At 33.9% G+C, this 72,089-nt stretch overlaps 1 protein-coding gene across 1 annotated transcript; it reads right to left on the bottom strand.

Moving 5' to 3' along the window:
- Positions 1-38,006: 38,006 nt before the first annotated feature.
- On the bottom strand, positions 38,007-68,307 carry LOC123525010 (NXPE family member 3-like). The gene is made up of 7 exons (XM_045303685.2): positions 67,850-68,307; positions 67,427-67,596; positions 44,196-44,368; positions 43,363-43,634; positions 42,735-43,003; positions 42,156-42,337; positions 38,007-40,024 (listed from the first exon to the last, which is right to left on the bottom strand). Exons 1-7 carry the CDS (start codon positions 67,892-67,894, stop codon positions 39,369-39,371), a joined length of 1,767 nt encoding a protein of 588 aa, XP_045159620.2. The 5' UTR covers positions 67,895-68,307; the 3' UTR covers positions 38,007-39,368.
- Between the last annotated feature and the right edge of the window lie 3,782 nt (positions 68,308-72,089).

The following is a 72,089-nucleotide window of genomic DNA, read 5'->3' as shown; positions in this document are numbered from 1 at the left end:
TTTTAAACAATTGAAGGGAAATAACTGTATAGAAAATTGACCAATAAAAAAAGAAATGACGGGCATCATCAAAGTATGTTGGTTCATATCGTTTTCAAGTTTCATGAGATTCTACAAACTTGTTACTGAGAAATGGCTGACGTGTATTTTTCATTAAATCAAGGGCAATAACTCTAAGGGAAATTGACCAATCAAAAAAAAAAAACTTGACGGGCATCATTTCAGTATGTTGGCTTATGTTTATTTCAAGTTTGATGAAATTCTACCAGGTAGTTACTGAGAAATGGCTACGGACAGACATTTTTGTGCATTTTTCATTAAATCAAGGGCAATAACTCTAAGGGAAATTGACCAATCAAAAAAAAAAAAACTTGACGGGCATCATTGCAGTATGTTGGCTTATGTTTATTTCAAGTTTGATGAAATTCTACCAGGTAGTTACTGAGAAATGGCTACGGACAGACATTTTTGTGCATTTTTCATTAAATCAAGGGCAATAACTCTAAGGGAAATTGACCAATCGAAAAAAAACTTGATGGGCATCATCGCAGTATCGTGGTTCATGTCTATTTCAAGTTTGATGAAATTGTACCTGCTAGTTGGTGAGAAATGGCTGCGGACGGACATTTTTCATTAGATCAAGGGCAATAACTCTAAGGGAAATTGACCAATAAAAAAAACTTGACGGGCATCATTGCAGAATGTTGGTTCATTTTATTTTAAGTTTCATGAAATTCTACAAGGTAGTTACTGAGAAATGGCTGCGGACGGATTGACTGACGGACTGACTGACGAACTGACGGACGGACGGACAACGCCATTTCAATACCCTCCTCCCGATTTCATCGGCGGGGGATTAAAAATAGATATTTTGTCCTCTCCAAAAATTTATCAGTCTTTTTTTCCAACTTGATATTTTCACAAGGGAGATAATCTCCACATTCATAATTTCACATGGGGTGAGGGGAAGGGGGTATTGTCCAAGTAGGCAAACCATGGACCTTCAATTTAACAGGTTATTACTTCAATTTTAGTATGCTATTAGCTTTCAGTACAAAATATCAATGTAATACGTTTGCATTTTAAGGATTTAACAAACTTTCATAAAGCAAGTAAATGTTGCAACATTTGTTTAGGTCAGTGTTTACTGTAGTACCTTCGGTATTCTAATGTGCTGTAATTTGGACCTCTAGTCCTGTTTTATTACCTTTTTATTGCATATGTTCTACTATACTATTAAAGTGAAAACAACATTGAAACAATTTATTGCACATCGGACTGGCGTTTCCGGTGATTTTAGTCATGCCGGCAAAACCCATCTGGCACTCCCATGCCAGATGGCTCTCGTGCTGTTAATTACAACTAGTGGTTCATGCACTGATAATATACTGTTTATGTAAAAATACGAAACAAGCAGGTACCTTGATAGTTTCTCTTTGTTTCTTATAGTATATTTCTCGATTCAAAATACGTTAGTTTACCATAAGAACATAACGTTACGCTACAAACGATAAAACTCAAGTGGAACTTTGTTATTGTGCATATCGCAAAACATCATGACGTCACATCTGCTTACATACGTTAATTTTCTGCGCTCTACTATAAGAAAGAGTACTACAAAGAAAATATTTCTACCTGTTACTTGTAAAATACGATATGCAAGAAAAATAATCTGCCAGAATAAAATGCTAACATGTAGACGATATGAAAGAAAAAATATCAGTCATGTGTTTACGAATCGGATGGAAATATCCGTCCCTCGGCCACCTGCGCATGGGCGGTAATTTGGCAAGTCTCATTACCGCCCAATCCGCAGGTGCCGTCGGGACGGATATTTCTATCCGATTCGTAAACACATGACAGATATTATTAGTCATGTTGCACAGCGTCTTCGAACGATTATTTACTGCGTGGGAACGTCAACGTTTTCTGACAATGTTGACGTCATTTCCTTCAAACATTTGTTTTAAATTCATGCATTTTAGTACTATAGTAGGAAGGAAAAGTAAAAAAATGCTAGCAAATTATGTATTCATACAATGTATTCTTTTATAAAATAAATGTAAGTTGCTATAAACTTGACATTCTGCCAGTTATAAATGAAAGCCATAGTAAAGTTGTTATTTTAAAACCATTGCGCTTCCATCGGAGTAGTGCAAGTTTAAATTGCATTACGCCTTATCATGTCTATTTTTGGGGCAGCATTGTTAACATTTTCCTTTGATTGGTCCAAGCGACCTAGTTTTGACCCCAGATGACCAAATATCGAACTTGTACAAGATTCTATTGAGGGTAACATTCAGACCAAATTTGATGAAAATTGGATCAAAATTGTGACCTCTAGAGTGTTAACAAGCTTATCCTTTGATCTGACCAGGTGTCCTAGATTTTGACCCAGATGACCCAATATCAAACTTGTACATGATTCTATTGAGGATAACGTTCAGACCAAATTTGGTAAAAATTGGGCCAAAATTGTGACCTTTAGAGTGTTAAAAAGCTTTTCCTTTGATTTGGCCTGGTGACCTAGTTATTTACCCAGATAACCCAATATCAAACTTCACCAAGATTTTATTGAGGGTAACAGTCTGACCAAGTTTCATTAAGATTAGGCCAAAATTGTGATCAGTCAATTGTTGACTACGGACACAGGGCGATCACAAAAGCTCACCTTTGAGCACTGCTCAAAGGTGAACTAACAAAAACAGCTTCTAACGCATACACAAGGTTTTATTTATTCATTTTTTAACTAATGACCCAGTTTTTGACCCAAGAATACCAATATTTGAACTTGACAAGATTTCATCAAGGACAAATTCTGACTAAATTTCATGAAAATCCAGTGTAACATGCAGCCCCTATCGCAAACACAAGGTTTTTCTTTGATTTGAAATAGTGACTTAGCTTTTTAACCAAGATGACCAATTTTGAACTTGATGTAGATTTCATCAAGGCTATCATTAACAAAATTTAATGAATTTCCAGTCTGAATTTCAGCCTCTATTGCATACACAATGTTTTTCTTTGATTTGACCAGGTGACCTAGTGGATCTAAAATGATTGTTCAGGCTCTTTTGGCCCTGACCTTTGACCAATTGACCCAAAAATTAATAGAGGTCATCTACTTTGCATGTCAATTCAACTTAATAAGACTCAACATTCTTGGTCAAGTTGTTCTCAAGTTACTGATTGAAAAGTGTTTTCTATGTTCAGCCTCCTGTGACCTTGACCTTTGAAGGAGTGACCGAAAACCAAAAGGAGCCATGCATAGATCTACTCTGCAAGTCCAATAACCCTATGGAATTTAAAAGGTTCCAAGTCAAATGGTTCTCAAGTTGTTGACCAGAAATGGATTTCCATTTTCTGTCCACTGTAACCTTGACCTTTCATAGACTGACACCAAAATAAATTGAGATTGTATACTCTGTATGTCCAACCATCCTGTGAAGTTTCAACATTCAAGTGGTTCTCAAGATGCTGTCTAAAAATTATTTTACATGACAAGGCCCATGTGACCTTGACCTTTAATAGAGTGAACCACAAATTAACAGGGGTCATCTACCCTATATGACCAATCATCCACTTAAGTTTTAACATTCTGGGTCAAGTGGTTCTCAAGTTATAGTTTTCAATGTTCAGGCCCCTGTGATCTTGACCTTGATGAAGTGACCCCAATAACAATAGGAGTTGTCTACTCCAGCAGCCCTACCACCCTATGGAGTTTGAAGATTCTAGGTGAAATGGTTCACCAGTTATTGATCGGAAATGAAGTGTGATGTACGGAAGGACGGACGGACAGGGCAGAAACAGTATGTCTCCCCATTGGGGGGTTGACATAAATAAGGCCTCTATCGCATAAACCAGCTAAATGTTGACCGACAGAAAGACAAGCGACCGACGGACATCGAGCGATCACAAGAACTCAACTGAGCAGGTGCGCTAAAAATATAGAATGACCCCTTAATGGAAAACAATTAACAAAGTCATGACATCCAACTAAAAGGTGAGTTGAATAGCTTTTCCAATTACAATAGTTGAGCTAAAATTATGTTTTAAGGTCTTGTTAATGGTAAAATTTTGTTACTGATCTAATCCATATTATAAAACAATTCTCAATAGATTTGCATACAACACCAAAGAAGGTACCTGTGAGAATTTTAAAATTCTTGAAGAAAATCAAAGAGGGCTCAACTCGGGATACACCACATGTCACTGTGGAAGTATGCATAAAGATCGATGGAGTAGAATGCAATGGATAAAAAAATTACATCAAGTAAACAACGTTATGAAAAGAAAATAAAACCGGAAATTAGCAAGTTTAAAAGTGCTGAGGAATAAGGGAAAGTTTTCAATTAAGAAATAATAATTAGCAAAACTGCTTTCACCCTACCTAATATCCTTTGCGCACCGGTAACGCAGTGAAACGGGTAAAATGTTTAAGTGCTCAAACATGGGCCAAACTTTACAGTAAATGCATATAACGCTAAATGGAGTAAATTTTTCGGTGTTCAAAACCTGATCCCGTTTTAGCGTAGGAAACCTGAAACTTTTACTTTTCTAACTTTTAATTCCTGAAATTGAAACGTTTATTACTTATGGTTCTGAAATGCGGACTTAAAAATTTTCTTTCACTATTTTAATATTTTACGTGATAAATAATTTTTGTTAGGACTGTCTTTGTTTGAAATACCTATTTTTATCGATATAAATCAATAAACTATCAAATTTGCATAATTTAAGCATTCTTCAGAAACCCCTAGAAATTCACATCACGCAAAATAAAGCCTTATAAGTGAAACATAAGTCTTGTGTAGATTTGGAGACAATATATGGTTTATTTCGATAAAATTATAAAAGTGATCAATAAAATCGATGTTATTGGTCATATCGGTCATTATTGATCATGTTAAAATACGTATTTGAACGTGTGGGCATGTTGGCAATAGCTCTTTTTGCATTTTACCTGAAAGAGCACTGTATGGTTGAAGAACGTATATTTGGTTCTTAACCGAAAGAGCACTGTATCGTTGAAGAACATATATTTGGTTCTTACCCATAAGAGCACTCTATCGTTGAAGAACGTATATTTGGTTATTTTATACGCTTTGAAACGGTAAATGAAGTCATTATAATGTAAATCTGCTCTTGAGCTGATAAACAGTGACAACAGAATAAAACGTACTTGGGTTCAATACAAGGTTGTTAAACGTACCTTTTTCTGAAAATACGAGGGGTGCTTCCGTAGAAAGTTACCATTTGATTTTCACGAATTTCACGGAATCATATTGTTAGCATTTCGAGTAAAATTTCATTGAAATCAAATCAAGCGTTTTAAAGTTTTTGTGCATTATTTATCATAATACTCGTATACACTGGTCAATTGTACATGTAAATATGAAACATGAAAGGTAAAAGTGCGGTGTAGTTTAGGAATTACTCCACAGAAGATTCTGAATGAAGTGCATAGGCACTTTGGAATCAAGAAGCATAGTTTACAGGTGGTTCAAAGCATTCACTAATGGATTGAATTATGCCAAAGACAGGAACCGTTCTGGCAGTACTCAGACAGCAATCACTTCTAGAAACATTGCTGCTGTGAAAACCCTCATAGAAGATAATGCTCGGTACACGGTACGTGAGATAGCTAGTTATCTGAACTTATCAACGGGAACAGTTCAGAACATTCTGACGAAGAAATTGCATTTAAGAAAGATGCCCCATCTCCTGACCGAGGATCAGAAAAAAGAAAGAGTGTGTGTGCTAAAAAACATTGAGAAGAATCAAAGAGCTCGATTCCAGGAAAATAAATAAACTGATTACGGTAGATGAACCATGGATCTACTACTTCGAGCCACAGAGACGCATAAACGACAAGCAATGGCTCCACGAAGACCAGTCTAGACCCATCATTGCTTAAAGGACCAAGAGTGTCAAAAAGTCATATATGCTGTTTTCTTTAACTCGCAAGGCCCTGTGGTACAGATTGCAGTTCCAGGAGAAAAAACTGTCACTGGACAATTCTATCGGGATGAGGTCTTGAAACGTGTCAAGGCGTTTTATGAAAATTGTCGCCTAGAACAGGTTTAAGAGGGCTGTACCTCGTTCAAGATAACGCTTCATCTCATAAAAGTTATTTGGTGCAAAGCTTCATTGGGAAGAAAAAATTGTACAAGTGGAGCATCCCTCTTATTCTCCTGATCTTAGTCCATGTAATTTTTTTCTCTTCCCTGAAGTCGAGAAGCGGCTGTCTGGGCGGCGTTACGCATCACGCAGCGCGCTGGGAAGTGCGCTATATCATTGCCTTTTTGGTATCCCCAAGGGGGACTACTTTGACGCTTTCCGGGATCGATGACTTCAGAAGTGTATTCGTGTTCATGGGAACTATTTTGAGGGATTAAAATAGAATGGAATTTCATATCTTTTGTCGTTTTTATTCTATTGCTACAGTCTCAAAACTTTTTGAACACCCTCGTACGTCAAACCTCGCGTCCGGTTTTAAACCTGCAAAAAAGGCATCCGTCTCATAACGCTGCAGATAATCGCTGTAAAGATTAGCACGGTTTTGAGGCAAGGAATTTTTTACCCGTTTCAATACGCTACAGGCAATCGCTATGAAAATTGGCCAGGTGCGCAAAGGATATACAAGATGGTCAGATATATGTATGCGAATTAATAAATTTATGATGGAAGGGCTGCAGAGCTCCAGATCAGCTTTTGGCGGATTTGGGTATTTACAATTAACTCATCACATTTGGGGTATTGGAAATCTGAATTGGGTAAAAATAATATGATTATCCAGGCTTTTGAGAAGTAATTGGGTATTTGCTAAAACCAAATAGGTATTTCACCAATCTTCACAAACAATTAAGTTATTTTCTTCTTGTGGCTTAGATCAAATTGTGTAGGCTTACATTATGCATTATATATTATATCAGTGTCCAAGATTGACTAACTACAAAAATGTATGTTATGAATCTAGCTTTGCAGAATTCAGAAAAAGGCAATTATTTGATAGACAGTTACAACACAAAATAATTGAAAACAAGAAATATCTTTAAAAACGATGGTCGGCGAATTGTAATAAGGAAAGAAGTTTATGAATTTTTCATCTAACATTCATCTCTCATCTAACATTTTTCAAATTGCAAAACTAAACACCGAACACAATTTGTTTCGTTTATCCTTAGACGAATAATAACAGCAGTAGTTTGATGACGATTCATGAAGCGGTTCATGAGAAGAGGTCATTAAACGTGTTTATATTTTTAGCTAAATTGGTCCCTATCCCCATTTGTAACTAAATAGCAGGAGACCTTACGATATTGTTACACATCGAGTTTGATAAAAATCCATTACATTTTAGTGGTTAATGCGAAGAAAGGCATATCTACTTTTAGCTATAGTGGTCCCTAATAGGGCCCATGTTCATATATAAATAAATTTGGAAGAGGACCTTATAATGATATCATGCTCCAGACCATGTGTGACAAAGATCCACCAAGCTGTTCATGAGACACTGTATAAAGACATTTCTAGTTTTAGCTCTAGCAGCCCCTAAAAGCGGTCAAATGTCCCAGCTGAACAAAATTGGCTGCGGGCCTAATAAAGATGCTACAAATCAAGTTTGATTAGAATACGTGAGAAAAAATCAATTAAAGCATTTTTTCTATTTATTATTTTTTATTTATTTCTAAAATAGGCCAACAGACCCCGCTTTAACGAATGCATATCCGCTATTCATGAATCTTTGGACAATGACGTCACACCTATAAAAAAGTGAAGGTCAAGCAAAACATACAATTGTAGTTATTTCAATATTTCTGTTTCATAAGCAAAGTTTGACCGTAGTCATATCACATAGATAAACTGTATGCAGCGTACCTGCATTTCAGTGTAATGAGATTCAGTCATTATATAGCATATACATAATAAAACAGATTTCAACTGAGTTCAATATTTGCATACCATAGTAAAGAAAAATATTCATATATAATAAATCAGTTAAATAATTTATAACAAATATATCAAAGCAAACAAGTACTCATTTTAATATGCAATCTGAAGAAGTCACAAAAGCAAGAAACCTTTCCATATACAGACGACAATTGTAACATGGAAAATCTTTTAAAAAGCACTTTTCTACATAAAAGACTCTTATCACACCCTTATTCATGTGATACGCAGACCGTATTCAGCTCTTTCTTTAATTTGATATATGTTGGTATTTGAACAGGTTTTTATCATATTAATTAAACTTACTTATCATTTTGAGATATATCAATATTCTTGCTAAATATACTGAGCCAAAGTTAGCTTTAAAACTGTGAACAGCGTCGTTTAGGATAAACGCTTTGTCTACATTTCACTCAGCGTAGCACAATTAACAGAGTGAAAGAAATTGACACTCTCGTCCAGTCAGGCCGAGTGTTGCATAAATCTTTCATTTTGATAAATTATCTATAATGCGTTATCAAGTAGTTTGATTTGCAAACTGAAGTCACGTGGCATAGGTAAGAAATTCGTTCTTAGACGGCGTTCGCCGAAAAAATAACACAACCTTTGCTTGAATTGAATTGGCTCTGAATATGTTTTGGTATTTGGAAGGTGTATCCAATTTTGCTCTAGTTTATTTTTTCCTCTTGTTTTCATTACACTTGCACATGCTACAGAATCCAGGAACACTGGTTCCAATAAAATTTAGTACACGTTTTATAATCTAACCCATATTCAAACTTGGGCTTCATCATTCTGGCTTCATTTCTTTTTCATATGTATGGAGAAATGAAATGACGTCAGCTAAATCAAGACTTCTGTGTCTATATTATATGATGTTTATTACTATTAAATGTTTTGACATATCATATCAACAAGCTGGTAATATTGCCAAATCGGGCTTTCAACAGAAAAACTAGCATATATATTGGAAAATAACGAATATATTTCTTTCAAACTTGATCCATTTACATTACAGATGATACAAATTAAAATAAAATCAACTTGGTTGCCTTCAGTTTTGGTAGAATTAGTTCCCCTTTTTAGATTTTTATGACGCATAACAGAGATCGAATTTAACTTTTTATTTCCACTTATTTTTCCACTAGCAAAATTATGGGTTCCACTAGAAATTATTTAAAAGCTATTTACGTGGTAAATTTATGAAGATGTTTTGTTGTTCGTTTCATATAAACGTTCACCGTCCGGACAGGCCTGGGACTTTCTGGTTTTGAAAGTACGGAACGAACCAAAGTACTCAATGATTCTTTGGACTTTCGGCTGGACGTTGAAGTTTTAAGTTTATCTCAGGTTACTGCCCCTAGTGTTGCTAGCATTTCCGATCTCTGCGGGCCTTTTTGCACCAAGAAACATGTTATTTTTCTCTCCATTTCCGCAGAACTTTACAAATTACAGACCAAAATGAAAACAAGTATTACCTAGACGCTTACTTAGATATCCGATATTATTTTTGTATAAAACGACAAGCGTCTACAAGCAGTAACGTGATTATTGGTAAATAAACTGCCCCAACGGAGTTTTTAAAGAGAAAAGGACAGTTTGAGCGAATTCCCCGATTTTCAAACGTGATCGCGAAATTAATCAAGTGCCATGATTTTCTACTCGCTTTTTTTTTTATTCTTACTCGAATTTTGCGAGTTAGCGACCGCGAAATTCTATCCCTGGCATAAATTTTGAAGTAGATCTAAATAAATATAATATTTTCTAATACTAAGTATAAACAGAAAAAAATGGTTCAATGGCTTTCTAATGCTCTAAATAATTGCGCCAGTATATATACATTTTACTGTGCTTTTACTTACAACATTACAGTATAGAAGTGTTAGTTGTAAAAAAATGTTCATACATCAGCACTACAGTAGAAACAAAGTATTAACCCTAAATATATATAAGAATAAGGGTATTGGTGCACAGGTTTGGAGCAATGTTTTTAACATTGCATTAAAACATGTTTTTTCGGATTTAAAAAAAAAAGTATGCATCATAAAAATCTGATAAAGGGAAGTAATTCTAACAAATCTGCAGGCAACAAAGTTATTTCTATCTTAATATGCATCATATATGTTATGCTTAATTCATTATTTTTCAAGAAATATTAGTTTTTATGTCGAAAGCCGGATCGAACAATGTTACCAGCCTGATCAAAATAAGTTATGTACATTTCCGTGAATGGCTTGAACATAATGTGGTTTTACATAGATCTTAGCTTTTTTTAAAAGTCCGTGATATTTGCTATTTTGTTGTTTGTTGTATTATGATATTAAATGTTTATGTGCTCAAATTTATACTCTTCAAAGAGGGTAAATCTACACCTGGTCCATATTAGATGTACGTTTGTCTTTTTTAATTATGATTATGTGCATCATATTTACAGATTTGTGCTTGTATATTAGTGCTAGATTACAGTAGATAGCTATATTAAAGTTTGTTTTAATCATAAAAACAGGTAGAGTGCTTTAGGGTATAGCAGATTTTAGAGTATAGGGATAGGTTGATGAATTTTGCATTTAGACTTGAATTATTATATAAATTTTCATATCATTATTTTACTGACATACAGACAGACATTCTGACATACATTTTAAATGTTTGCTTGTTGTGTTATTTTTTATATGTTAACTTATCCAATAAAAATGGATACTATCCTTCACTGACTAAAAATGTCTGTGTGTAAAAAGCATCAATGAATGAAAAGTATTTGATATAAATTTAAAAAGCTTAATGTTTTTTAAAATAGAATACATTAGTATTCTGATTTATAGTAAATTAATCTTAGTAAGTTTCTTTAGATGTGGATTTTAAACTAATAATGGGAAAAATGACCAAAGCTATCCTAAATCAGAACTAGAATATTATGTAAACAATAGCATGGAAAAATCACATGAAGTTCTATTAAATGCTGTATGTTTTGAAAAGAATAGCTGTTTTCTGTCTGATATACAGAAAAAAACCTACTAATTTCTGTTTCTTTGAATTAGAATGCACGAAAAATTAGTTAGCTATCCACTAGCTTAGTCCAAATAATTGTACTCGAGAGTTGAATATCATTAATATTTTTTTGACTAGTTGATATCCACCTCTATCTTGGTAGACAACGTAAAATATCAAAATGTAAAATCGGTCTACCCGAGGTCTTATTATTTAGACTAGCTATCCGCTATACCTTAATTTCTAAAGCACTGTATGTGGCAAATAGTCGGGTGTTTCAGACTGAATTATACTAAACGTAAAATACCATACTCTAAATCAACATTACTCATATGTTGTTATTGGTCCAGCTCTACAAAAATCTTGTCAGTGGTTTTCAGTATTCCAGAAAATATCAACCCCTGTGGAAGTAGTAACAGCAAATTACCCCTTGGCCTCCTCGTCTCCCTAAAACTGATTCCGTGGGGTTGATATTTTCTTGATTAAATATCTACTACAGTTGATAGATGTTCCGGATCACAGCACTGTATACACTTATATGACAAACATAATCATTTAGTTCTTTGCATGAACATTTGCTTCAATGATGGAAATAACATACTAAAATATAACTTTTGCAGATCACAGGAATGTGAAAAGAAATCGTATTTTGTCAATCTATGTGATCCGGAACTCACACAACAGGGACACAACACAATCGAGATATTGTTTTTTTAAAGAACAATAGAAAAGTACATTTTTTTTTATTAATGAAGTGCTAATGCTTATATTTCCCAGTCAACTTCGTATGATATAAACAGTTGACAATATGATAATTTTTAACAGATTTTTGTTGTAAAAAAATCCAGAATTTCGTCATTTTTAACATATGCAAAATTGATAAAATGGTACATAGGCATGTTTGTAATGATGATATAAAGCTTTAGTAAAAATATTTTGTTAGCACTTTAAAGAAAAAAGAAATATATTTTTTTGTGTTTTTCTGTTGTTCTAGTTGTACCCCGATCGGGGGGTAATTTACCCCGATTGGGAGATGTGCCCAGCCTGATTATTATTTCACAGGTGTCTCCGTGCGGTTTAGTTTTATTTAAAAAAAATGATCATGGATACACAAAAATGATCCATAACTGACCAAAGTGGTGACACACCACAGTTGCTCCTACAGTATATAAACATTTACTTTGAATGTTCAAACCAAATGTGGTGATTTAAAAAGCAGAATGATTTTCCTTCCTCCTGTGCAAAATATGTGTTTATTTACAAATATGTTTTCGAAGCTCAATAACAACTTAGTGCTCCGGAACTGACCAATCAACTGTAATTTAAAATACCCAGTAGGCCTACTGGATCTAGATGGTTGAGAACCGAGTAAGTTAAGCCCGCCCGCTTAGCTCAGTAAGTAGAGCATTGGTGTACGGATCGCGGGGTCGTGAGTTCGATCCTCGGGCGGGGCGTATGTTCTCCGTGACTATTTGATAAACGACATTGTGTCTGAAATCATTAGTCCTCCACCACTGTTTCATGTGGGGAAGTTGGCAGTTACTTGCGGAGAACAGGTTTGTACTGGTACAGAATCCAGGAACACTGGTTAGGTTAACTGCCCGCCGTTACATGACTGAAATACTGTTGAAAAACGGCGTTAAACCCAAAACAAACAAACAAACAAACCGAGTAAGTTAACGACATAACGGATATCTTTTTAATTTACTGTGGTACATTCAACATACATTTATGAAATTCATATTTAAACTCCTACCTCAGCCATGCTAATCCAACTTCCGTAAAATGTGAGACACGCATGTCATTAGATTCTCTGGAATATTTGAAAAGAAGAACCCGTTATTTTATGCCCGGTTTTGAATGCAGTTTCATATTAAACTGGGTACCACACCAAATCTGACCAATCAAAACAGGTTATTATTGAAATGTCTCAGAGCGTGCCAGCAGTTTTACGTCACGAAAAGCATTACATGGCATATTACGTAATGGAAATTTACCGATCATGTGTGTATACGGATAAGAAACCTACGGCGTAGCGCCCTGTAGTCCATAAACTTATCCAGCAAAAAGCAAGACTTATTAATAGGCTTCCTGACTTAAATAAATTGATATAAACCAACATCTGAATAATGTGTAAAAAAATATTTCTGATCAAAACAAGCCCTTAATGTCAAGTATTTTAGGCCGAGGTAAAAGCATTGAATTTACAAATGATTTCAGATGTTCATAATGTACTTCTTGAAAATGGGTTCACGTCATTTTCTCCAAACCAGCTTACATATATTGCCAAAACTGTAACTGCCGTGCATGTTTCAATTTTCAAATTCAACTTTCAAATTTAAACAGCAGTAAAATCAAGACTGATTATTCTTGGTCCAGATAACGTCTTAAAAAGTCTATTTAAGTCTAAAGATACAGCATTCTACTTCTAGGGCTCAAATTTAATTGGAGCCTTCCCATCTGCTTCTGGATACTCGGATTCTGACAAGGACGACCCGTTATGGGCATTCGTATTAAGTTTTATCATTTGGTTTCATCAAAACCACCCGCAACTTTAGGGAATACAAGCAGCAGAGTAGATAAAAAGAAAACTGGATAAAAAGAAAACTGGCATAAAAAAAATTCCGCGTAAAAAAAATAAAATACACATATTGATCCCATTTATACGGTGGTATGTTTAGGACATATCTTATTTTTTTTTAAGATTAAATTATCTCGTGCGCAAGACATCTTATCTTGAGCGATCAACATCTTATCTCGTGCGCACGACATCTTATCTCGAGCGATCAACATATTATCTCGTGCGCACAACATCTTATCTTGAGCGATCAACATCTTATCTCGAGCGATCAACATATTATCTTGAGCGATAAACATATTATCTCGAGCGATCAACATCTTATCTTGAGCGATCAACATATTATCTTAAGCGATCAACATCTTATCTTGAGCGATCAACATATTATCTCGTGCGCACGACATCTTATCTCGAGCGATCAACATATCATCTTGAGCGATCAACATCTTATCTTGAGCGATCAACATATTATCTTGAGCGATCAACATCTTATCTTGAGCGATCAACATATTATCTTGAGCGGTCAACATCTTACCTCGAGCGATCGACATATTATCTTGAGAGATCAACATCTTATCTCGAGCGATCAACATCTTATTTCGTGCGCACGACATCTTATCTTGAGCGATCACCATCTTATATCGAGCGATCAACATATTATCTTGAGCGATCAACATATTATCTCGAGCGATCAACATCTTATCTTGAGCAATCAACATATTATCTCGAGCGATCAACATCTTATCTTGAGCGATCAACATATTATCTTGAGCGATCAACATATTATCTTGAGCGATCAACATCTTATATAGAGCGATCAACATATTATCTTGAACGATCAACATATTATCTTGAGCGATCAACATCTTATCTCGAGCGATCAACATCTTATTTCGTGCGCACGACATCTTATCTTGAGCGATCAACAACTTATCTCGAGCGATCAACATATTATCTTGAGCGATCAACATCTTATCTCGAGCGATCAACATCTTATCTCGAGCGATCAACATATTATCTCGAGCGATCAACATCTTACCTCGAGCGATCAACATATTATCTTGAGCGATCAACATCTTATCTCGAGCGCACGACATCTTATTTATATATATTAAGGCCCTTTGCGTGTGCATTTAGGTCATCAGTAAAACATACGGACAAGTTGTTAATTAGGGTCCCGCCTATTCCGCTGTTATTTAAACTTCCCACAAGTACATGTACAAGTTTATCACATCAACTGGGAAAGCAATGCATATAATTGGTCATCCTATCTTCAAAATTAAATGAACATAACCAATGATGCATACTGCATGTTAGAACAGCAACAAATTTCAGTTCGACTGATAAATTCGCGCAGAAAAGTTGCATGTATGAATTAAGGGAAAACAAGGAAAATCGTTTAATATATGGGCGAAGTATGGAAGCCCTGGAGGGACAATTGATTTCCGTGGTCCCACTTCTGACTTCTAACTTTTGCACTTCTCACTTCCAACTTCTTGATTTCCTACTTCCTACTTCTAACTTCCGCACTTCTGACTTCTAACTTCCACACTTCTGACTTCCAACTTCCTGACTTTCGACTTCTGATTTCCAACTTCCACACTTCTTACTTCCGACTTCTTGACTTCTTACTTCCTTCTTCTAACTTCCGCACTTCTGACTTCTAACTTCCGCACTTCTAACTTCCAGATTTTCGACTTCTGATTTCCAACTTCCACACTTCTTACTTCCGACTTTTTGACTTCTTACTTCCCTCTTCTAACTTCCGCACTTCTGCCTTTTAACTTCCGCACTTCTGACTTCTAACTTCCTGCCTTCCGACTTCTGATTTCCAACTTCCACACTTCTTACTTCCGACTTCTTGACTTCTTACTTCCCTCTTCTAACTATCGCACTTCTGACTTCTAACTTCCACACTTCTGACTTCTAACTTCCTGACTTCCGACTTCCAACTTCCGCACTTCTGACTGCCAACTTTCCTTTTTTGGAAGTCGGAAGTAAGAAGTGTGGAAGTTGGAAGTCGGAAGTATGAAGTCAGGAAGCTGGAAGTCAGAAGTGCGGAAGTTAGAAGTCAAAAGTGCGAAAGTTAGAAGAAGGAAGTAAGAAGTCAAAAGTCAGAAGTAAGAAGTGTGGAAGTTGGAAATCAGAAGTCGAAAGTCGGAAAGTTGGAAGTCAGAAGTGCGGAAGTTAGAAGTCAGAAGTGTGGAAGTTAGAAGTAGGAAGAAGGAAGTCAAGAAGTTGGAAGTGAGAACTGCAAAAGTTAGAAGTCAGAAGTGGGAAGTACGGGAATCAATTGTCCCTCCAGGGCTTCCATAGCGAAGCCTACATACTATTTTTTTTGTCAAGGACTTAAATTTATTTCTTTGCATCATCACTGATTTTTTGCTGCCTTTTTTATCAGTTTCCGTATTTAAATGTCTAACCCTGCAAACATGTGAAACGGTTATAAGTATAATCTAAATAAAAACAAAAACGGTGGCAGCCGTATGTTTTTACTAATGATCTGAATTCACACAAAGGTCCTTAATAGATATTGATAAGATGACCGAGAAAAGATGTTGATCGCTCGAGATAATATGTTGATCGCTCAAGATAATATGTTGATCGCTCAAGATAATATGTTGATCGCTCGAGAAAAGATGTTGATCGCTCAAGATAAGATGTCGTGCGCACGAAATAAGATGTTGATCGCTCAAGATAATATGTTGATCGCTCAAGATAAGATGTCGTGCGCACGAGATAAGATGTTGATTGCTCAAGATAAGATGTTGATCGCTCAAGATAATATGTTGATCGCTCGAGATAAGATGTTGATCGCTCGAGATAATATGTTGATCGCTCGAGATAAGATGTTGATCGCTCAAGATAAGATGTCGTGCGCACGAAATAAGATGTTGATCGCTCAAGATAATATGTTGATCGCTCAAGATAAGATGTCGTGCGCACGAGATAAGATGCTGATCGCTCAAGATAAGATGTTGATCGCTCAAGATAATATGTTGATCGCTCAAGATAATATGTTGATCGCTCGAGATAAGATGTTGATCGCTCAAGATAAGATGTCGTGCGCACGAAATAAGATGTTGATCGCTCGAGATAATATATTGATCGCTCGAGATAAGATGTTGATCGCTCAAGATAATATGCTGATCGCTCAAGATAATATGTTGATCGCTCGAGATAAGATGTTGATCGCTCAAGATAAGATGTCGTGCGCACGAGATAAGATGTTGATCGCTCAAGATAAGATGTTGTGCGCACGAAATAATATGTCGATCGCTCAAGATAAGATGTTGATCGCTCAAGATAAGATGTTGATCGCTCAAGATAAGATGTCGTGCGCACGAGATAAGATGTTGATCGCTCAAGATAATTTAATCCTCAAAAAATAATTGCATGTCCTAAACATGCCACCGTACATTTATTGAAATTTTAATGTTGAATTGTTGGCAAGGTCGATTCTCAATTTAATGTAGAAATCTTTACATGGTAAAACTGGCAGACAATACATTTCGCGTAAAAAAAAAAATACACATATTGATCCCATTTATGAAATTTTAATGTTGAATAGTTGGCGGGGTCAATTCTCAATTTAATGTAGAAATCTTGACATGGTCATTCCACAACGTTAAAAAATGACCCATGGGTCTATTTTCAAGGTCAGTATTACAGTTATTGGCTTATGTTTCATTTGATATCATTTTTTTCTAGGTCCGTAAAACACATATTGACAGAAACATATTAAGTCTATAATTGTTATATTGTATGCCCTTCTCAATCGCATTTATTTGACTGGCCCATATTTCATACATGTAAGAAAAAGTGATATCGCAACAGTCATTATCGCTTTTTGCGGACCCGCGCGTGCACTCATTTCGACCAATCAAATGAGCGCATTTGAGAAAGGTAATGAATATTTAATGTTACACAAGCTAACCTTGGAAGAGAGCTCACATTCAATATGTAATGAATATATCTCACAATGTTTGTGTGAGAACAGAAGACTGGCCTAGGTAGGAGGACGGAAAATGGAAAGCGGATGTTTCCTCCCGTCACCTTGCGTGTTTCTTTGCGTTATGAATATAATAGAGTTGAACAGTAGCTCGAAATTATTGTTGTATTCGACTCGACTGGATTCTTGTTTAGAAGGTGGTAATGACCCTTTTATTATAATTATTATTCCACATTGTTTCGTTGCTTTGTTACCGCAAAAAAAATCTTCAGTGGTTAATGGATGTTAAAATGAAACTTGGCGAAGTTTTTTACGAACACTAGATCTATTTATAAAACTGTGTCATGTCATGCACATAATGTGTTGTAATTTTTACCGGATGATACCAATAATAACTGAAAGTTAGTTGTCCGGCGGCTTACATTCCAGATTTTATTTACAATACAAAATGTACAATACTATTTTTCTGACTCTTGAAATACTAAAAATTATGTTTTAATATAACATAATTTATGTACAGAAGGTATATAATATTTTTTCATCAAATAATATTATATCTATATAAGTATTTGCTAAGTGGTACGCAAAGCGATTCGTATGAGATGAAGAAAATTGTAAAAATGGCTAGAAAATTATGTTAAGGGAATCAATTTGGCGAACGTCCAGTACATGTATCTTAAACCAAATTTGAGTGCTAACCAATGTTACTCTGAGTACACTGTTAAACACACACGCAGGCACGTGCGCACGCGGTAATATTGCTGTCATGTCATCTGGTGTAACTTTGACTTACATTTACATCGAAAACTGATGGATCGGGAGCGGCGTATGGTGGCATCGTTGTTAATAAAAAAGAGGCACCGCAGACGATGTCATTCCTCCAATTGTAATTTTAACCGGATGATACATTCATGATACAATATCAAAAGCTTTACAATGATAAAGTAAACAATACAGGTCTTCGGTATATTACAACATTGATTTTATTACAATCTTTGAATATAATTGATAAAATGTTTGGCATAGCCTCACAATTGATTGTAGGGATAATGTATGTAACCCTACATTTTAGATTGTATAACATCTGCATTATCCCGAGGGATTGGTTGGTACCATCGCTCTAAAGGACTCGGGTAGCAACGATTACAGAGGGATACTAAAGATGTTATAACACGAAAAAAACTTTCATGAAATGCGCGTTAACGTCTACGTTGTTCTTTCGCGTAATAGTCATTTCCATTTTAAATATCAGTTTTGGGGCTGTAAAACGTTTTCGCTTTGCCACGGAACGCGCACATACACAAATAGGTGTTATAACAGCACGGGAGCGCGACAATCTCGCTGTTAGATTAACGGTCGTTTCTTTCCTGTTAAAACACCCCCGAAATAGCAGCAGTTTTATGCTAGAGTATGTTATTCAACACGTTCAATAAACATGGCACAAACAAGTCATAGATATGCAGACGTTGACAAAAAGCAGGATTACCACCATAGTATACACCAAATCATAAATTAAGTTAGTGCAATTGAATGTTCCAAAGGTTTAATGTCTTTAAGTTAGTGCAATTTGAATGTTCCAAAGGTTAATGTCTTCAGAAGTTTAAATTTCAGACTTGGAATCATGATTTTGACGAGTCCTAAGTACCTAGAAAAAGCTAGTCAAACTCTAAGAAACTGACTTAAATTTGTAATTCGTTTTCATTGACGTTAGAAAAATAGATTTAAGACTTTCATACATTTTCTAGGCGGCATATTTTGAGCAAGTCAGTAGATCTATATCGCAACTGAAATTTTCGAAATAAGGAATACCGTGCTATATCTAGTATTGAATTTGGTGTATACCATGGTAGTAAAACTCAGTAATTATATAGAACTAAATCAAACATTAAATTGAATTCATGTAGTTCTACAACTGAAAGATCAAAGTCTAACATTTTAGGCATGCACATATTTCAATTCATTAGGCATTTTTTTAAAAAAAAAATGACCTACATGGAGTACGTATTACAGCTTTCGCCAATTTTACGTCGTTGAAAATTTAAATTTTATTAATCATACTGGCATGGCATGAAGTACGGGGTTCTGGAAAAACAGGGCATGTGTGAAATTAAATTCAATGCAAAATTGAAATTATACCACTTCGATTTTTCGAATTTCGTGCTAGTTCAAAATTCATTGCTATCTTTGAACTTCACCAATTTTAGAAAAACAGCACATTGAGTAATCTGTGTTTTTTTTTTTTTTTTTGCTTTGTTTTGTTTTGTTTCTTTTTGCTTGGAACTTTTTAAACATATAGATACGCATACATACCTATCACTCCACATTCTACTCAAACATAGGAGGCTTTAAGGGAAATTGCTGTATACAAGAGCCATATTAAAGCCTTTTGACTCTAGAGCAATATTAGTATCTTTCTTTATTTAATTGAGTTGACCTGGTAACAGTAGGGAAGATTCAAACTGCATTAAGAGACATTGTTGTGAGGAAGAACCAAAAGCTCTCAAACACGAGTATCTTGTTTTTTTCTCTCTCTCTCTCTTTTTAAGAGAGGATTTTGAATATAAAACTGACATATTTGTTCTAAATCAATCGTCATATGATATCCTAATCTTGGTCAGTTTTTGTATTTACTTCCTGTCTCCTTTTTTGATTGGTCTCCAGTACGGCTGACATTAATTTGTTTGCATTTATACAGTTTGAACCACATTAAACGGTAAATGTAATTCCTTGCTACTGGTATTAGGCATATGTAGCTGATCCCGATGACGAGTTATACCGGATTAAGGATGTTTAAAATACTCAAGTGATGTAACTTGGTTAAGAGTAAAATTAATGCCATGACGTTATTGTTTATTTTACACAAATCTGGTGGTTGGTACATCTGGATATGATATCGCCTAGTTTTTAAACGTTTAAGAGTGACCCTGTACACGAATGTGAACTCCCCAATAATTAGAGTAATGTTAGATATCAGCAGGCAGTCGTTTTAAATACAGCCTTGTGTAACCATGTGAGGTAAATAATTGAAACATAACTGTAAATACATAAACGTAGGTTTAACGTATAGAATTTAAGAAAAGGATGCATTGTACAGAAGAGCATTAGTGCCAGTTATAAGTTATATTATGAAGTATGTAACTCGTAATTTCGAGTTACATAGCTAAATTAACTCTATATTTCGAACAGTTTGAGATACCTTACTCGAATGGTCTTATTACTAGTCCACACTTCGAATTAAGTAATTAAACAATCGGATTTTCTAATATTTAAAATACTCAAACTTTCGACTTAGTGTCTTGAAATGTCGTCTACAGTGTTTCATGGTTAAAACAATTAAGATAGCGATAATTGGCAAGTTGGAATTAATTTTGATTTGTAAATATATAAATCCTTAAAGGCAATAATATAAAAAGAAATGTCATTTAAATATACAGTAGTTCTGGCATACAATGTATGTATACAATTATTGAAAAACAGCACCAGCTTAAAACGTTTGTGTTAAAACAACCTAAACATCTATATCTACATCTGCATCGGTACAACCAACAATCAATTTCCGATTATGACTGGTCGAGGCTGTCAGAGAAACAGTTGTTAAAGAAGTTTGATATGTAACAGTATTAAAAGATAGGGACAGTAAGGAAAGAAAGGACAGTATGCTACAGTTAAAATAGGCCAGAATGGAAGAATTACATAGTGGCCACCTCTGTAAAGATACTGAGGCTAGGGCTAGCTTTGTCTAATGTGGGAGGGAGTTTCAGAGACGGATGGTTCTAGGGAAATAAGAGTTAGCAAAGTATTGGGTGCTGGAATAAGGGATCAAGTAGTTAAGATTTCTAGTGGGGGATCAGGTAACCTTGGTCAATTGCGACGGTCTGGGTCCTTATTTCGTAAAACAGAAGTAATGAACAGTTTAACCTACGATACTGGAGAATTTTACATTCTTGGTATTTCAACATTTCAGTTACACTGGTTGTGTAGCTGTAATCATTCATTACATACCTAGCTGCTGACCTTTGGACTCGTTCAAGTTCATGAGTGAGAGATTTCTGCCAGGGATGCAACACATTTGGACAGTATTCTAGCTGGGGGCGGACGTAGGTGGTATATGCGGCTTGTTTAACCTTTATGTTGTCTGTTTTGACATTTCTCTGGATAAATCGAAGGGAAGAGGTTGCCTTAGAAGTTGTTCTCTATGTGTTGTGACCAGTTCAAATCATTGGTGATAGTTATTCCTAGATATTTGGCTAAAGAGGTGGACATTAACTCTGTTTTGTGTAACCTGTAATAATGGGATTTATCTTCCTACTTATTCTAAGGACTTCGCATTTGTCAGGGCTAAATTCCATTTGCCAGACCCTTTCCCATGTTTCTAATTTATGGAGATCTTCTTGAAAGGATAGGCTATCATTACTTGATTTGATCGTAAGGCAAACAATTGTGTCGTCTGCAAAAATTCGGGTTTTTCATTTGACTGAGTCTGGCATGTCGTTTATATTATACGAGGAAAAGGCAGGGCCCAAGAACAGACCCCAGACACGACTGGAAGTTCACTGGACAAGTGACCTTCAACTGCGACTCTCTGGGTACGATTAGAGAGGAAGGATTTGGCCCAGTTAGTTATTTTGGGACTAACACCTAGAGATTGTAACTTGTAAATTAGCCTCAGATGGTCGAATTTGTCAAATGCCTTAGAAAAATGCATAACGATGAAGTCAGTTTGTTGTTGTTGTTGTTGTTTTTTTTTTTTTTGTTTTGTTTTTTTTTTTTTTGTTTAACGTCGCACCGACACATGATAGGTCATATGGCGACTTTCCAGCTTTAATGGTTGAGGAAGACCCCAGGCGCCCCTCCGTGCATTATTTCATCACGATCGGGCACCTGGGTAGAACCACCGACCTTTCGTAAGCCACCTGGATGGCTTCCTCACATGAAGAATTCAACGCCCCGAGTGAGGCTCGAACCCACATCGATGAGGGGCAAGTGATTTAAAGTCAGCGACCTTAACCACTCGGCCACGTCAGTTTGTTGACCTTGTTCTAAATTGCTATACTGTTCCTGTGTAAAATTAATACATTAGTTTCGCAACTATGACCCGACCGAAAACCATGTTGGAACTGGCTGATAATGTTATGTTTATCAAAGAAGGACACGAGATTTGAGACAACGATGTGCTCAAGGAGTTTGGATGCAATACAGGTCAGAAAAATTGGTCGATAGTTGCTGGGTTGTGATTTAAAACCTTTCTTTAAAAAAACCGTTGCAACTGTTGCCTTTTTCCAGTCTTTAGGGACAATGCCTGTATTAAGAGATACATTGAAGATGTGGCAAATGATGGGGGCGATTTCCTTATGAAATTCCTTGAGAACACGGGGGAATAATTAATCTGGCCCCTACGCTGTATGTTGGGATAGGCCAAGGAGAAGTTTGCCATCACTCTCTGGAGTTACATTTATTTGGTCTATTAGGGAGCACATATGTTTAAGCCTAAGGGGCATAAGTGGGGAGAAGACTGATTTAAATTGCTTACTAAGGATGTTTGCTTTGGTGACTGGATCAGTATGGGTGATGAAATCTGATGCATGATTTGAGAGGGACTATGCCGACATTTTCTGTTTTGTTATTTTTGATGTAGCCATAAAACTTCTTATTCCTACCGGGTTGGGAATCATGGCTAACGATGACATTTTCCATGTATGACCAATATAACGCTTTTATTTACCTTTGTAAGTATGATTTTAGGGACTTCAGTTTCTGAAGTAAACATACGTTTATCTCTTGTTTGCAGACAGACACGATTAAAAGAAGTAAATCAATGCTATGTTTTCCTTTAATGATATCGGATTTATTTTCGAAAACAATATTAAGAGTACCCTTAAATAAATAACCGCTTGCTACAGTCCTGTATCTCGGTTAAATATTTATACTATAATGCAACTGAGAAAACCCCGACATTTAATTGTCATATGGCATCTAAGTCAGCATCGGTATAGGCTAGAAATGCCTAATTAAGAACTTGCATTTTTCTACCTAGATATAATAAGGTTATTATAACAGTAGCTCGATCTGGGATGCTGTATTCGGCTCGGGTGGACTTTTGACTGATCGTATCTCACGAGGCGGGCAAGCGCCAAGTGTGATCCGTCTTTGTAAAATCTACGAGAGCCGAATACAAAATCCTAGATCTAGCTATTGTAATAATGACCTTTTTATTATATACCTCTACCATCTTGTTTGTTGTTTGGTTAATGAACGAAATCTTAAATGTTTATCGATATTAAAATGGAACTAAATGATTTTTTTATGTGCGCCATTTCTAGACCTGTGTCAGGTCATGCATATTAATGAAAGAAATCCGGCAGCATTTAATACAGATAGGACTATACGAAATTTATAAGGTAAAATACCTTTCATATCTGCCTGTTCATATCTAATTTGTGAAACACAAACCGGCTTTTTTAAAGAATTTATATAGATAAACAATAAGTTAGGATATGAACAATTGTATGCGAGATGTAGATTTAATAAATAATTTCAAACAAAGGTACAATGCATTGTGAAAAGCGGGTTTTATCACCAACAAAAATGTTGCCACCTCTTAATTTTTCGTTTTTATCTCCGTTTATATCAAACTGTTAAAATAATGAAAAGAATAAGTTTATTAATGTTTAATTCAGGGTAGCTATTGGGACAGCTTCAAAAGGTCAATGTTTGATTTGATGCTAGAAACCTCTTTTCTTCTTAGTTATGGTATTGCAAGTAGAAAGTTGATAATATTGTTATGAATACTTAATATTATTTCACTACATATTATTACAGGAAACAAGTAGTTATTGTTATTTTAAAAAGCTACGTTTTAAAGTTTCTGATATAAACTGCTTACAAGTTTTTGAAGTGACTACCTGTAATGAAACGTAGTGTTTGATGGAACTACTGTAACGTTTAATATGACTGTTTGCTGTGTCTACTCGTAATAAAACATGGTGTTTGATATAAATATGAATGCATGCAGCTGTAATATATCATGTTTATTTTTTTTACATTACAAATTATGATGCGGTTACTTTTTATTCATTCCAATAACCTTTATAAGTGAAATATGCATTCATGAAAGTATGAAGGTACAATGCTGTTCTAGGTTAAATGATGTTTGGAAAGAAAAACGTAATGAACATGATTACTTCAGTGTTACTTGGACGTTTTGAATGGTTTTGTGTATGCTTTGTTTTATTCTAATAAAAAAATCACAAACTAGTTTCGCCGTGTAAAACTTATCATTGTGTCTAAATATATAACAATAAAATAACCCATTCACGGCGAAACTAATGTGTGACTTTTACTTTTGCTTTGAAATTTAAGAAAATCTTAGCGGGCATGTGAAATCATTTTATAATTTTACGATATTTTGTTCCCGTTTCGGGTTCTTTTTTTGTACATAAAGTTCTGTTTAACGACCGGTGCGAAAATGAGAGCTATCCGTTAATACGGGCAGGTTTTGAAAGAACCGACCTTTTCTCTATATTTTAATGGTCGTAAGGTCAGAAATTGCGACCGGTCCGCTTTTATTTATAACGACCACTTTTTAAAGAACCACTGTGTTGTTTTAGGACTCTTTCATGCGACTGCTCAACAATCAGCGAGTGTCAACGAATTAGCAGTTATAAACGGACTGTTACATTTTGCAACATTACCCATGAAGGGTTTACGACACTCGGAAGAGACGTGTGAAAACAATTACAGTGGCCGAGTAATGGCAAATCGATTGTTTATTGACTGTTTATTTCATGTGCAATTACTGACCGTTCATTTAGTCAAAACTATGTAACGAAACTGTTTGATGAATGGATTCGGCACACGTACAAATTAATAGATAATTGGAATTGCAGCAAGTGGTAATTGTGCCCGATTTTCGGATGGGTAAGCAATTAAACTAATTATGTTTTGATCTAATATTTTACATTTATAGGATAAGAATGTTTTAAAATCATTGCATTTTTGCATCTCACATCGTTAAGTCAATATCTAAATGAAATTTTATTGTGAATTCATGTTGAAAATGGAAATACGTAAACGTAAAGAGCTGACTTTGCAAGAAAAAGTAAAATTGATCGGTGAAAGTAATGGCGAAAGTCAGCGGCAATTGGTTGAGCAATTCGGGATTGGGAAATACAGGTGAAAAGATTTATACAAAAAAGAGTTTGTTGAGCGACCTGTGAAGTTTCCACTTTTCTCCATGTTGATACAATTCTGAGGGGGTGGGGGAGGAGTTAGAGCAGTTCGGAATCGGAAAAACACAGGTACATGTAAAAAGAGTTGTACAAAAATAGTTTTTATAAATTATTAAGGGAGTGGGGAAGGAGTAAGGGCAGGATAATTAGCTCTTTTATTTTTATTTGTTTAAAATTTAAAAAAAGGTTTAAGATTTGTTTTATTTTACACTTAACAGTACCGTAAGTTTTACATTTTCAATTCTAGACAATTCTAAAACAAAAGCTGAGATTATGGAAGGGTTTGAAAGCAGTGCGGGAAATGACAGGAAACGACTTTGTAAACGTTCACCCATGAAAGAAGTGAATATCGTAATGTGGGAGTAGTTCCAGAATGTAATGAAACAAGGTGTTCGCACCAGTGTAAAACGCACTTACATATGTAAAGGAGCTTGAGATATCCGAATACTATTTCAAAGCTTCAAAGGAATGGCTTAATCGAATCCGTGATAGACACAATATTTCGTTTCAAACTGTTTGTGGCGAAAGCGGTAGTGTTAGCTCTGAAACCATTGAATAGTGGAAAAGTAAGTTGCCTGATATTGTGAAGGATTATGATAAGCGTGACATATACAACATGGATGAAACAGGACTGTATTTTAGGGCACTACCCGACAAAACTCTGTGTATTCGCTGTGACGAAATTAAAGGAGGTAAACGTTTAAAGGATAGGTTGACAGTAATATTGTGTACAAATATGAATGGAGCTTTAAAAAGCCATTAGTTTTTGGCAAAGCTAGAGTGTCACGTTGTTTCAGAAACCAGCAAGTGAGTGATCAGCCAGTCATATGGAAGGTAATAAAAAAAGCCTGGATGACTTCCGAAATATTCACACCTTAGTTTGAGTAATGTCAAAATTCAGTTTCTACCAAAGACAACATCACCAGTTCTTCAGACACTTGACCAAGGCATCCTGCAGAATATGAAAGTTCACTACAGAAAAAAAAGCTTATAAGGTCAGTGCTAGCAAAAATTGATGCTGACAGTTCGGTAAACGCGATAATTTCCAAAAGTGTAAGTGTCTTGGATGCTGTGCGTTACGTTAGTGCTTCTGTGAAGGACATAAAAAAGGAAACTGTTTGTACGTGCTTCATAAAAGCCGGAATTGATGCTGAGATGTGATGTGCCTAGTATTACCGAGCTAGTGAAACCAATGAGAATTGCAAATGAAATAAATCATTTCCGTGAAAAGCATGACACCGGAGGAGTACATCAGTGCTGATAATGATCTTCCAGTTCATCATGAACTGTCAACGGAATGGGAAACTGAACGGTTGAACTCGGTACGTACAAAAGACTGTACAAATTCTGAAAGTCTCCAGAACGATGACGAAATAGGTGATGAATGTGATGAAAGTGAAAATGAACTTGTGATAAGGTCTCATATGGATGCTCTTCAATGCATTGAGAACATTAGGATATACTGTTTAAGCAAAGGGCGTACAGATATTGTTGACATGTTTAACACTGCTCAGGATAGACATGAGAAAGAATCAGTTAAAGCCTTAAGCTTTGTAAAGAAATTAACATTTGACTAGTTTTTTAAGTGAGTTTTCTATTCCATGATAAATTAGGTTATCTGTTCCATGATAACTATCAAGTGCAATGTATTAGAGATATACTGATAAACTTTGGTTTATTCTATAGAATGGATTTTTTTGTTTGAGGTTTTAAATGCTAACATGGGTCTGATAAATATTTCAAAATGGAACAAGAGTAAATGAAGTATTTTCTGTAATTCTAGCCAATATTGATTTATTACCTTTGCTATTCTGTTAAAACGTTTATTTAATTACAATGTATACTGTATTTGCAATAGTAAGAATGGAGTTATATTTACCAAACTACATCATGAACCTTAATATGTTATCTGTTTTACACTTTGTCATTTGTTTAACGCTTACCCTTCAGAGATTTAATGCATTAACGCCTCATCTGAGTATTGTTGTGTGGGGTCTCAATAATAAAATAAAGAAAAGTGGAAACTTCGCAGGTCGCTCAAACCGACTCGATAATATGACCACTTTTCATCAGTCCCCCGAGTGGTCTTAGTAGCGGAACTTAACTATATATGTATATAATTCAACAATATGGATATAATTACAGGGAAAAAAGTAAAAAGTGAAGGAGATCCACTAATATTACATATTATGCAGTTTATTCAGATTCTGTCCAAAAAAAAATATAAAAGAACTCAACAGGTTTCACTGCTTGTGCAGATCTATAGGAGTGAAATAACGTCAATAACGTCACATAGTAACGACATCAAATGACGTCAAAATAAGGGACGTTAATCTTAACTAGTTATTTGTATTTGTTAATTATTTCTTGAATTTAGCTCTGATTTAAATATATTGATAAAAATTGTTGTTTTTGTTTTCTTAAAATCGCGTCGTTTGAAATTGATATAAGTTTTGAAGCTGCGACCATTAGTTGCCGGTGTAATGAAGTATTTCGACCCCCATAGAATAACGACCCCCGGTCATTATTCTATAGAAAATTTGACTCCTTTCCTGTAAAATATTGACTCCCCTTATAAAAAACTGACCCCCTTTGAAAACTCTGTAGAATAACGACCCCCCCGGTCATTATTCTGTAGAAAAACTGACCCCTCCAAGTAAAATACTGACTCCCTAAAGATGACTCCCTTCGAATCTCTAAGAATAACGACCCCGGTTATTATTCTATAGAAAAAGTGACTCCTTCCATGTAAAATACTCACTGCCGAAATTACTACATTCGAACTCTCATACAATATCGATTCCCAGACATTATTCTATCTAAAAAAGTTACTCTTTCCATGTAAAACACCGGCTCCTAAAAAGACTTTCGACCATAATATCTATTATAAAGTGATCCCCACGAAACCTAACGGACACTTTTACTAGATCTACAACTCAAATACCCTCCATTGCCAATAGTTAACATTTTGATTGTACTACTACTACTGGTGCCGCTACTTCTATAGCTATTACTACATGTACTTCTTCTTCTTCTACTACTACTTTCTATTGTTGCCGCTACCGTACTTTACTGCCACTGCTAAGTATTGCAACTTCTATTAATACTAAGTTCTATGCTAGCAGTTTCTTGTGCAGTTTTCTTCTGAAGGATTACTTCATACCGAAGTTTGCAGGAATTATTGACACTGGTGTGTTTTGTGAACGTATTATGAATTGCTATTTTCCTGAAAAAAAATGTATACACCAAGATACAGCGTCTAGAAATAGAATCCCTTCTCCCGTTGCGGAATCCTCTGATTTCTGTGTCAAGTGATGGTATCTAATGGGCTAATGGTCAAACGGAAGGACGGACGGACAGATGGACAATGGCAAATCTATATGCCCCCCCCTCCCCCGAGTGGGGGCATAAAATGCAGCAATTAGGCCTTAGATACATGAGTTATCACTAAATTTGACCAAATGACCGGGGGTCGTTTTTTTATGGGAGTCAATGTTCTTCGTGAGGTCCAGTTTACTTCACGTGGGGGAGTCATAGTACTATGATCTGGAGGTCATAATACTATGACCGGGGGGTCATTATTCTATGGGGGTCGAAATACTTCATTACACCGGACCTTCTTGCCAGACACACAGGTTAAGTAATATGCTTCACATTTGTCATTTGACATTTGTCGTTTCTATGCGACGTTATTGACTAAATTTTCATCCCTGAAGATCTGTACAAGCAGTGAAACTGGTTGAGTTCTTTTATATTTATTATTTGACAGAATATGAATAAACCGCATATGTAATATGAGTGGATCTCCTTCACTTTCTTCTTCTTTCCATATTCCATTATATATATATATATATATATATATATATATATATATATATATATATATATATATATATATATATATATGGTTGAAAGAAAAAAATATCGTTAATTTAATTCCTTGTTATTGATCACAAAATAAGTAGATAAATAGACTAAGTCATTAGACCGATTTCACACGTAAGTGATTTTCAAGATCATACTTCATAAATAAAACTGTACTCTCATGTATTATTTATTTGCTGAAAACTCTGTGGATAAGAATTTTGTATCTTTGTGTACGATATTCTTAAGCAATTTTATTCAACTTTTTCTACAGAAAGTGGTAACTTTATAGATAAAAAAAACAGGGAATACGACATGATATGGTCAGACGTAGGACTCGAAACCCCAACCCTAAAAACAAAGAAAAATATCGAACAGGGAATGCCACGCACCAAAAGCGCAGCCTCTTCAAAACGAACCCCCCAGACTGGCAGCAAAATGCGCAGATAAATGCTTTAGCCCTGGTTATATGTACTATTATGATAGAACATTGGTTTTATTGGTAAATCAAACATCATATTCTTTGAGATACATTCAGTGCAGCGCACCATAGGGCATTATTCTTCCGTTGTTGTAAGTGAACGGACTGATTTCAGAATCAGTCTGATTGAAATAAAATCGTTTCAGAACATATTAACAATTATAAAGTATATACTTGGATACAGGATTCTGGTGATTATTGTTTTCTGGTACCAAGTGTATTAATTTCGATTGCATTATGCCATGCTTTTTGAATCATAATGACCGCGTGTAGGCAGTATACTAGTTATTTTAAGCTAACTGTATCTTTACGAAATAAAATATAATCTTCTAGAATTTAACCAAATCAAAATGAAGATGAATTTACTCGTGAGCGTTACTGCAGATCTGGAATGTTGTTACTTATGACATTTTTCTTTCCTAATTCTTTATGTGGTGATTTTATATTCAATGACTAGGTCACTTATTCCGCCGAAAAAAATGCTTGAAACAAAAAACGAAGTGATAAAGTCTATCAACACTACACAATTGGTAACTGTGCTAGTAATTCGAACTGCAATTATTGTTCTTTACTTGATAAAGTATGATTACTGGACCTAGATATAAGGAGATTGGGTAAAAGGTAGGTGTTTCCGAGAGGGAAGTATCTGACAGTGTACATATAACTAAAGTGCATTTCAAAATACGTTTTTGTTAACAACTAAACGCGTCCGAAAACTTTTGCAGGAAAGATTTCAGCACGCTACTCAATTTGTCACAATTATTTTTAAAATGAAATCAAATAATCGCCAGTGTCTGCGTCACGGTCACAATTACAACAGAATATTTTCAATTACGTCGCAGTAAAAATCTTTTTTGTTCATGTATGCCATAATTTCTTAAAGTGTGTGTTTGTAGTAAATACTGTGAACATCTTTTTGTATATATTAAGGAATAATATGAAACGTATAAATATGGCAAATTCCTGTCGAAATATAACGAGAAAGAGCGCTACTATATTTTATCTATTGTTTTAGATTAAGGGCATATAAGAATCGAAAATATGTGTAGCAAAACCGTGTTTAACACTATTTAAAGCACTCCTTTTCTATAAATCATTTCTTAAATATCAGCAAAACAAATTTGCCCAGTCTCCTTGAGAAGATGACTCTTAATACTTTCCAGGTCACGGGGTCCAAGGTCAAGGTCACTTCGGGTGAAATCCATTTCAATTCAATATCTAAAGGTCGGTTTGACTTACATACTTCACATTTCATGGGATGGTTAGTCCGCTTTAATAAAAGATACCTATCACTCTTGTTTCGAAACCTATTTGAAAGTGCTATCCTCGGTGCCACGGTTTCCCCACCAAAACCTTTTGTTTTAACGCTATTCCTGTTCAACATTTTCGGCATTGTACGCTCTGAGGTGTTCTCACTGTAATTCATTTGAACAGAAAGAGCGTCACAACGGGAAGGTTTTGTTAGGGAATTCGTAGTACCGGGGGTAGCACTATCAAATAGGTTTCGAATCAAGAGAATAAGAAACTTATGCCTATAATTTTTGTTTACCTTTCTACTTTCAGTTTCGAGCTCAAAATTACGTAGTGCAATCACGTGATGGTGCACACTAAAGCAGTTCTTTTTGTATTTCAGTCTAGTTTACAGCTTGTCTTGCAGACTTTTAACTTATATACTTTCAACATGCCCGACACACATAAATGAGTATATTACAGTTCAATTAACTTTAATGGGGAGCGGTGGTCTAGTGGATAAGGTGTCGGTCAATCCAGGGATCGTGGGTTCTAGCCTCACTGGTGTCATGACCATAACTTCTCATATGAAACCGGTACTGTTTCTCCCAAGAAGCGGACTCGAGGGTGGTTCCAATAAGGGTGAAGCTTTTATCAAAATCGAGCTAAAACAAATGTGTATAAACTAATTATCTTTGTCATTTGGCACTAAGAGCTGATTACTGTAATTTTACTTCTGTATCTGAATCAATTTTCAAACAGATAACGTCTTTGAGACTTTTTTTTTCATCTATACAGATGTTTGCAATAAATTGGGAGAAGAAGTCAGGAGGAGTTTCTGTGATGGCGGAAGAATGGTTTGTTTGTTTGTTTTCGGCCTCTGTCAAGATGAGAAGTATTTTATACCGCGTTGTAGGTTTCGTTTCGGGGAGGCTGCGATTTTGGTACGTGGCATTCCCTGTTTCATATTTGTCTTTGTTTGTTTTTGGGTTTAACGCCGTTTTTCAACAGTATTGCAGTCATGTAACGGCGGGCAGTTAACCTAACCAGTATTCATAGATTCTGTACTAGTACAAACCTGTTCTCCGCACGTTACTGCCAACTTTCCCACATAAATCAGAGGTGGAAGACTAATGATTTCAGACACAATGTCGTTTATCAAATACTCACGGAGAACATACGCCCCGCCCGAGGATCGAAATCGCGATCCCGAGATCCATAGACCAACGCTCTTACCTACTGAGCTAAGAGGGCGGGCTGGCGGAAGAATGAGTGGTCAGTTTATACACAAGGCGCGTACCAGTGGTCCAGTTAAACAGAGTTTACAAACAGTTAAAACCATAATTTGATATTACGTCTACTTGTGATGGATAAAAGGATCATTGGAAAGTTATGATGAAGCAACAAACATATGAAAGTATACGAGGAACATTTTACACACCTTTAATATTAATATATTGTACAATATATATTGTACATAGTTAAAGTTGATAAAATAAACTGGTTTTCTCTTGATATACAAAGAGATATATTTGCATGTTTAGATTTGCCCCCATTGAACATGTTTGTTTTTCCATTTGATCAAAACATATTGTGGTTAAAGTATTCAAATCTATTTATTTCCGATGGAGCGTAATTTTTCTGAAACTTTAACAAGAAGATTTGTTGTGTAACTACGAAATTGATAAAGAGAAATTCATATATAAAAATGCAGACCGAGGCACCACATGTATGATAACCAAATAGTGTCAACAATGATTATTTCTTGAACTTGCTTTCTGATCAACACCCCTTGTCTCCAAATTATAACACTTTGATAACAATTTGAACGATGTTCTTTAACTCAACAAAATCGAAGTAAATTATAGAACACCTGATTTTCAGATTCAGTATTTACAAATTCATATGAAACCTAGTTAAAATAAAGATGGATCAACCGGCTGTGCTTTAACTGAGACATACATACATGGCTCGTCACTCGACATATAACACATCAATTGATAACTGACATCACTGGATGACCCGTTTACAGAAGTGAGTCATCTTTGGATGTTTCAATATGACAAAAAGTGGCCCATCTCTGAAAGTGAATCATGTAGGCATGACTCGTATTTGAAATTGAGATATGCAGGCATTGCTCACGTCTGATAGAGAGACATGCAGTCATGGCTCATTTACAATTTGTGTATGGTAAAATGAAACAAATACAACGATATGTATATTTTTCCTTTGTTTGACAAACTTCGATAATATATGAAGTCACACACAAATTTTTTTTTGAAAACACCCGTTTTCTTTTGTACAAAATTGATATACAGTTGAACAAAAAAGACAAAATATGGCAAGTACAATTAACATCTCCCCTAGTATACTTTCATTAAAATTTGCCTACATTTTGATAAATACTTCATGCAGCGATTGGTTCAACAACAAAAATATAATATTATGATTTAAAACACAAGAATCTACAAAGTGCATCTTCTTTCGTCTTATAACACTAATACAAAAATGTTTAAAGTAAATAGGTCAAAGGAAACAGATGAGACCTTTCGTTACTGACGACAGTAATTTTCTTATTAATCTTCAGCTGATTCAGTATGTATTCATATATTAAAGACTTCGTAATTCTGTTACACCATGGATTTGAACGGTTTTGCGAGCTTTTTTCAGTTATCTCGACACATTGATATATGCAAGAAAGGATGTAAGACTTGTTTGCTTTAAAAGGAAAATAAACAAGAAAATCAAAACATGGAAATTGAGACGTGTATAGCTTTTTTTTTGTAATATAAGATACTGATTAGTTACGTTACCATATTTCTGCTAATTTCAGATTTACTTATTGCAGAAGTCCCATTTTTTATATACAATAATTTCAGAACTTCCTACTCATGATGGTAAAATAACATTACATTTTTAACTGATTCTTACACTACCATTTTGTTTTAAAAACCAAACATTTGTTTTCTCTATATACATTGAAACAAATTAGACCTTTGAAAGTCAGATATACCTTCTTTTTATTAGTTTCAAATAATAAACTTAATTAACGTTTTAAATATCATATATAGTGCACCCCGTGCAAACATGAAATAGCAAGGACATGAGATTTAAAAAGTATTAATAAGGGATTACAATTATTCTTTCACTATTTTTTCACGATTATTTTGCTTTGTTGTATTTTTAGCTTCCAAATGACCACCTAAAATACTTTATTAACTATGACGAAGGCAATCTGTAAGTGCCGTGTGGTTGCCGTAAAAGGCCTTTCCATACATTCAGTAATATGACATTTTCTGGTCTATTGATATCATGGAGTCTATTCAATATCTATTTAATAGATTTCCATTTATACTGGTGCTAGTAGGAGTGAGGGATACTCATTTTCAATAACCTCTTATGAACATACAAAATGAAACAGATTCTGCAAGTAGTTTGCTAGGTTGTATTCTAAGCTCCAAAAGAATGTTCTTACAGATAAAATAAAATATTATAAGAGCCGTGTGGCGGCCATAAAAAGTCTTCCCGCACTTTATTCATTATTATATTTGCCTGTTCTTAGAGGATCATGGAGTTTATTCGATATTTGTTTAAGAGTTGTTGCACCTATCATTACCACTTACGAACAGACCCAATCAGTGTGTCAGCTATCAATCTATATATATTCTTCTAGCCTGACCCATGTTATTGCCAGAGTGTCTATATTTGAAGTCTTGATTTTAGAACCATGATATCCAACATCGTTATATCCAAGTTCATCAGCAATAATTAACAATATATGAGGTGCCGACCTGTTACCTTTACGGTCTCTCAAAAGCTCCAATACGTCACCGTGTACAGTCTCTGAGTTTTATTTTTTCCCTTATTGTAATCATTTCTATCAAACATTTGCACGTTAAAAAGTCATATCCAGTAGCATGAGTAGTAATACTCTTTTGTTTCACATAATTCACAACTCTTCTAGGGATCCAATAACGATCACTGATACCCTTTGATATTCAAGTTTCTTTATTATATCAAGATTAAATTAACATTACACTGTATCTTGAATATAGTATGTCAGTCATCAGGAATTTCCTTTGCATTCAAGTTCTAAAATTTCAAACTCTAGGTTTAAATAACTTGATTCGGAAAGAAAATTGCGGCATATTGTATGAATCTCGATCGTGTTAGATATGGGACATTTTATACGAGTTGATACAATCTGCTTACTTACGCTGATAAATGAACATTTGCAAAATAAGTAAAAATGTTTGTTTTTCTTCCGGAAGTATATAAAAAATATTATGATAAAATCAGATACTGTGTATACAACATAATTATTTTGTATATTTAGTTGATTTTTTAAAGGATCACTTAAATGAGATAATGACATTAATTATGCTTAACTGTTTGACTAACCGGTGCGCATAGTAATATAAACGAAAGAATAAAGTCTAAAATTTTAAAAGTTTCTGTAAGAGAATAGTTACACCTTTCTCTCGATATGTGCACACTACCAGGACAAACATCACAAAACAAACACACGAGGAAAAAAAAACAAATAAAGGAACACAGTGGGGCACCGCCTTGGAAAGGTCAGTGGCATAAGCTTACACCGGTTTTTGTTGCGCACACAACCCAACTCTTAAACTCAACAAAACATTTTGTCTTCCATTACCTTAGCTAGCACACATGTATGAGTCGACATGAAACTTTACAACCATATCATATCCTTTATAGGAGCCATGAAGCACTCAATAATAACCTTATGCGCTATTGACATTATTTTCACAACTAGACTCAAATACGTGTATGCGTAAAGCAAGAATATTGAAATTTAGTAATCTATTAAATCCTACTATTCATCTCCACTTTTGACGATTTGTACTTTGCAACGCGTAAACACTATACCATTTACACCCCATCAAACAAAGCTAAAATATTTGATTTCACATTTCATGAACATTGAAATGAAACAATGTAATCAAATATTTGATACATTCGCAGGAGTTCAGTTGGTTATCCGAGTTATATGTTTTGAAAATGTAACTAGTAGAAAAAAATTGACGAAGATCTGCTTTAAATATTACATAAAAAGACTAATTATTACAACTTAAAATGGTTACAAAATTTACATAATTTTACATAATAAAGCTGGTTCAGAATATTTCTAACAGTAATTTTATAAATATGTACTACTAAAATGCTGTTGAGAAACCGAGTTAATACGTCTTTAATTTCACAATCATAGCCAAACATAATAAGGTTTCTCGAAAATATAATCATATTTGTTTCCTTATCTCATGTTCAGTCATCTAGCCAAAAATAGGGATCGTCTGTCATTTGGTAAGCACAGTCATCGGCTTCAACATTAATATATTTCCTGGTCGACACGTGCGTAATCCTTGGTCCGCGATTGTTGATATAGTTTGCTTTTTTGTTTCTGTTAAAGATGGTTTGAGGCCGCCGACGAAAATAATGCGTATTGTCCATTTCCTAACGTACTGATAAAAGTTTTCGTCGTCACGCTCAGTATCTTCGATATTGTCAGATGTCTCGTGGAAGTAACGATATGTATACACCTGCAAAGTCTAGAACGCGACGATTTTTAGCTTCGACAATTTCTTTCTTAATTATTTCGAAATGTATATTTCTTTTTCCAATTTTGTCAGCTTCGCGCGTTCTTGTGTGAACGTGACTTTACGACTGACGGTAGCTGTGTTCTGCCTGTGCTGTTTATTCTTCTAAGCGGTCGGCTGATGCAGTTCAAAACGGTTGCATCAAGCCCATTTTGCTCAGCATTGATACTAGGACGGTTAACTGTTTTAAATAACGTTTCACATTAAGAACCAGGATGAGGTATTGTGGACGGGCAATCGTGAACAATTTCGCAATCTTAAGTCCGTGGAGGCAGGATCAGTGGTAACCAAGGGGACCGGACATTTACTTTCCGTATAAATTCCACCTTGACATAATCGTACAACAAGTTACTTTTGCGTTAACTGTTACATACCTTTACAGTTTTCTTTTCTATATCTATAGCTTCAACATGGTATAACCCTAGATGCAATGCTTTTACATTAAATCGGAATCTAACGCTCTTCATTTCATTGATTCGAAAGTTTCTAGATATTTAACTCTCGTTTAAACAGTGTTAAATTCATCATATAGTTCTTTCTTCATCATGGGATAAATCCTGTTTCAATTTATCAAAACATGAGTTTATAGTTTTCGTCTTTGAGATCCTGATATTTTCAGCAGCTGTATGCCTCTGCTTCAAAAGCAAAATGTCTTATTAAAATAGTAATTCGTGTATCCCTCTTTTTTAAGAGGAAAAAGTAACTCATACTGAATAATCATCACCTTCTATAACCGATGTTATGATATTAAGGTCACAAAATAACTTGACGGAGCCTGATATTGACGTGCTGATTGTAGCCCGTGGTCAGTAACCGTGGTTGTAATCTAGCAATAGTTTATTAGCTAGAACCAAAGAGATATGCTATTTATGGATGATTCCTCCCGGCCTGCATTTTGCCGATGGCCAGTATAAGAATATTTTCCCTTTGTCGTGTTATATAATGCACCATTATTAACACAAAATTAAACATTAGGCGATTTTATAATCATGTAGATAATATTATCAATATTTTGATGTCTCGCTTCTCACAAAGGAAATGAGTGGTAAAATTTCAATGTCTCTAATAACCAATAATGTAACGAGTTTCAATGACTTCAGTACATTTAAAGAGAATTCCTATAGTTTTTTTCCTTTCATAGAAATTTTTTAAATTCACATATATGATAGGAAATTTTGTGCTGAAAACAATGAACAAATAAAAACAATAGGTCACCAGGCTTGTTTTTGTGAAAAATTGTACTGAACACACCGACTGTTGCTGAAACTGCTAGCGATTTTTAAACATTTTCATAATTTTCTGCTTTTTTTATAAATACCAACCAGAATATACATCAAGACAGTACAATAAAGTTTTTTCTTTTTACAGATTTTATTATATACTTATTTGATATCATAGTCATATTTGTAAAACTCTATCCTTACAATAATGGGTACAAATGAAAAAAAAATATTGTTTAATATTTACTTTTGTGAACTTTTTTCAGTGAAAAATACCCATAGTGAAGAATATTTTTTTTTAAATTTTGAAAAAACTCTTTTATAGAATTTTTTCCTGTTTTTCTTGTGTGTAGATAATTGTATTGTGAGCATAAAAATGGCTAAAAATATATGGGTCACCAGGCTAAATTTTATGTTAAGACCGCTAGAATATAACACCTGTTCGGACGGAAAATGGCGCGAACCTGGCCAAATTGATTACATGTATGTCTGCTAGAAGTTAAAAAAAATGTTTTAAAAATTCTTAATTCTTTCTATAATTGAATACAAAAAAAATCTGAAAGGTGATATTGTCTTATCAGTACTAAGTCAATTATCTTACATTATATGAACAACACTGTCTTTGTACTAAAATGCGATGTGAAAACACAACCACAAAAATAGCAAGATACCTGTCAGGCACGATACTTGTCAATACAACATAAACCAGTATCAACATTTGATTACTGATAAAACTTATCAAAAATGTTATTTCATTCAAGATTCCTCATATTTAAGACTGTCTGTAACATGTTTCAACAAATGTTGACTTCAGTTCAGTTTTCCATAGAAAGTGTCGGCTGCGCAGAAAGATGCGCATAAAAAAACTATCGGAATTCCCTTTAATCTGCATTTATTAAATAGTTCCGTGGTTATTTTAGATATATATATGTAGGTGTAAAAAAATGTATAAGAAACAATTTATCATTTTTGGCTTAACAATAATAATTGTAATTTAAAATCTTCGAGACTGGTGGTTACCTATTTTAGTGATCTGAAATGGTCATTTTCTTTTTAAGTCTGACTCCTTTAATTTTAAATTTGTTGAGTGATATATTAAAGGCAATAAAATGTAAAGCAAAAAATACCGCTCTACTGAAGAGTTTGTATGCCATTGACCTTATTTCTAGTTTATGCCTTTCCTTTTTTTTATTTTTGTGCACTAAAATTGAAATGCTCAAAAATACATCCTAAGAGTGTTGAATGTGGAGCACCTATTCACAAATATAGCTAAACATCTGATCTACCATAGAACGTACAATGAAATCATCTGGGTGCATATGCTCTGAAGCAACAGAATTAGTTATGTCTCTGTTGTTCAAAACAATCATTTTATCATATAAACCCTTAAATGTCACAAATATAATACGTGTGTAAACATATCCGAAAAAATCGTTAAGGAGCGTTTTGTAATGTGTATATGTATGGGGCATTTTAATGAATATTTTCACTCTGCTATTTCTTTGTAAAAGTTTCTCAACACTCTTGCGGATTCTTTGCATTTTATTTCTAAACTGGTCATGATGAAAGAGTCTCATGTGCAAAAACATATGAAATAAAACTATTGCATCTTCTTTCGAGGATATTAAGTCAAGTCGTTTCGATATAGATATAAGAGTATGTTTCGGGTCCGTCCATTGAGTGCCAACATAAAATGGTTGACTGTGTTGTGCCAAATGTACGGTAAGATTATAACCTTCAACTTTGCAGCTTGAAGCCCTTTTCCATTTTTCATTTGTCCAGTTTTCTGTAAACTGATTACAATGAAACCGGCCGCGAATATCTGAGTACCACTGTCTTACTGTTGAGTCCCCTATAAGGTAAAGTATTTTGTTTCTCAGACATTCCTGAAAATTGGCGCTCTGGAGCCCTAAAAAGGAAAACAAAAAAAATGACAAAATTCCATAAGGAACAGCTACGGTCTACTAACACGGCAGCCGTAAAACAAAACAATCTACAATATATTTTGTATAAGAGGGGAGTTCAATAAAAAATAATACTCCGTGTTTAGTTCCATAAAAGGTGGTCATGTTTAATTATAATCATTTGAGTGAGGTGTACTCAGGTATACTGGACCATAGCAAAACTAATTATATTAGGCTTGGCCTGTGCATCCAGAATCTCAGTATAATAGAATAACTTGTACAATCCCCGAATCCTATCATATTTCTACGAGGTACAGTAATTTGTGATGATTTTGAGTTTGTTTTTAACATCGTACTGCGTTTTCATTTTACAACATCCGTCTGAAATGAGTCTCGAGAGCGATTAATCTAAGTTGTAAGAAATAGTGTTCTCGCAATCAAGAATTAAGCAATTAGTATCAACTTAAAATACAATATTTTTTTCAACGATGAGCATCACATCTGACAAAATTGCAGAGGCTTATTGTACTCAACTTACCATTGTTCGAGTACAAATATACACACTCGATTTAATACTGTTATCATATATTTTTGTTTAGTTTTCAAATATCTGTGTCAAGATGATGATTTGTTTTAACTGTTTAAACTGAAAATTGAGGTACAGTTCTAGATGTTGAACAGAAGAATCAAGGAATAGCTTATTAAAAGTTCAATATTTTTTACATAAAATGGTCCAGTATACCTGAGTACACCTCAAGCAAGTTATTATATTTTTAGTATAGGTTAGTGTTTATAAAGTGTGTTTACACTGTTTAATTAACTACGAGCGGCGCAGCCGCGAGGCTGATTAATTCCTGTAACACACATTAATAAACACTAACCTACTAAGCGTTTGTAATTATTTGTTTCCAGATGATGTCAGGGCAAATAAAATCAATAACACACCTCTTGTCCCTTCTATACACATGACTAACCTGATTAATAAATGGCTGCAAGTTAATGCTGATTTACTTAAATAAATTTCCCAAAAAATTGAAAAGTACTGCAATGCCACTGGGCAAAAAAATAATTTCAAAAACTAACTACATTGCTCCATAATGTGCTGAAAACCGTATTTGAAAATAACCATCGGTGACAGAGCTATGTATCATTATTTATTGTACATCCCTCTTAGTTCAATACATAACATAAACAAATGAATACATAGACAACTTAAAATATAAACAACAAAAACAAAGTCAACAACGTTTACATAAAGAAACATAGAGAAGCGCAGCCTTTAAACATTTAAACTGGCTAATAGTGCGAACCATCCTCAATTTTAATCCCTTAATTAGAGTGAGACTGGAGACTTTAGGCCTGTTTCAGGAGCGTTGTTATTGTTTTGATCTATTTTGATATAATTGAATTTAGAACAAACCAAGCGCCAGAAGGTTTAACCATTGAAGGCTTTCTTTGCTTCAAAATATTTGTCTTATTTAATTCATCTAAGTGTAATCTTACATAAGATATGTCAAAAGTAAAATTACTTTAATACGTCCATATTCGATAAACGTACACAGAATGAACTTTCTTTCCTAACTGAAAAAAACTGCGACATCAATTACTTTTAAAGATAACTGTGAGCCCCTGGTTGAGCATGTGCAAAACAAATATAAGTTTCAATGCGCAAGGCAGATACATGAATACAACCTTTGATAAGGCCAATATTCTACTTACGTCATTTCACTCAAATAAATGACAGAAGAACCACCCAAACACTTGCAATAAGGAGAGTTGTCGGGAAAAATGTTAAGAAATAGGTTTGATATCATGAAGTTTATTTATTTATTCCATGACGATTGCCATTTAGAAAAAAAATGTATTTGTTAATATTAGGCCTAAAATTGATATGTGGTAATTTCAAATTAGATTGTGATAATGAAAGGGATTTCTTTGCTGCAATATCAGCAATGCATTTTATTTAGTTGTCTTATCTATTTTAAAATTATCTCCATTAAATGTAGGAGCATTTGAAATGCTTAATATTTATTGCAAGAATGTAATACTAATTTCGCGACAATTATCATAATTGTTATTATATTCATATAATTTTGTAGGCAAATTATGTCTATCTAACATATACTTATTAGTGACCTTGGCAATGTGTTAGCGTCCACCTTCCTTTGTAGAAATATCCAGTTGTATATTTTCTGTACCAAAGCTTAGTTGTATTATATTTAAAGCATGAAATATTGGGCTGCACATTTTCCGTTCCGTTGATATGTGTAGGTTGTTTGACAATTACTTCCATGGCCTTGGTTAAAACTTTATGACATCTGAAAATCAAGATTATACAAAGGTTAAACATGATTAAGGATAAATGCAACGAATCAATTTACTTAAATTTCTTCCCTCGAGAACGTCAAAATACTAGCCTTATCAGAACTTAAGTATCTCCATTGCATTTCATTTCCCTACGTTCTGATGCAAAATACACATTCTATAAAGATTGTTTTCTGTTCAGATACAAATATCAGTAAATTTGTAATAAACGTAACCATATTACTTTCACATGATAAATATAAACAAATCTGATAACACTAACCAAAAGTTTCTTTAATACTGCTTTAAACAACAACAATTGTTCCTATAAGGGCATTTCTTTTATACATAGCGAGTAGCTGCTTTTATAATGTTACTTAACAGGTTCGGATTATAAACGTCAAGATATACCTCGAGCCAAGAATCTTCTTTTCACATTCACTTAGGGATGGCGGCAAACCTGGATATGATACTTTCAAAAGGTTCCAGTCACTACATTTCAGATTTGGACTTTTCGGTTTTCCACAATACCATGGCATGCCGGAATTTAAATTTGTAAAATTACATGCATCTTTGTATTTGGCACGTGTGATGAGATGGTTTACATCCGGATGACAAAGAGCATCTTCTTCGAAATTATTAGCTTTGTACATCGCCATTATATATATGAGGGAAACTACCTGATTAATATGAAAGTTATTAAAATACAAAACTAAATTACGAATAGAAATCTGATAGTCGAATATTATGGTTGCTTGAACTGATTATGTACTAAAATTGAACCGAAAAGTAGGTAACTGTACCATCGGTTTCTATTGAGTACACGTATTAAAAGTGTTTTTATTTCTAAATTTAATAAGCGCCCCCCCCCCCCAACCCCGCACACCCACCCAAACAAAAAATAAAGAAGGGATATATTTCTTTGAAATTGTCGATCTCGTCGGTCGGTCGATCGTTCGGTCTGTATTGTTTTCATAACCCAAACACATATTCAGGCTTGTATGGCCATTCACACTATATTGTAAAATATAAATTATACCTCGGAAGTTATTCGATAAAAAGCTGTAATTGCTTCCCTTGTATATGATATAGTTGCTGAAATCCATGACCTTCCACTCCACAAAGCTTCAAAAATAAGTGTGTACGATCCATTATTATGATCATACACAACTCCTGGTGCAGAAGCATTTGAATTCCATATCCTTGCACGGAGATGGTCTCCACCAGTCGATTTTTGTTTTCCGAATGAGTCAAATAATGTTGCTCTTACATATATTTTGTCACCGATGTCATAAACTTTATACGGGGAATCTATGAGTAATCAATATGATTAATTAATAAATTATCACGTTTCCATTTCTGTATTTGTTAAGTCAAGCAGACAGTTTACATGGTTTCAGCTTTATATGGTCGAGGAAGTACCGACGACCTTACCACTTAATGACAAATATATGCATTGAAATTTCGTTGAAGTATAATGTTTGATATCAAGTACTTTTGTGTAAATATGTTTTGCTTATAGTTTATATATCATAAAATGTGAAGATTTCAACGAATATCACACTTTAGAAATAAAGAAAAATGTTATCGCTGTAGCACGGAAAGTATTGTCACCTGTCAAAATTAAAATAACAAACAAGAACAACGATGCACACAAACAAGAACAACGATCCCCATATATTTTTTATTACAGCAAGCATAAAACGGAACTTCTCATGCTCACGAGAAGTGGATAATAGATTTCTATTATAAAAAAAAAGTATTGAGTATAGCTTCTACTCCATGGTTAATCAAATATATTATGACAATTTATAGAAAACATATAATAAAACCAAGCCATCTGATATAATATATATTTTATAAAGTACCAACCTAACAAATGCAGTGTAGACAATGTGGCGTCAGCTGCAAGGCTGATGTCCTGACATGGATGGTGTTGCAGAGCTTCTTTTTCTCTGATAATTTCATTTAAACGATTGTAGATTATCCGATGTCTCTCAGTATCTGCACATGATCCGTTTCGATCCTCCGGACAATGGCTATACCTTGAGTAAATATTTAAGGAAAATAAGGTAAAATATATTATGTATTAGGACTATTTTTTACTAATGCTAACGTTTCTTATTTAATGGTTTATTTAACGTTTTCACATTCTTATTTGTTGTTAAATTGAATCTTGCACGGAAATATTTAGCGTAACGGACTGACATTTTTTCCATTCTTATTAACAATTTGAAATGACATATCGAGGGTTCTGTGCACGATTATCGCAACTGCATGTTCATCTTTCTACACAGGAGAAGGGAAAACGTATTTCTTGTAAATATCTTAGTTATAATAGTCTCTTATATATTGATGTGAAAAGTAAAGACATTGTCTTTAAATACTATTCTTGACAGTGTTATATTCAGCTAAGTGACTTTGATTAAAATTTCCCTTTCTATAGCCTTACCGCTCACAATTGCAAAAGTTCCGCTGAAATGTTTGTGCAATGTGTACGATTACTTGCTATAATATTGCACCAATTCCGGGCGGCTTTCACGTAGATCTTATTTGTGCAATAATATTGTCGCTAATTCCAGAACGGTATCTTATATTAAACAGGGCCAAATAATCAGAATCAAAATTGTTTTAAGAGATTAAACAACTAAGACAACTATTTTCAAACTGTTGTTGCATAAGGAATATGGCTATTGCGACCTCAATTGTCATAAACCTACACTGAAAATATTTGTTTGTTCTTGGTTTAAGCTTTTTTATAACCGTATTTCAATTATGTAATGGCGGGCAGTGTTCATGGATTATGTACCAGTACACACCTGTGTCAAATCGTCACGGAGAACGAACGCGCCGCCCAGGGAAGGGAACTCACGACCCAGCGATACACAGAGGTCTCCCTGCTGAGCTAAGCGGGCGAATACATCGAAAAGAAACTAGCATATAGACAAATACTACATTTAGTTGCGTTTTATTTGGAACACAGGAAGTCAGACGCCTGACTAACTTTTAAACCAGGTGGAATTTGCAATTAATGCATATCCTTTCGACAGACGAGCGCTTTACCCACAGGACAGCCAAAACGTAATGAAACGTATCAAAATTTTGTATCTCTGTAAGCCGGCTATATTTTACGACAAACGTCCATAGCGTGTTAAAACGCATCAAAATGGGGCCTTTCCAGAAGCCAGAACGAAAATTATCGTAAAAATGTGATTTGTTACTAACACGAAATCCCGTGAAAACCTGGTTTTCGTCAGTTATGTAATCTTGTAGTTATGAAGATCAAAACGTTCTGATATTTCTATTGTAATTCAGTTTTACGTATATTTCTACTATGGCTGTGATACATTGATATAATATTTTGATAAATATTTCCACGTTTTAATACCGTTTGATTACACGGACTATGCTTTAATGAATGTCGCTGTTTTCAGTATCCTGGGCGTTTTACAATGTTTGTTTTAGTTTCAGTTAAAATTTACAGTGTAAAGCATGTTTCACTTTTGCACTAATTAAGGAGACACCAAATTACAAGAATACACAACATACGCACTTTAGACATCGCCTGGCCTTTATTTTTATATGTGACCATTATCAGAAAAAATGCTACGACAATTTCTTCGAACAGTAACTACCTGCTGCGAAATCGTGGTTTGTATAATTCTGGTGGGATTAAAAGTACAAAAGTATGTACATGTTTTCTTTATTTTACTTATTTCAATATGGATAATTTTACCAGACCTTTTATAAATCAGATTAAATTTCAGCATATAAAATATTTTCACCTGAGTAGCTTGTATTTATTTATTCATGTACGTACCGTATTTATTCAATTATAGTTTGCTGATAATGTGCCTTTGTGGTACCAGATAGGGTTCATCAAACTGCCTTTGCGCGAAGCAATGCCATTTGATTGACATAATTATAGGTGAAGTAGTTTTTTCTTTCCTTTGCTCTCATTAAGTGTAAGTTTAAACATTTGGTAGATTAGCCCCTGCCTCGTCCGTTTGCACGGTAGACAGTTTCATCACCAACGACACATGCACAACCGAATTTAAAGTCAAGCACATACAGTTTGTCCAATTAAACACATTCTACTTATGTAAAACGCAACTCAGTCTTATTATTTTTATACTTGCATATTTTCTGTATTCAGAAGACTTTGTTTGAAACCGTGAAGGGGTAAAACACCCGGGGCTAGAGGGCGTGGACGGTAGCATGCATTTCCACTACCGTCCATGAACAGGCTCAATCAAACCGAGCTTGCAACATTTTCGTATTTGTCGTGTTGAGCGAGCTGTGAAGTTTCCACTTTTTCTATTTTAATATCGAAAGAGCAAACAGAAGAACTAATCATAAGCTTGAAATATTTAAGGAAATTCATAGGAGAAAGTGGAACGTCGACACAGGGACGAAATATCGACTCGACGAACTTGCGCATTCTCTTCTACCAAGTGACATACCAATTAATGAATACATACCTGTGAGAACAACTGGAAATAGAAACTGCCTGCTCAATGCAGCAATAATTTGTTTATCAGGTACTTTGTTTATCTCTGTACAATTACTTTCATTTCGCAAAGTTTGATCATACTTTTGGGAAACATGTAAATTTATCCACTGGAGTATTGTATTTAATTTAGCGCATTTCGCTGAAGTATAGGAAATAATGAGCTCCAGTCAACATCAAAGGCACACGGGCACACAAACAGTCACACATTCTCGTGCAGCAGTATAGAACACGCACCTACACAGGTACACACCAACATGGAAAGTCAGTAGCAAATCACCTTATATGACATGCAGTATTCGTATGTATGTCCAAAACGGTCTAGTTATAGGTAAATGTTTCGTGATAGAAATGTTAAATGGTAACTGAACTCTGAACATGTATTATGTCTTTTGCGTCAGATCATTCACAACAGAGTTACAGATATTTTTCTTTTGTTTTTGTTATGTAGCAGACAGTGTCGTCAGAGATTAAATAAGTAAAAATAAATTAACGGAAACTTGGATCATACGATATCCCATCCCGTCAATCAGATGTTTCTGATCTACCCATAATCAGAGTGAGTACAATATTGACTCTAATAGTTTCGGGCATAATCTCTATATCGGTTACAAATATTGGAAAATGTTAAAATTGTAAAACACTTTTAGGATGCGTTTAGGGCTCTTTAAAACTATCTTCATGCACTAAAAATCAATTCATTATAACACAATGGCGCACTTTGTTTCAGTTATGATAACAATTTTCTGTAATTAAACTCGTAGTTTTCATGCGAGTACAATTTAATATTTGTGGGATTGAAAAACAAATCAGCGACGAGATACGTAAAACGGACAAAGTATATTTTGACTGTTAGTATCGTTATATGACGAGGACCCTTTTAAACCTCGAATCAGGATTAATTTTATAACATATATCCTTATTTAACCCGTTGATCAATAATTTATACTATTGACTGGTCTAACGTTGAACAGTATATTTTCCTGTATTGAAGTCGCAGCTCGAAGAAACAAATAATGAAAATTTATTTCTGATCCTATGCAATAAAACACTAAATAGATCTTCTAACGGTTAATAGTCAAAACTATTACCCGGGGTCTTTTTAATGATTTTATTGAAGAAAAGTCATTCAAAATATATTGTTAAACTTCCTCTTAACTGCATGTCTTGATGTGTTTTGTTCTATTAATCAAGTTTTTAAATTAATAATATTTTTTTATGATTTTGTATGGGAAGGTAGAGTAAAAATCAAGAAAACAGTTATCATTAAAGAATATAAAGAAGGAGGCCTGAAAATGATAGACATATTTTCATATACATACAGCTTGAAAGTATCATGGTTCAAGAAATGTGTTAATGGAAGTGAGAGTAATTGTTTTAGATTAGTTAGAACCTTGTTTGATATAGATAAAGTATTTAATACTGGTAAACTGTATGCAGACTATACTACAAGAAAACTCACAAATAAATTTTGGATTGATGTTTTAAAATGTTTTATTAAATTAATAGAGTGTACACTAATTGATACAGCTGAACAGTTGTTAAATATGCCACTATTCTATAATCATGAAATTCTCTCTGGTGGAAATGGTATCTTTATAAAACCACTCTATGATAGAGGGATTCGATTTGTTAGTGATATTATGTCAGATTCTGTGTCTTTTCTTAGTTTGCAGTATTTGGAAACAATTGCTGGAAGTAAAATAAACTTTTTGCATTATGAGATATTAAAAAGAAGTGTACAAAGTTTTATATTAAGTAAAAATAACAACTTTGGTATTGATTACAGTGTGGTACATCCTTGTATCAGTAGCTATTTAATGAATGTAATTCTAAAAAATAATAAAACTATTTATAGTATATTTATAAAAAATAATGAAAAACCAACAAGTCAACTAAAATGGAACTCTTTGTTTAATATTAGTCTTTTAGATTGGGAATATATATATAGTTTACCTTTCAAATATACAAGAGATTCATATATTCAATGGTTTCAAACTAGAATAGTACATAGAACTTTAGGTACAAACTCTTTGTTGTATAAAATGAATATGAGAAACGATAATTTATGTACATTTTGCAGAATGGAAGAAGAAACTTTATTACATTTATTTTGGAATTGTCATATAGTTCAAGAATTACTTAGCGGAATAAAAGACATATGTGCAAATGTTAATATAAATATGGAATGTATGAAAAAAAGAATGTTTTTTTTACTTGGATCCTTCAGTTGTAAACCAAGAAATGTTGAATATGATATTTTGTTTCTGGAGATAAAAAGATATATATATTTGTGCAAAAGAAAAGGAATTATACCAACAATTATACAAAAATTTAAGTTTTAGATAGTTGCCGGCGACTTTCCAACACGATACTGAATACAGTCAAACCCGTATTAAAGACCACCTCTGAACAGTGACCACCTGACTCTAAAGACCACATGATTTGTTTCCCGTTTTAACATTTACAAGGCATTTTGAGTAAAGATCACCTGACAATGAAGACCACATTTTGGTTCTCCCAAGGGCGGCCTTTATACACAGGTTTGACTGTATACAGAAAGAGTGGTCTACGATCAACGGCATAGGCTGAAGTAGCCCAGAAGAGCCCAGTTTGACTCGTTCCAGTAAAAACTGCTATTAGATATATTGTAAGTATGAAAATGTATGATATATGCGACATAAAAAAGGCCCTGCCGCGGAAGGATCGAAGCCCGATATGTTGAAAGTCGATCGCAATTAGATGCACATGTAAACAATGACCTTGATAAGGGGTTTTCATATAAAGCGGTGCACATGAGAGACTTAGACCTATTCCTATTCGTGTCACTAATCATACATGTCGCAGTCCAAAATTACCCTGGCTTATTCGTTAGGTTTTGTCATATTAATATGAGTTCGAGACACAGGTCAAGTGATAACGGGTCTGTAAACACACTGATATGCGTGTAACAGGATGGTCGAACCAGGGACAGAAACTATAGGACCAATTTAACAATCATTACAATATTACAAGTTTATTTACAGAAAAACGATCATTTACAATGGCTGAAAAAAAAGCTAAACAGAAGAAAGGAAAGGAAAGAAAAAACTGAGCTCAAAATCTAATTTCTAAAAGATTTGTCCGTTGTCATAATTACGGCTGACTGTCATCGTGACGTTTAAACAGACGTTTCACTTTTTATTTTAAACGTAGGGCAGCACTAATCTTAGGTAAGATCATGTCCTATTAAATCACGAAGATCTTGAACCCATTCTGGCTCCCCATGTCCGGTGTTTATATCCCTGAGCTGTCTCAGTCGATTACAAAGATCAGTGGCGTGGCGGTAAAGTCAAAACCATAGGACGTAGAATCTCTGCGCTAGGAATTCACATCCAGGCGAGTAAAGGAAATTAATCCACGGACATCCGGTTCAGAACATCTCCAGGAAAAAAAGTCATCTGATGGAAGAAGTTAAAATATCTTACATATGTAAGCACCATAGCAAATACAAATAAAGGCATATAACTGCTCCTTTGGGTACACAATACCTCCGAGGGCTCCCATAGATAGTACGTGCTACGTGCATACGTCCCACGAATACAATACTTCACTTATTACTTCCATTATTTCTCAAATTAAATACTTACTAGTTTTAAGTTAAAGTATGATAAAGATATAAAAAGATTATGATGAAAAATTATAGATAAGATGATGATTAACTGCAGCTGTTATTCAAAGCCACAAATTAACAAAATGCAATGCAAACTTAATGTAACACAAAAGCTGGTATGAACATATTATTGATTACCATACAACAAAATTTTATCGATATGCAAAATACTTGCACACGATAATTCTAAATTGCAATTACATATTTAATACACTGTACTATACTTGTTAATGCATTTATTTATACATTACAATACAATGCAGTACCGGCGTTCCATAATTTACAGCGAAATGATCGACATATCCGATTTATGACCGAAAGTACTTAATAATTATCACGTTACACAATTTCCAATAAAAATATTACAACTTAAACAAACGAACGTTTTAGATTCCTGTTTCGAAATTAATAATTTACTAAAGTCAGACAAAATTAATAAATTAGCCGGACATACCGAAACTAGATAATCTCTTGCCGAAAAATAAACATTTTTTTTATAATTTCTTTTTTCTTTTTTATGACATACATAATACAAACACGTTACACTTGTTTTTGTACAATTCTGCAGACCTGTTAAATAATAATAAAACAGAAATAATATCTTTGAGATACATAAAACAATTGCAATTATTTCCCGTTCGGCTTTGTTTATAAAATCGTTTTGTATTTCAAAAAAAGATAAATAAATGTAACTACTTTGCATGATAAGACGCTTAAATTGAGAAGAAAGTTAACACTATATAAGATATAAGTAGAGAAAAAAAACATAGGGTATACCCATGTGCGCTCTTGATTACCTTTAAATAGATTATTTCAAATATTTTTCATGTGTCTCAGTGATGTACGTGGTAAGGATGCATACTAAAGATTTAAGAAAGACCATTTCTTTAAATGATAATCAGGTTTATTTTGCATGATCGCTATTTCTTTTTCTAGACAAATTCTGATATTTAAATAAGATAAAAACTGGTTGAATACGGGAACCTTTTGTCTATTTTTCATTTGAAAAATTAAATATTTCATCAAACAAAATCAAGAAATTTATGATATTGCATTTTAACCCCGTTTGCACAATGCCAAAACTTATACATTCTAGATTGAACAGGCACGATATTCCCTTTTCTGCAAGAAAGTTACTAAGTCTATTCCACAAAATTTGAACATGATTACATTCCCAAAAAAAAAGATGTTCTATACTTTCCACTTGCATGTTACAAAAATCACATAAGTTTGTTCTAGACAATTTCATTTTGTACAAGTACTTATTTGTTGGAACTATTCGCATTAAAAATTTATACTAGAAGTTTCTAATTTTAGTGTCCATTATTATTATTATTATATACCACATTTATATAGCACTCTTTTCATATAAAAATACGTTCAAAAGTGCTTTACATAAAAACATTTATATAATGTTCAATAAAAAAATGGGAATTGAACTATTATAGAAGAAATTAAAATTACATTACGGTAATAAGATACCAAGCATTTTAAATTGGAAGGTAGGCAGATCAAAACATGAAACAAAAATACAATATCATAAAACATTAACTGACCTATCAAAGACAAAGGTCAGAGCAGAATAGAACAGAAGATATCTTACATTTTGAACAGACAGAATTAAACAGTATGATGTCTGCGAAATGCATCACAGCATGCAAACCGTCCCGGATGATTGGGTCAATCCCTACCTAAACGGTCCGGAGAACATCTATGATACATCCCACAGAAAAAAACACCGCCAACATTATTCTGTCACACTGGAGTTCTTAATTAAAGTAATTAATTGGCCGGCAAAGTACCTACATTATAAATCAGGTAATCAGTGAGATGTTAGTTGCCAAAGAATTGTATGAAATAATGCGTCTTTAGCGCTTTTTTGAAACTTTGCACGGTCTTGCACTCTCTTATGCCAGATGGGAGGGCATTCCATAACCTCGCAGCAGCTGTTTGAAAGCTCCTGTCACCAAATCGTATTGTTCGACATTTGGGCACCACTAGTTTTAATGCATTATTCTGCGATCTCAGATTTCTGGATGGTGTATATATTTCTAGCATGTTCGCTACATAAGCTGGTGATTGATCTTTGAGTGCCTTATATGTATGTGTTATAATTTTGTATTCTACCCTACATTGCACAGGAAGCCAATGGAGTTCACGCAGAACAGGCGTTATATGGTCGTATCTGGATGTTCTGGTTACGATTCTAGCTGCCGTGTTTTGGACATATTGCAGTTTGTTCAATGACCGTTTTGGAATTCCATATAGAAGAGAGTTGCAATAATCCAAACGTGATGTAACAAGAGAGTTGATTAGAGATTTGGCTGCGTTTGCGGTTATATATTGTCTGATGTGACTAATTTGCCGCAACTGTGCATAGGAATTCCTACACACACTATTCACATGTTGCTCCATCCCATCCTCATGTTCGAATCCAGGAAAGCACCGAGGTTCCTGACACTGCCTGATTGTTTGATTTCAGAGCCGTCCACTTTCACAGATATGTTTGAAACAGATTGTGTCTTGTGTTCAGATGAAAATATGATTAATTCTGTTTTTTCAGCATTGAGTTTCAACATGTTAGTATTCATCCAACTTACTATATCCTTTAAACAACTTTCAACGCGATGAATGGTCTCTTCAATAGACATTGTATTTATTGGTTTGAAGGATTGATATAACTGCGAATCGTCCGCATAGAAATGATTGTTCAGTCCGTGCTTTCTGCAGATAGCTCCGACTGGTTTTGTGTACATTGTGTAGTTCTTTGGCCCCAGGACAGACCATTGGGGTACACTGTACTTCATTAGCACTGGTTGTGATAGCTCGCCATCTATGCATACGGTCTGGTAGCGGTCACTAAGGTATGACATCTTCCATGCGAGTGGTTTGCCTGTAACACCAAAGTGACGTTCAAGGCGATGAATCAACGTCCCGTGGTCAATAGTGTCAAATGCTGCAGAGAGATCAAGCATCACAAGAATAGTCACATTGTTCTTATCCAACGATTGAAGAATGTCATTTTGAACTTTTAATAGGGCGGTTTCGGTTGAGTGGAATTTTTTATAAGCAGATTGATTAACTTCATGAAGTTCGTTGTTCCTCAGATGATTTTCAATTCGAACATCTACCACTTTTTCTAAGATTTTAGACAGAAACGGCAAGTTTGACACAGGTCTATAGTTTTTTAGGACATTAGTATCTAGGCTTGGCTTTTTTAGAAGAGGTCTTATTCGTGAATGTTTGAACGCTTTGGGCACATACGCAGCATCTAGAGATGCATTCATAATTGTTGTTATCACTGGTGTTAGTTCGTCAAGACATTCTTTTAATAACCATGTTGGGATAGGATCTAGTTCGCATGATTTGTTCGCTGACTTTTTGATAATTGATTTCACTTCGTCTTCTGAGGCTTGAGTAAACTCTACATAATTGACACCTGTGTATTCAGTTTCTATGTCATCTAAATCAGATACAGATTGTGTTTGCGATGCTATATCGTTTCTGATTGTTTCGATCTTTCCAATAATTGTGTCCATCTTTGCTTTAAAAATTTGTCCATAAAATTTGTTACATTTTATGTTATTGTTTTCAACAGTAGATCCCCATTTCTTTTCTGATTTTATTTCTGGTTTAAGTTTTACGTTTAATTGGTTGGTGTATAGTAATTTGTTTGATGATTTTGCTGCCTGAATTTTATTAAGCAGGCTGTCTGTAGTAGTGTATATACAATGTTTTCTTTTTCTAAGTGATTCATTTAGGTCCGGCTTAATGATGGTGATAATTTGACAATATTTTAGGAATTCATTATCTTCCAGACTGTATAAGTACTTGAATTGTTCAAAAGAATAATTTTTTTTCCTGTAATCAAATAAGTGTTCTAAATATTTTATTCCTTTTTCATACCATTCTTTGTAAAAAAATAATATTTTATTCCTTTTTCATACCATTCTTTGTAAAAAAATGTTTTATTCCCATTCCTTATGTCAGAGTTGTTCCAGATTATCTGTTTTCCACTTATGTCATTTAATTCAGCCTTCTTAATGGTACGCCATGCAATAAGAACATCTTTAAGAAATGCGTTGTTTTTACATATGTTTCCAATGTCTTTATCATTTAAATTACATTCAAATAAAACTTTCCCCCTGCTGTTTTGAGAATTGCATTATAGAAAGTACCCCAAATCACACTTTCACTGTTACACATAAATCGTTTTATCCAACAGGCTTTTATCGAGTTCAAAAATCACTTAATATTTATCATTTTAGTCCTCCTCTCTCGTAATCAAGTTGTAGTACATCTCTTTTGATTTTTTATGGTTTATTGTTCCATATAAAATTATACATTTTCTTTATTATTTCCTTTAATTTTTCTTAAGACGGACTTGGCAAAACTGTAAAGGGATATATAGTTTCGGTAACGCAAATGTTTTTGTCACTGTAATTTTTCCTAGTAATGTTAGTTTTCTGTGTTCCCATTGTTTCAAACAGGTTTAAAGCTATTTAATTTTGGGTCTAGATTAAGGTCTACATTTTTATTAATATTGTTCGAGAATGTCATACCAAGTGTTTTTGCCGATTCAGATGTCCAACTAAACGTTTTATCATTACACAGTTTCATATCTGTATTTACTAAAGATCCCGCTCTTAAAATTGTTGATTTATTGAAATTAAGTTTTAGTCCTGATACGTATCCGAAATTAGTGATGACATCAATAAGTTTTTCGAATGAGTTTCTTTGTCCGTTGTTTAAGAAGGTTGCATCATCTGCAAAAAGTGTTTGTTTAATTTCTTTACCATTGATCGTCACTCCTTTAATGGAATTATCAGTTTTGATATAATTTGCTAAAAATTCAATGCATATTATGAAAAGCAGAGATGACAGTGGACATCCTTGTCGCACACCCCTCTTTATTGGAATGGGTTCGGACAAGTTTCCGGGTTCATTTTTAGTTTGTAAATATTCCATAGTTTCAAATAGTAACCTAATATTTTCACGTATGTATCTGTTTTTCAAAAATCCTGTATGTGCTTTATCTATTATGGAATTTATAACTTTTTTAAGACGATTCGCTATTGATTTAGTTGTAATTTTATAATCAATATTTAAGAGGCTTATAGGGCGCCAGTTTGATAAAGATAATGTATCTTTTCCCTCTTTTGGTAGTAATGTAATAATTCCTTGCTTTAGTAGGTCTGTTAGTTGTTTTGTTCTATAGGAATAGTTAATTGCTTTAACGTAGTGTGTTTTAATCGTTTCCCAAAAATCTTTATAAAATTAACTAGTAATCCCGTCTGAACCAGGACTATTTTGGTTTTTCATTTCTTTTAAAGCTTCTAAAGACTCATATTCAGTTAAATACCCTTCACGTGTTTCCTTTTCATTTTCATTTAGTTTTTTTTATATGCTGATTGAAGAAGAAGTCATATTCTGTTTTTATTTTTGGTCGTTTTGAATACAAATTTTCATAAAATGATTTTTCTGCTTTAAGAATTTTGACTTGATCATTTATTTCAGCATCTCCAAAATTTTTTTTTGAATATGTCTTTCCTCTCTGCATTTTTCTTTTCTAAACTTGCGAAATATCTAGATTTTTTTTCATTCCCTTCAATGCTTATTGCTTTGCTTCTAACTAAAAATCCATTTATTCTTGAATCGTTCAGTTTTTCAAGTTTTCGTTTTTTTATTTCTAAACTAATTTTATTGTTTTCTGTGTCATCAGTCACATAAACTACTTTGTCTTCTAGGTCTTCTTTTTCTTTTGTAAGTTGTTCTTCCTTTTCCACGCCTAATTGTTTCTTATTTGTGGCATATTTTATTGTTTGGTTTCTAATTGTGTCTTTTATGATTTCCCACAATGTATTTGGATTACATTCTTTATTTATTTCTACAACTTCATTAATACTACTCCTTATAATTGTTTGATATTCATCTTCGTTTAATAGACTGTTATTCATTTTGAAATAACCAGGACCTCTTTTAATATCTGTTAAGTCAATTTTAATCTCTGCAACTGAATGATCCGATTTGTAACCTGGTTTTATTTTGCAACTATGAGTAATATTTACTAGGGTATCAGAAATCAAGAAATAGTCTAGTCTACTAAAAATCATTGGTTTTGTATTAGAGTGCCATGTGTATTTTAATTGGGTTGGATTATTTTTCCTCCAAATATCAATAAGGTTACAGGAATCTATCAAATCAATTATTTTTTTCCTACACATTTTATGGGTATAATTTCTTTCATGTTTTTTGTCTCAGTTGTGTCTAAAATCGAATTAAAATCTCCCCCTAAAATGATGTTTGTGTCATATTGTTTTAATATTTTCAAGTTGACCAAATACTAATGCATTATCATCCTTTGGACCATAAATGTTAAATATCGTTATTTTTCTATCATTGATAGTGAGTTCTACACTAGCTAGTCGACCTGTAATTAAATCCTTATAAGTCATATTATTGCTTGAATAAGAAAATGATTCGTCAAAAAGTATGGCTATTCCGGCTCTATTACTTTTATTCCCGCTAAAGAAAGCTTCTCCCTTAAACATTTTACAAAAATTACTCATAGTTGCAAAATAAAACCAGGTTACAAATCGGATCATTCAGTTGCAGAGATTAAAATTGACTTAACAGATATTAAAAGAGGTCCTGATTATGCAGCTAGTCCTGACCAAATCCACTATCAACTTTTAAAACATTTACGACTAGAATCATTGGAGCGCCTCCTCGAAATTTACAACATCACGTGGAAAACTGGAATTTTTCCAGATTCTTGGAGAGAAGCTATAGTTATCCCCATACCAAAACCTGGGAAAGATAACACCACCCCAGTAATTATAGACCGATCTCTCTAACAACTTGCTTATATAAAACATTAGAATTAGTTTGAAAAATGTGCTGAGTTCGAAAGCTCTACTTATTCTTCAAATAGTCGAGCTACAAAGTGGACTAAACAAACAAATGACCAAGAAATACAAATTTAAAAAGCCCATATTCTGACAGAATACAAGCAATAGTTATGGTTCATGACCTATTTAGTCAACTATTGATGATAAACAAGTATATAAACTTTCAAGCTATAGCTCTTAAAGTATGCGACATTTAATTTAACCAAAGATTCAACCAAGAAATTCCAATTTTCTAGGTACACAAGGGATCATAATTCTGCCAGAAAGTGACAGAAGTGGGAATTATGACTCTTGGTGATCTTATGATGATAAACAGTTGTACTAAGTTTCAAAGCTATAATTCTAATTATTAAATAGTTTCTTAGAAAAGCGGAACATAAACAAAAATGTTAACCAAGACCAAAGCTGACAAAGATCAACAAATGATGACAATACCTTGTAGATTTAAAAATGAAGCAGATGTGCTGAAAATAATTCAGAACTATGTTTTTAATTATACTATCAAACTAGGTGCAATGTAAATTCTGAAATCTCCTAGACTTTCAACTGAATTCTTATGTATAGATGCCCTGGAAGTTTGGCATGTAAGAATTGTTATGATATATTTGTATCTGAGTCATATTTTGCCTATTTTTGCAGTGAATCATCCGAAATCTACCAGCAGTTAGTTTGCAGCATTAAGAACTTGCTATTTGCTTCATATGTCTTTTCATTTTACAAATTTGATGTCTCATTCTCCACTTGCATATATTTCCTAAGGACGTCTTACATGCCATAGTTCCAGCTCAAGTATTATTTAAACAGAACAGAACTGCCTGGATGTCATGGTTCCTACATATTTGAGGTACTTTGGTAATGGCAGTTTACTGAAATGAGAGAAATCATTAACATTAAGATCAGGTAGGAATATTATAAAAAAGAGTTAGTTTTAAATACTGAAAGCAGGAATGATGTCATATTGTATGAATTATGCCCCTTGAGAATGCTTATAGAATGAATTAAAAAAGACCAAAAAGGACATAACGCAATAAAGTATACCAGCTTCCAAGTTTCATTTGAATCTTATGAAAACTGAAGGTTGAATATAGTCCAAAATGAACTAATATAGCTGTAATAATGTTAAGTCCCCAGAAGGGACTTCACTAAAAATAGGATCAGGTAATAAGCACATGTCCACTTCATACTGATGATGTATTCCAAGTTTCATTTGAATTACATGAAATATGTAGTAGAAGCAGAGGACACAATGTACATATGTGATATAATAAAAAGGGGCATGACTCATAAATAATAATCTGATATGAACAACCTGACATTATGCTTATGTTCGCTTTATGATATATACCAAGTTTCATTTGAATATTGAAACTGTTGTACAGATCTATGTAGTATTGTCAAGTCAAACGGGGAATAATTAAAAAAATAGTTATCTGTTCTGATAATATGGTAATGTTCATTTCATGTTGATGAAGCATACAAGATTCATTTTAAATGGATGGAAATGGTACATCAGAATGTACACAAGAATGTCGGACTGATGGGCAAACAGTTCAAACAGTGTTGACACTTTATATCTCATGGATCAATGACAATGGGGTGTATATAAATAAAAGCAACCTCATCAAGATGTATGACATGCAATGAAGGATCACGCCAAGTCTAAACATGTTGTTTTTTTAAACAACAATACACTAAATTGTTGGGTGAGACAGAAGTTAGTTTCAATCACATTTTTCATCAATACACAGCTTGAAGGTATATGACTTATATGTATATATTAGCTGGACAGGTGCAAAATGATAGCAACACATTTTATGTGAAAGATAACTTCCTCATATACATGATCATAAAATGAAGACTAAAGTCATATTTCTTTGTTGGATTTAACGTCGCACCGACACATGACAGGTCATACGGCGACTTTCCATTTTAATGGTGGAGGAAGACCCCAGGTGCCCCTCCCTGCATTATTTCATCACGAGCGGGCACCTGGGTAGAACCAACGACCTTCCGTAAGCCAGCTGAATGTCTTTGGCATATGACACCACAGATAACAAAATATAAATCGCTATGAATCAAAGTCACAATAACTATTTCGTTTAAACGAAATAACTAATTCGTTTAAACGAAATAACTAATTCGTTTAAACGAAATAACTAATTCGTTTAAACGAAATAACTAATTCGTTTAAACGAAATGATTTCGTTTTTACGAAATGTTGTTTCGTTTAAACGAAATCATTTCGTTTAAACTAATAAGTTATTTCGTTTTTACGAAATGTTATTTCGTTTAAACGAAATCATTTCGTTTAAACGAAATAACTAATTCGTTTAAACGAGATGATTTCGTTTACACGAAATAACTATTCCGTTTTAAACGAATTAGTTATTTCGTTTAAACGAAATAGTTATTTTGTTAAAATGAAATGATTTCGTTCAAACGAAATAAAAAAGTCTCACATTACCTAAGTGGAAAAAAGTGCGTAACATGTCACTTTAGGGGCACCGTACACAACCCCAGCTCTTCACAATTTATCCAAAGTTAATTTTAAACTCAGCAAATTTCTGTCTTCTGTATGAACATAATAAAGGCAAACTATGAAATAAAAGCTACCTTTTTACGCCTTTCTTCAAGTTTCTGGTACAGTAGCTGAAAGGCTGCAGATTACTGACAGTTTGCTTTCAGAGAAAATAGCATCAACACGGACAATTGCTGCAAAAAAAGAAATTCAAAATGTTTTAAAATATGTACATATATAATAAGACATAGTTCGTTATACATACAAGATGATTGCCATCTTACATCCAGGGTGCAAGACTGTAAGATTCTTTCACTGGCTGTACGTGCAGATGGGAACTTCCGGTCTCGAGGGTAACTGTTTAGGCTGTTACGAGGCTCCAGCCGAGTTACGGCCTAAACAGTTACACGAGAGCTGGGTATCCCATCTGCACCTATAACCAGTGACAGAGTCTTTTTCTTGCATACCGATATCAAGAAATAATAATAAAAATAAAATCAATCGAACTGCTTTTTTTTAAAACTATTTCTTATAGCAGCGTATTTCAACAAAGCGCGGGAAAGCAACGTCCATAAACAGGAAAGACGTCATGACGTTTCAAAGACAAATAACAATGTTTAGTTCCGGTTTTGTTCAGTTGCAGCGTAACGTTATCAATTTTTGATAAAATAACGTGCTTTGAATCGAGAAATATACTATCAGGAACAAAGAGGAACTATTAAAATATTGGATTTTTATTCCGTTTTTTTTAAATAAAATATAAATAACTACATAAATCTTTTACATATATGTAGTTCGTGATACGTCATTTAAAGTACGAGAGTCACCTTTCCAGCACATGTAAAAATACTGGAAGTCACCGTCTGGTATGCAAGAAAGAGTTTTCCAGTACTGATGAAAACATCAAAGACTCGCGTAACACAACCCAAAGTTGTTTGTGTGAGTCGGTTGGTAGAGATTTTTTTTTGCATATACATAATGTAATCATAAATAGGGAAAAAAATCATCTGAATGTCCAGGAAAAGAAGTTGGGTCACAGCAATTTTCACAGGTAGGTCATGTTACCACAAACAAATGATTTTTAATGAAAGCCTTATATACATTTTATTTCAGTCAGAAATGTAGCAAGCCGTTTAATGGATTTACAAGGATATGTTTGCAAATGTTAAACACTAAATGTGTTTACCATATAATAGTTGGCAGTGTGCATTACTCTATTCTAGGTCCGGTAAAGGGATGCCTAACGTATCATTTCTTTACAATGTATAATAACAATCATCAAGGTTCAACAATGTAACAGTAGCACAAAAGATATGAAAGTCAATGCAAATGTTATACTAGAGAATATACCGAGACTGTATGTAATTCACACTTCTGTGTCAAAACTGAAACAAACTTAACAAATCCTCGGTTCAAGAAAACTTGATCAGATATAAATTAGTATAATTTTATCAGACTGAGCACATCTCTCGATCGGGGTAATTTAGCTCGTTCGGGGTATTTTACCCCGATCGAGGTAAAAACCTTACAAAAGTAATCATAATATACTAAAGTTATGACCGGAAGTGTGTAAAAGCGATTTCTTTTCCATGTCTCGATGTTTTCTAAGTGTAAAAACAATGAAAAATAAACTCATTCATGTACATTTTTCTTTCGCATAAAATGCGCATTTTGGGTAGAAAAATAGCATTTTTTTTTTAAAATACAGGCTAAAATGACCCCATACTATCACTTACAGTTACAGATCGAGAATTGTTATTCGACAGTTCAACGTAGCAACTCAATCGCCGCAATCTTGAAGTGAATGGATATTTTCCGTGATGCACACAAGCCGTTATTTCCATAGTTTTTAATAATAAGTACAGCCTGTACTCATAATCATTGAACCATCATGTTATATTTTTTTATTTTATTCTGGAACCTGGAGAAATTTTCTGTATTATTTAAAGGTCTCCCTCACTATACTAAATAATACGTTTTCCACAGCACTTTCCTAATTTATTTTATATTTACTTGCATAATACAACGATAGATAATACATGTCACTGTCAATGAAGCTACTGGTTAGTAATACCGGTGTATATATAAATCACTAACTCGTGTACTCATAATTTTAACATGTGCGAGACATTGTGGAATGATACTTAATTCATTTAGGTAATGATAACATTTTAATCGGACTTTATCATAGAATCCTTGTGTAATATCTTAAACTTTAAACTAAAATAAAACCATTAAATCCATAATAAAATCGATAAAACTTCGAAGTTTTGTAGTTTGTAGCATCACCTGGGGCACGTGAAGTCAAAAGTCTTTCTCGACTGAAAAAGTGTGATATTTACTGATTTTAGTCAGTATATTGAGCATATTATACACTTATTAAACACACCCATTCTAACAACTATGGTACCAACTCCATCGCTAGACTACAGAACCAAATAGTATGCCTTCTTAGCAACAGCCGAGTCACACGTCACTATAATATATTTCTGGCAAACTTCATTACTTGCATCTACTGACGTTTTATCATATGCTGGGCTGTAGTATTATCATTGATTGAATAATTCGAAGTGCCATATATATGAAGCAAGTCTGAGCACTCACTCTCTGCAAGTCATTTCAAACATTTGTAATTTATTTATTTATTTATTTTTTGTAATTTGTAAATGTTACGTATCTGCTTAACCAAAATATTTTACAATATCCCAAATATTTTTCGACTTTTTTAAAAAAGTAATTATTATAATTTTGAAACTCATATTGTCAACGTTATATTATTTCATCTACTTTACTAAACATTACCGCCTATTTTTTCGTAATAATTAGAAGATCTTACAAATGATATAATTACCTCAAGCTCACATCTGTTATAACCACAACCTCTTCTCATAACACTTTTGACATAGACACTTCAAATAAAATATTAAATCACATAGTTATATTTTCTATTTTCGTTACAATATTTGGTAACGTACATTTGATAACATAAAGCAGATGCCTATAAGTGTCAATTTTACCTTCAAAATGTAAATTTGTATATTCTGTCTTTATATAATGACATATTGTGTAGCTAGTAAACCATTTATGGCTAATTGTAGTGCCAGTCAGTATTTTCTAGAAATTATTAATGGTAACGTATAAAGTAGGCAGACGGCAGAATTTCTGGAATGATAGCTCATATTATACGCTTTAAGAAAATCATAGCGTAGAAATATCCCTAGAGGAGGGGATGGGGTTATTGTCAGCTCAAGGTCTAACAAAGTTTTGAATTCGCTCTGAAGTTGGTCGCAGTTACCACTTCAAACGTTATGACAGATAAAGGACATAAAATGTTGATTTATTATAACCACATTGTTTTAAGTAACTAACTTCTTTTTCATAAGTTAAATTGTATATGTTAATAATTTTGCGCACACCCTGTACTAAATAACACAAAAGAGTTGAATATTCTGTAGTGTGCATCACGGATAAAATTCATTCACTTCAAAATGGCCGCTGTTGAGATGCTGGATAGAATGAGAAACATTCTGTGGCTAAAGTTACAGCGTAATTGGGTCACATTTGTTTGTATTTTCAAAAATTGCGATTTTTCTACCCAAAATGCGCATTTTATGCGAAAGAAAAATGTACATGTATGTGTTTATTTTATTTTGTTTTTATAATTAGAAAACATCGAGACATGGAAGAGTAATCGCTTTTACACGCTTCCGGTCATAATTTTATTATTTTATGATTTCTTTTGTTAGGTTTTTAAATTACCCCGATCGGGAGATGTGCCCAGCCTGTTTTATTGACATCACAAACATATTACAGAAGCATTTCATCTTTTCGAAACATAACAAACATTAAATTAAACGCACACATATCATAGCATAGATACAATGCATCTCAGTCTCTCAAATTAAACCAATAACAAACCTTTTGAGGTCTAAAATAAATCTTTTCGCAAGTACAACTTATTTATTTCACATTGACGCTTACAAATGGCGCACAGACGCCTAAGGTCTATAACAATAGCAGTAACAGTTTTGTACATGTAGCTTGTATTAATTTTCAACATCAATACATAAACAGTACAACAGTCCCAGTAGTTTAAATTACATTCGAATTCGAGGAATTATCAATTATTATATTCAACACAATTCATATATTTTATCAAATTATTTTCTAAGATCTTTTTTTGTCAAAATAACATGCTAACTACTTCGTGCTGCAGTGCATCTCAAATTTTTGGTTTGGCCTTTGGGGAAAGGAAGTGGCTAGGGATCCGGTAAACAGACCTCAAGACCCGGGGTCAAGAGGTCCAGTATTTACATGTACTATTTAATGCTGTATTATCAGTGTCAGGGCTGTTTCCCGTATAAATCTACCTGCGTTAAAAGGAAGCAGTTCCAAAGCAAAAAAAAAGTATGTTTTTCCCCAATTTTGAACTTTAAATTCCCAATTAGTATGAATACTGAGAACTGTTTATAAAGGAGAGACTATATTTATTTGATAAATGCCTCCGATTATGTACAGCGTACAGATTCCTGTTTATTATTTATCGGATTTGCGACCGTATTTTTCCAATTATAAATACTTCTGTTTCCTGTCACTTACAATGCATTTAAAATGCTTTTAAAATGACAAGAAAAAGTACGAGAGCAAACTTTTGAAATCATCTCCCGTTTTTAAGGATAAAATATAGTCTCTATATACGCATATCTAAGGTACAGTCTTTGTACATAGCATTCGTATTGATTATCGGACCTCTAGACTCCAGGTCTAGAGGTCCGGTTACCAGACCCCTAGCCACTGCCTTGGGGAACATTGCCTGTTTTGTGGTACTGTACCATTTGACATGCACTTCGATTATATACCTGTAGGAATGTTCATAAATTTATACATATATGGCCAGTTTTTCCACTTTAGCACTTAGAAAGACTTAACCAGTATTAGTTAAACCATCGCTCAACCTTGTTTTCTAACGGATTTTTACTAATACTCTGCGGGTATAATTGCGATGTAATAGCTAAGCCTTGGTCACACACTATGAATATGTAGATACAGTCAACGGACCCTTTCGCTGTATTTTTACATATTTAAAGCGTGTTACTTTTGTGATTTACTACTTTCGAAAAAAAAAAATTCTCATAAAATTCATAGAAAATACAAAGACACATTTAAACACAAAAGCACTAGCGCCCGTCTCATGAGTGAAAAAAAACGCGTGCTGGAAAAAGGTGACAAATGAATTTAATTCAAGGTTAGACTACAATCATTCCTATGTTTGCTCATTATAGTCCTAAATGTTCCACCTTTCAGATACAAAACACGTGCAATATGCACTTGTAATTGTAAAATTAAATTAATAGTATAGATACTCTAATTGCAATTTTGAAATCCACACGTCATTGAAAGGAGATGTATATATACAGACGTGCGTATCCATATACATATATATATATATATATGCTCACCTACATATTTGTGCGTTCCATATAATTATAATTAATTACATGCATTTATATATTTATGATTGCATGTATATTTTGAAACGTGTATAAACGTAACGAATTTAGTAAAGTTAATTTGAAGAGATGAATCTGTTACATTGTTAGCTCGACTTTTCGAACAAAAATAGAGCTATTGCACTCGCCCCAGCGTCTGCGTTGGCGTCGCCGTTGGTTTAAGTTTTTTATAAAGTAAAACATCTGTAATACTAGCTTTACTGAGACAAAATCTATTCAAAAGTCCAAATCGTCGTACATAACGAAAGGGTTTGCTCCGATCCGTATCATTCCCTCCCTCCTCAACATTTCTGCTTTAACTTCAAGATGGAAATTTAAATCCATCTCTAAATATTCCGCCTCCATCTTTTCTTAAACCACTTATGTCCCAGGTTTAAAATAACAATAGAAAGTTAAGTCATTGCTGACACCGCTCGAAGTAGAAAAAAAACCAAGTGGATGTTTAACTTTTGTCGAGCCCGTTATTCACGTGCTGACTTAAGCGTTGTAAATATATCCGACACGGCTTAAGTCTGAGCTTAAGTCATTATTAATAGTTGAAAAACTGGCCAATAATCTCATAAACATTTTATCCATTGATTTTTTGCAAGCAAATAATAAAACACCTACCTAAGTCAAGCGTTTCGTGGACAATCGATGCCTATTTTTTCTATATCATCTGATCATTATACATGTCGAAATGACGTCAATCTGGATGTTTTGGGCTATTCAGAGCATATTCAAAGCCGACAGGTCTTGTTAGCACGATAAATGATAATTTTTGGCGCCCATCGTACCATCTGATCACTCGATAGACTGGTAATTCTAATTTGGAACGTGTATCATTGTTTATGTTTTTTTTTAAATCGGCATTCGCAATGTTTTTTCATGGGCGCTGTCATTGCATCTCGTTGTAAGAGAGTAGACGAGAATTCCGTAAATTTTTGATAATAGAAAACCATTGGTAAAAATTCTTTATGTATTTGTCTTTCTATTAATGGTTTTATTAAATGATATTCAAAAATGTAAAAAATCAAATAAAACTAAGTTCCTGAATGAAAATTCCGGAAAATACCGACATCGTTCGATAACTGCATAAGTGTTATGAGCTATTTATGGATCGGATACCTTAAGGAATAATTATAATAATACGACTACGGAGGACAAAACGGGACAAACACAACATAGATATACAAGAAAACATTGACTACGGGCAATATATACTTGACCATGCGACATACACCTGCAGCTAGGTAACAAAGTTTCTGTGTTTTGTACTCATGCAGCTGTACAATGAATAATTTTATTAACTGGTCATGGATTCTATTTATTTGTAGCCCGCCCGCTGACCTTAGTAGATAGAGCGTTCGTTTACAGATCGCAGGGTCGCGAGTTCGAACCCCGGGCGGTATGTTCTCCGTGACGATTTGATAAAATACATTGTGTCTGAAATCATTCGTCCTCCATCTCTGATAATTAAGTGGGAAGTTGGCAGTTACTGGCGGAGAACTGGTTTGTACTGGTACAGAATCCAGGAACACTGGTTAGGTTAACTGCCCGCCGTGACATGACTGAAATACTGTTGAAAAACGGCGTTAAACCCAGAACAAACAAACAAACAAATCTATTTATTTGTTAATGTTCTGGAAATTTACTCGTAGTGTCATATCATCAACATCCTTACCCACATTCGCCCCCCACCCCTTCCTCCAACACACACGCATACTCCCCCACCCCCAACCCCGCCAAAATTCTTTCGTCACAGCCGACCCCTTTGTTAGACTAGCTCCTAGACTAATATATATCGGCTTAATATGTATTTTTAGAACTAAAAGTAGTTATGTTTTTGAAAGATACATATTAAACCAGTCTATATTAGTCTCATTGCCTACTTATTTGTCCTTGCGTTTCTTGGAAATTGATCATTTGCCACACAATTTTGCTACATTCCCCGATTTTTGAAAAATGCTCGACGCAGTAACAAAATGACAAAACAAAACAAAAACATAAAAGAAACACTCACCGATCATGCTTGATTTGTAAAGATTTGCGTAGTACCTTCGGTACAGGGAGCGAAGTGCCTTCATTCCTCATCGGCACAGGCTGTACCACAGTACCCGTGCCTTTCAATACGGAACATAGGTGACCGACTAATATGTTTATGACGAGGAACGAACATAGTCCAACTACTATCTGCAATATTTTAATTGGTAACCATTTAATATTACTAATTATCATTCGATATTTCTGAAATATAGCAAAAATACTACTTGCGTTAGGTCCGTGAGAGAAACTGTAATGCATCATATGTCGGAACAATTTCAGAAATCACGTTATGTACGTGTGATGTGAATTATTATATTATACTAATTCGGAAAGCACGATGCTGATATTCATATAACACTGTCTTAAAAATGTTGTAAGCATTAAACATGCAAACGCTTACCTTCATATGTATACATTGCACATGTAAAACGTTTGTTAAGTGCATTTTATACCAATCATCAATTTTCGTACATTTATATTATCCTAAATGTGCCTTCTAATTGCAATGTATTTCTAAAGCAATGATCATCTAATTTTCCAGATCTGTTTATGACAGGCACCTAACAAAACTGATAGCACTTTTAAGAATTCCGCTTGTTTTCGAGTAAAATGCAATCAAGTATATAATTTAACACAATATTCAATTATATTTAGTCAAAGTCCATCATAAAAACAAATTTGCAGTCTTGTCGACATACAATATTGGTATACAATATTATCACATTAGCTAAATGTATAGATATAGAATTAAATGGTCTCTTTCCTGAAGTTAATGTATAATATGTAAAATATGCACATAATGTAAATCTAAGGTACAGGAAAATCGAGGTTGATATTGTCATATCATGGTACGGTCCGAGAATTTCATAGACGGCCGACAGCAATTTAAAACTAACATTTAATCAATGGGTTTAATCTCAGTGCAATTTATAACGTACGTTTTATTTTATCCTTGCTAGTTATTGACAACATATCGATTCCAACTCTGATTTTCCTTTTTTATCAAGAGAACTAAAGAAACTGTTTTATTTTGTAAGATATGGGAATATAACGATGATACTTCACTTGTATCATAGCTCGGTGTTTTTTCTTTACAAATTTGGTGCAGGGAAATCGTATACACTGAGGGTGCGGTAACTAAAAGCGTGCAGGTATTAAATACCCGCACGCTAGTTACCGCACTGTTAGATAGGAAAGTATGCCAGCGTGTCTGGAACAGCAGACAGCTAAGTGTATTTTATTGATTTTCTGCTCTCGCATTTGTTTATTTTACCTGGGCTTTACACAGGATTTAAGTACTCACTGAACTGCTGTATATGGCAATGTGGAACGCCTACTGAACTACCATATTTGGATGGCTATGATACAAAACAGAAAGAACATTGAAACTCTCGGGTAAACGTTTTATACTCGGAGGCTACGCCCCCTCGTACAAATCGTTTACGCTCGAGTTTCAATGCTATTTCTATTACATATATGCTATAATTGCCATAAGAATTATAATGCAATCTATTTTCTTATTTTGCACTGCTATATTGTAAAGATTTGATAGAAAAGTGCTCAAGAAATTAAGTTGCTCTTAAAACCATTAAGATATTATTAAGGTTAAGCATATATTGAGATAAGTTTATTAGAAGAAATTTCGAAAACTTAAAATTCTTATTTACATCTTTAATAGCAATATTTCAAAACATGCTTGAATACTTTTGTAACAGTATATTCATAATTAAAGACAAGCAAACAATCTGGGTTATGGGAGGTGGAAATATTTGACTGACACTCCTCTTTAATGTTAACGTTTTATCAGTGTTTATATTATTTTCACATACAGATCTAGAGCTGAAGACGCATTTCTGTGTATTTCAAATAAAAGAATTTGTGCTTGGTTACAACTTATGAAATCCTTTAGTGAAACAATATTCTTTTTAAGCTGTAAGTAACTGATGGTAATGTACACTGGTACTCTAGTATTCTGCTTTGCGGTGCCAATAATATAAATTATCCACAATCATTGTCATTATCTTCATATTAATATCACAGAGAAAAAAAGTAAATACTGAAGAATATGTTTAATAACACAGCAATAAAAAAACATTTTATTAAGCTGGTGTTAGACTTCCACATTATATAAATTTCAGGGGTAAGGGAAGTGAAACTATTTTGAGTATTGAGAATCTGTCCTAGTGTCTACTCTGGAATAGTCTTGATAGGTGATGGGAAGAAGTTCTGGATCTTTCTTTTCGAGTATAACACTACAATATGGAGTGTATTCTTCTTTTTGCCTGACGCACTAAACACTTGCACTTGAGGAAATACCCATGTACCAACTTGTACTCGCAAAACAATTAATATCTGTTACTTCACTTATAAAGTAATTACATTTGCTGGAAACACAAAATAGCAAATGAACTTTTATGTTCATATTTCAACTTTTTGTATATTACATTAGGTACATAGAATTTTGAACTTCAGTTTCAAACAAGATCTGTTTCTCTGTAGAAATGTTAAAATGATCTCTATGCACAAGGACTGCTTTGAGAAGATAAGTGGGTATATTGTTTATCAAACTTTATGTAAGAAATATTGTATTTCAAATTGATGTCTGATATGTTGGGGTAATTTATACTTATGCATAGGTGACCCCGAGTCCCTGGTCTCTAAGTCTTCTGACAAATCAGCTACCCATATTCCATCATAAAGTGTTGAATTCATAATTTTTTTTGCTAAAATGCCAAACATAGCAATATATTTAAAAAGTATTAAAGAAGGAAATGGATCAGAAAATGTACCTATTGTGTTTTATATATTTCGCCTCACGGCAGATAAGCAAATGGAGTAAATTAAATTATGTCTGGCCCCTTCTATTTAATGTAATTTTTGAACAACCATACAGTCACAGTTTTGATGATACTTTAAAGATGTTTTCGTGTTATTAACGCAAATAGTGTGATTTTTTTGTAAGAAATATAACCTGTATTTATCTATAAAACATTAATATAAAAATTTACTTCTTTGACAGACTGTATTGTTTTTCCAATTAGTTAGAAATCAGTAGTGTGGTATTGTGTTACATGTATACATTGCCAGCATCAAGAAAAAAATGTAAATAATGTAAGTTAAAAAATGAAACCCAAATGGACGGCTATTTCAAAGTAATGTTCGAGTCGTGTCGGAATTCTGTCTTAACGTAAATAAAGGTTTACTCATAGACATACTGTGACTGGGTGATTTAAAGCAAATGTTAGCTGCATCAGTTAGATTCCTCCTTATGTATATTTTTCCATTGATGCCCGCAAAAAAGAGTGATCATGCGTCTCAAACATATTAAGATAAATAAAAACTATCAAAAAACAAACGTGTCAGATCATTCAGAAATTTTTGTCTATGAAATTTTTGTCTATTAAATAAATAAATAAATAAGTAAAATATGTTACGTATAATACGCAGTCAAAAAAGTCAAATGTTTTATGGCTGGTAATTGTCTTAATTCATCTTTTCTTTCTTGGAGTCTGTAAATATTTCAACTACCAATTCATTGGCTATTTTCAAAGCACGTTGACCTGGATGCTTCTTTGGTGGTCTTCTACCTAAGTTATTCAACGGTTCCGCTTTGTTGTACTTAGGGGCCACCAGAAAAAAAATTAGGAAACTCTTCAAACGACATCTCATCCTAAACCACATGTCCGATGTCAAAGTAATTTCACACAAATAGTCCTCATGTCACCTTCTACCAAGATTGTTTGAAACTACTGGCTCGATTTTGAAATAATTTAAAAAAAAATGGTCTTTGTGTGAACTTCTACCAAATTTTACCAAAATTATTCCGATTTGTCAATGGCTGCCGGATGGCGTGGTTACTTCTCCCTATATTTGCATAGTGGAAACTTTTAAATCGTGTGACATGTATATGATATAGGCTAACATAGAAGAAACCTAACTCTGTTATTTGTACCATTGCGTACGGGTGAGGACTTTAGGGTCAATGACCCACTTGTATCAAAAATAGATGTATTTATTAAAGACATTCCTTTGTAAAGTTTTTATGATAATTTTCCTTTTCAAAATACGGTTAATATAACTTGTTTGAAAATAACGAGTGTTGCTTATATTCCAAATGGCAAGATAATCATTTACAGGTTAATTTCATGAAAAGTAAATGTTATGATGCGAGTGCCAGTCCGTCTAGTACATGGTTATCTTAATCTGTCAATTTCTGTAATTGTAACGCATTGGTATTGAAATTAGGCAACTGGCAGTGTTTGCTGATCATTTATGAGGTAAATGTTATTAGGCTACTACGTGTAAGGGTGACAAGGTAACGATCAGCCATTTTAAATATATTGAAATAGTCCTTAATCTTAATTTTATCGTTAGTTTTATATTTTGTTAGCTCACATGAATATGAAACTACTCACAGCTGTAAATAAACATATGACCTATGATATGGTGAAGTAAAACTTACAGGTCCGTTTGATTTTTATTAGCTCACCTGTCACGTAGTGGCAGGGTTAGCTTTTGTGATCGCCCTTCTTCCGTCCATCCGTCCGTCCGTCCTTCCGAGAATGTTGTGTCGCGCCCAGCTCTAAAAGTATTTGACGTAGAGTCACAAAACTTTACAGGAATTTTAGTCAGCATGTGCA

This window comes from Mercenaria mercenaria, chromosome 3 (genome assembly GCF_021730395.1).
Source record: "Mercenaria mercenaria strain notata chromosome 3, MADL_Memer_1, whole genome shotgun sequence".
NCBI classification, from domain to species: Eukaryota; Metazoa; Mollusca; class Bivalvia; order Venerida; family Veneridae; genus Mercenaria; species Mercenaria mercenaria.
This window is presented reverse-complemented; position numbering and strand designations above follow the sequence as displayed.

Coding starts and splice junctions, on each gene's coding strand:
- LOC123525010 (XM_045303685.2), bottom strand. CDS start 67,894: ATGCACTTAACAAACGTTTTACATGTGCAATGTATACATATGAAG. Junction 44,369..67,426: donor TTACAAATCAAGCATGATCG/GTGAGTGTTTCT, acceptor TATTTACTCAAG/GTATAGCCATTGTCCGGAGG. Junction 42,338..42,734: donor AAGAAGATTCTTGGCTCGAG/GTATATCTTGAC, acceptor CTTGATTTTCAG/ATGTCATAAAGTTTTAACCA.